Consider the following 66209-nt stretch of genomic DNA (forward strand, 5'->3'; position numbering starts at 1 on the left):
GGCCCGAGTCCGGCCAGCGCTGCCGCGGCCTGGGAAACGAGCCGGCGGGCGGGCGGGCCCGGAACTGGACGCCAGGGCGGGCCGCGGGAATCGGGGTGCAGACGGCGGTGAGTGAGTGAAGCCCTCCGGGTGTGGGGTCCGGGTGGGCGGCGGTGGGTGTGCTCGCCTCGTCCGTCCTGGGTCCGGGACGCCCCAGCCGGCCTGGTCCCGGGCTCGGGGACTCCCACCGGGGCGGAGGCTGCATCGCCGTCCCCCCAGGAGCCGAGGGGCAGCGGGGGGCGCCGGGGTTAGGACCCCCGGTTCTCTCGCAGGCGTTGGGCACGCTGGATGGAACCCGGGCTCACTCTTGCAGGAGGCGCCGGCCCCAAGAAGCAAGCGGGGTCTGGTGGCCCGCGCCCGGCCGCAGGAGTGTCAGGGTCCCTCCTGCCCTGCCCGGCTCTGCTGGCCTCTCAAGGCTGCCGGGGGCGTCGCCCCCACCCCTGACAGCAGCATGGACGCCCCCCGAAGGGACATGGAGTTGCTGAGCAACAGCCTGGCGGCCTTCGCGCACATCCGCGGTGAGGGCTGAGGGCGGGCGTTCTTGGGGGGCCCTCCACTCCACCCCTTCCCCTCCGGCCTCGCCCCTGCCCCGTGCACGCCCCAGGTTTCGCCTCTGGCACATGGGAGCCCCCCCACCCCCCCGATCGTCCTCGCCCCGCCTCCAGGGACCCTCGGTGACCGCTGCCCTCTGCCTGCCCCGCAGCGAACCCCGAGAGCTTCGGCCTCTACTTCGTGCTGGGCGTCTGCTTCGGCCTGCTGCTCACCCTGTGCCTGCTGGTCATCAGCATCTCCTGCGCGCCCCGCCGGCGGCCCCGGGGACCCCCACCGCGCCGGGATCCCCGCAGCAGCACCCTGGAGCCCGACGACGACGAGGACGACGACGACGAGGAGGAGGAGGACACGGTGACGCGACTGGGCCCCGACGACACCCTGCGGGGCCCCGAGCTGTCCACCGAGCCCGACGGGCCCCTGGTCAACGTGTTCACGTCGGCGGAGGAGCTGGAACGCGCGCAGCGGCTGGAGGAGCGCGAGCGGATCCTGCGGGAGATCTGGCGCACCGGGCAGCCCGACCTGCTGGGCTCGGGCACCCTGGGCCGCATGCACTATTACTGACCGGCCACCCGCGGGCGCTGGACACGCACGAGCGAGCGAGCTCAGAACTAGCTGCCCATGGGCTTGGGGCCGCGCCCCTGCTCGAGGTGCTCAGGGGCCCCATCGCTCACTGCGGGCTTCCTGGTGCTATTGGGCATGTGGCCCAACTCCCTGGAATTGCACCTTTTCCCCTTGACAGCTGGAGCTGTGGGGAGGAGGGCAGGGACCCCACCTCACCTCATCCCATCCCGTGGAGGGAGAGTCGGACCATGAAGAGGTGGTGACCAATGAAAGCTCCGTACTCAGTGAATTCAGTCTCCCTGTGACTCTGTCCTGTCCCCAACTTTCTGTGGTGGTTCTGTCATACCAGGGTTCGCGTGTGTGTGTTTGTGGGGGGCTGTGACCCCTCAGCTTTGCTAGCCACTTCCTCCATCGCCTGCAGGAGCAGGGTCGTCTGGCACGCATTCTTGAGCTCCTTCCTTGCCAGCATTCCCCCCCCCCCCAGCACCTTCAACCCAGGTTCACCTGTGATTGCAAAACACACAGTCCTGGGCCCCTGACCTTGCCGAGAACCTGTGCGCCCTTGTTGCTGAGCCGATTGGGCGCAGGCGGCTGTGGCGGCGTGGGTGGCACCCCGGTGCCTTTCTGCGGGTCCCCAGCGATGACAGGGGGAGTGTCATCCTGATGGGCAAGTGGGAGCAGTTGGTTCAAAGCGGGTGTGAGCGCTGTGGGGATGTGGACCTGACGGCCGGAGACACCCTCCCCCACGCCACCCCCATCCGGTGGATAAAAATAGCCTCGCAGGCCTGGGGGACCGTAATGGGAGCCACATGTTGGCCAGATGTGCCCGGGAGAGACCGCCTGGAATGTGGGGGGCGGGGAGCACCGGTCCTGCCCGCCCCGCCCCAAGGAGGCAGACACAGCGCTACACCTCAGGACTTTACTTTCTTGCATTTCCAGAGGCATGGCCAGGGATGTGGGGGTCTGTGGGGGCCCTCCCGGCCCGCCTTCTATGTCTGTGCCTCAGTCTGCGTCTGTTTGCTGGTAGCCGTGGCGGTGGTGCTTGGGGCTGCTGGCTCCTGTGTCCTCAGTCCCAGCTGAACCTGGTTGGGAGGCGGGGGTCAGCTGGGCCACCGCCCCACCGGGGCTGGGCAGCACCTCACGCACCTCCAGACTCTGGCGTGACTCCTTCTCCCTCTTCAGTTCCTCCCAGAGGTCGCTCAGCTTCCTTCTGCGGGGGAGGAGACCAAAGGGAAGCTCTTAGACCCCCCCCCCACTTCCTGCCCCTGCCTTCCCGACTCCCCACTTACTCCAGCTGCTTCCCCATCAGCTCTAGCGAAGCCTTTAACGTCTTCACCTCCTCCGTGAGTTGCAGGATGCTGTTGTCATATTTGACATCTATGGAATTCGGGGCCGCGGGAGCATGGACCGTGGAGCTCTCTTGGAGGTGTGGAGTCAGCTTGACAGGATGGGCGTCATCACCTGAGGGGGTTGCCTCTTCTCTGGGGGACCCCTCTGGCACGAGGACCCTGGGGGACTGTGCCTTGATGGCCACCGGAAGCGTGGCTTCCTCCAAAGAGGGTTCATTGACAGGATGAGTGTCCTCACCTGAGGGGGTTGCCTCTTTGGGGGACCCCTCTTTCAGGGTAGTTTCCCCATTGGCAAGAAGATGCTCTGTGGTGGGAGGGGGCGGCCCCTCTGGTGTGAGGACCCCGGGGGACTGTGCCTTGGTGGCCACCGGAGGTTTGGCTTCCTCCAAAAAGGGCTCATTGACAGGATGGGTGTCATCACTTGAGGGGGTTGTCTCTTCTCTGGGGGACCTCTCTGGCATAAGGACCCTGGGGGACTGTGCCTTGATGGCCACCGGAAGCTTGGCTTCCTCCAAAGAGTGTTCACTGACAGGATGGGTGTCCTCACCTGAGGGTGTTGCCTCTTTGGGGGACCCCTCTTTCAGGGTAGTTTCCCCATTGGCAAGGAGATGCTCTATGGTGGGAGGGGGGCAAACCCTCTGGTGTGAGGACCCCAGGGGACTGTGCCTTGATGGCCACCAGAGGCATGGCTTCTTCCAAAGAGGGCTCACAGGCCTGAGGGTTGTCTGGGGAACTGGCCTCCTGCTCTGGAGAAACCCCCATCCCTGGGAAGGGGTCCCCAAGCTCAGGAAGGGCCAGATCTTCCGGTTCAGGGGTCTCCTCCACTGAGAAGGCCCTATCTGGGTAGGAAGTTTTGTCCTCCAGAGTTGGGGTCTCCTCTGGAGTGAGGGTTTTCTCTGGTGCCCGGCGCTGTCTTAGAGTGGGGCTTTTGTCTGACTGTCGGGTCCTCTTCAAGGTGCCAGGCTTGTCCAGTCGAGGGGTTTTAGTCTGAGCAGCTGCCTTTGCTTGGCTGCTCTGCTTTCCCTTCTGCAGGTGGAGGAGAGGGGTCAGTGAGGGGTCCCTGCATTGTCTACCCCCACCCCACCCTACTCACCTGACTGGTGGCAGTGCAAGACAGAGAACCCTGGGATTTAGATTTCTTCCTGCCAATGTGGCTCTGATCCCCGCTCAGCAAGCCACTGCTGGAGCCTAGGAAAGCAGAACCTTGGACTCAGCCCTCCTCCTTTGAGCCTCCCTTCTGGCCCCACTGAGATGAACTGGGGACTCACCACTGGGGTGTCTAGTGCTCTCCCCATCAGGCTTAGGTGTCCAGGACAACCTGTAACAGAGTCCATCAGGCTATGGGTACTAGGTCAGGTTCTGGGTGCAGGGGGATTTTCTTTGGCCCCAATCCCCTTAGCTCCTTACCTGTTTTTGTTGGGCCCCAAGGGAGAGGTAGCTGTCCCCATCCTTTTGGCTGCAGGGAGGATGGTTTTCAGCATCATCTTTTTTGGTTTTCTTGTTTTTACTTCCTTAGCAAGAGCTGGGAGGGGGAAGCGAGGTAGGGAGTTCATTCAGCCTGCCCCCAATGTGCCCAATGGACATGACCCTGTCCTGTGTGACTGTGTGGGATCAGGGAAGGGATGGAGGGGGACAGGGTCACACTAGGCTCTTACACAGAAGAGCATGTGCTTTCCAACCCACACATAGAGCTAAGAGTAGCCCTTGGGCACCACTGGGGTTGCCCCAGAATAAACCATAAAAAATAGACTTGTGCTTCACCCCCGAGCCACATCCTACCACCTGGCCTTAACCATGCTTCTATAAATGCTAGGCCTTGCTTTCCTCATTTGCCATATCTCCTGGACCAGGTAGGATCTTCCTGTACCCAATACACCCTTCCATGGGGCTAGAGGGAAAATAGGGTAAGCAAGGTGCTATCCTTGTATTTAGCTTACTTGGGTTAGATCCCTGGCACCATATATGATTTTGTTTCCTGAATCCCACAGGAGTGAGCACAGAGACAGGAGTAAGCCCTAAGTACCGCTGGCTGTCACCACCCCACCCCACAAATAAAAAAAGAAGCCCAACCCATCCTCTCTTGAATTACCTTGTTGCTCTATTGCATCTACTCCCTAAAAGATGTCTTAGGTTTTCATTGTCAACAGGCCAACAACCCTCGACCTTTAGTTCCTAGTCCCTTCCTTTTCTTCGAGCTTGGCTCATATTTGCCTGCCTTTCAATATATCCCCATGAAGAGTTGATGGCTATCCTATCTCCCATGTGAAGAGCTAATCCACTGACTGCTTCCTGTACCGTGCACTCATTTTCCAATGCTCTCTTTCGCTTGTTCACCCTTGCTCAGAGGTCAAAACCAGGAGCCACCCTTGATTCCCTCTGCTGAACCTCTAGACCTTAAGTCACATGTCCTGGATCTCAGTACCTGCCTCCTTCCAGATCTAAATACCACAGACTTTCCACCTATGGCCAACATACATGTGCATTCACTGCAGTCAAACTGCCAACATGTCTTCTTTCCATCTCCCTGCTACCAGGGCTGCAGACGAGGAGTGGTCAGAAATAACCATACTGATATGGGGACCCCCTAAGGGGACAGTGGAAGGTAGAGACATTCACAACCATGACACATGAATAGCTACTCTGACCTAATCTTTTTTTTTGGGGGGGCCATATCCGTTTGATGCTCAGGGGTTACTCCTGACTAAGCACTCAGAAATTGCCCCTGGCTTGGGGGGACCATATAGGACGCTGGGGGATCGAACCTCGGTCCTTCCTTGGCTAGCGCTTGCAAGGCAGACACCTTACCTCTAGCGCCACCTCACCGGCCCCTGACCTAATCTTATTTAAGATACCTACACATTGTCACACATACATCCCATAGCAAATCACAGTGGATAGGAGCATAAAGCAAGGAGTCGACATGAGGCTTTTCTACCTTCATGCTTCACCAGTGGTGTAACAACTTGGAGAGGTCATGACCTCTCTGCACCCCAACATCTGCAAACTATCATAAATATGGACATTCTGGGCCCGGAGAGATAGCACAGAGGTGTTTGCCTTGCAAGCAGCCGATCCAGGACCAAAGGTGGTTGGTTCGAATCCCGGTGTCCCATATGGTCCCCCGTGCCTGCCAGGAGCTATTTCTGAGCAGACAGCCAGGAGTAACTCCTGAGCAATGCTGGGTGTGGCCCCCCCCCAAAAAAATATGGACATTCTGTGGGTGGCCATCCATAGGATGCTGGGAAGAACATTAAGCAAGGACAAGGGCACCTCACTCTGTTGTACTTTACGCAAGGCCTGGGCAGATGTCATGTTCCTTGAAAATGGAAGGCCTGTGGCACTTCCACATCCAATACTTGGAGTCTGTCACAGTTGATGAAAGAACATACAAGCTATTTCAAACATACTGCTATTGCACACTTAACACACTATGGTTGAGTATAAATGGTTTTTCTATGCACTGAGAAATAAATACAACAACTTGATTTGACTTGTTTTGGATCAGGAATGAAATTCTTTGTTTGTTTGTTTTTGGGTCACATTGGGCAGGACTCAGGGATTAATACTGGCTCTGCACTCAGAAATCACTCCTGGCAGACATGGGGGACCATATGGGATGCTGGGAATCAAACCAGAGTACATTGGGAGTACTGCGGGGTTGGCCTCATACAAAGCAAATGCCCTACCGCTGTGCTATCGCTCTGGCCCCTGGAACCAAATTCTCCATATCTCCAAGTCATGCCAGTGAAGAAACCTCAAAAACATGTACTTTAAATGCCTCTTGTAATATAGCTGATTAAGTGGCTCTACAGAGCCCTCCTGAACAGCAATATCTCATTTGCGCTGCAATTCTCTTGTGTGTGTGTGTGTGTGTGTGTGTGTGTGTGTGTGTGTGTGTGTGTGTGTGAGAGAGAGAGAGAGAGAGAGAGAGAGAGAGAGAGAGAGAGAGAGAGAGAGAGAGAGAGTGTGTGTGTGTGTGTGTTAATTGAACCCAGGGACCGGAGCAGTGGCGCAAGTGGTAAAGGCGATTGCCTTGCACATGTTAACCTAGGACGGACCACGGTTTGATCCCCCAGCGTCCCATGTGGTCTCCCAAGCCAGAAGCAATTTCCAAGCGCATAACCAGGAGTTATCCCGGAGCATCACCGGGTGTGGCTCAAAAAGCAAAAAAAAAAAAAAAATTCTGAGCGATAGCACAGCAGTAGGGTGTTTGCCTTGAACATGCCAACACAGGACAGATCCCAGTTCAATTCCCGCATTCCATATTGTCCCCCAGACTGCCAAGAGTGATTTCTGAGCTCAGAGCCAGGAGTAATCCCTAAGCACCACTGCTGGGTGTGACTCAAAAACAAAGCAAAACAGGGGCCGGTGAGGTGGCGCTAGAGGCAAGGTGTCTGCCTTGCAAGCGCTAGCCAAGGAAGGACCTCGGTTCGATCTCCCAGTGTCCCATATGGTCCCCCCAAGCCAGGGGCAATTTCTGAGCACTTAGCCAGGAGTAACCCCTGAGCATCAAACGGGTGTGACAAAAAAAAAAAAAAAGAATCCAGAATCTTATATGCAAGGAATATACTCTACCACAAAGCTATATCTGCGGTACTTCTGGACTTAAAAACTGCATAAAGGAGCTGCAGAAATAGTACAGTGAATAAGCCACTTGCTTTGTATATGTCAACCAAGATTTAATCCCCAGCACCCCATATAGTCTCCCAAGTCCCTCCAGGAGTGATCCCTGAGCACAAAGCCAGAAGTAAGTTCTGAGCACTGGAAGTCATGGCCTAAAAACCAATAAAACAAAAATAAAAAAATAGGTTAACAGTCTGGTTTAACAGCTTCAGAACTAATCTCAGAAAAGATGTCAAGGGCCGGAGAGCTAGTAGTAAGGCATCTGCCTTGCAAGTGCTAACCTAGGACGAACTGTGGTTCGATCCCCTGGTGTCCCATATGGACCCCCAAGTCAGGAGCGATTTCTGAGTGCATAGCCTCTGAGTGTCACCTGGTATGCCCCCCCCCAAAAAAAAAGGAGATGTCAAGACAAGCCACTGTAACTCCTGGATATAATGCATTTCAGGTTGGAAAAATCTGGAAGCCCCTTGCAAAGCCCAGTCGCCATGTTTACACACCACAGGTACCACATGAATGGCTCAGTTTCACTATTTCACTACTAATCTCAGAAGAGAGGCCAAGCTGATAAAACTCCTGGGTATACAGGTATTCAGGCTGAAAATTCTGGGGCTTTCTTGGAGTGGGGCAGGCAGCCTCCCTCTCCACCCAGTATTGTTGGAAGCCCCAGCAGTCACACCCACTTCCCACAGCCTCCACCATATCAATGGCCCAGCTTCACAGCTACATGACTAATCTTGGAAGAGAAGCCAAGTCAATGAAACTCACAGGGCCGAAGAGATAGCACAGTGGTAAGGCGTTTGCCTTGCACGCAGCCAATCCAGAACGGACAGTAGATCAAATCCTGGTATTCCATATGGTCCCCCGAGCCTGCCAGGAGCGACTTCTGAGCACAGAGACAGGAGTAACCCCTGAGCACCGCTGGGTGTGACCCAAAAACGAAAGAAAGAAAGAAAGAAAGAAAGAAAGAAAGAAAGAAAGAAAGAAAGAAAGAAAGAAAGAAAGAAAGAAAGAAAGAAAGAAAGAAAGAAAGAAAGAAAGAAAGAAAGAAAGAAAGAAAGAAAAGAAAAGAAACTCAGAGTACACTGCTCTTTACTCTGGGCCTCCTTGAAGTGAGGGGGATCAAGTACTGTCTCAGTTCCATAGATCCTGGAGCCCCTGGAATGTGTGGCTACATACGCAACCATGTGACTCAAATTTCACAATACTGACAACCACAGGAGCACAATAAATTAGATGAGAAAGTAGTATAGATGCCTACTAAGCTCAATACACAAAAGAAATAACAGAAGACTCCACTAGCAACAAAAAGCTCTGTAAATCCTCAGACAATGGCTTTAATAATACCATTGTGAGACATAATAATTTTCACAATTATTTTTACTGAACTATTTTTTTGAACTTTTTTTTTTATTATTCTACTTAACATTTTGTTGGAAACAAAATAAAATAAATTACTTGTATATGCCAAAGGGACAGGGTTGGGGAGTGGGTGGAGGAAGGTCACATTGGTGGTGGGATTGGTTCCGGAATAATGAATGCCAGAATAACTGTATTATGAACAACCCCAATGTTTAAGTAAAGTTAAAAAAAGACTTGTTTGGGGCCAGTGTGATGGTAGGAGAGCAGGTTTGCCTTGCTGACCCAGGTTCGATCCTCGGAATCCCATATGGTCCCCCTGAGCCTGCCAGAAGTAATTTATGATTGCAGAACTAGGAGTAACCCCTGAGCACCACCAAGTGTGGCCCCAAAACAAAAACCAACCAACCAAACAAAAAAACCTCAACATTAATTAAAAAAATAAAAAAAAGGGGCCAGGAGAGATAGCACAGCGGTGTTTGCCTTGCAAGCAGCCGATCCAGGACCAAAGGTGGTTGGTTCGAATCCCGGTGTCCCATATGGTCCCCCGTGCCCGCCAGGAGCTATTTCTGAGCAGATAGCCAGGAGTAACCCCTGAGCACTGCTGGGTGTGGCCCCCCCCAAAAAAAAAAAAGATAAAAAAAAAAATAAAAAAGACCATGGGGCTGGAGCAATAGCACAGCGGTAGGGTATTTGCTTTGTACGCAGCTGATCAAGGACCGACCTCAGTTTGATTCCTGGCATCCCATATGGACCCCTAAGCCAGGAGCTATTTCTGAGCACATAGCCAGGAGTAACCCTGAGCATCACCGGGTGAGACCCAAAAACAAAAACAAACAAACAAACAAAAAAGACCAGAAAGATAGTGCTTGCCTTGCATATGACCCCAGTTATATCTCCTGTATCCTCTCCCATCCAGCACCACCAGGAGTCAGATGTAACCCCTGAGTACTACCAGGAGAGGTTCGAATCCCTTTTAGTTTAGTTCTTTTTTTTTTTTTTTTGGGGGGGGGTCCACATTGGCAGTGGCGCTCAGGGGTTACTCCTAGCTCTGCACTCATAAAGGCTTGGAAAACCATATTGGATGTTAGGAATCGAACCCAGGTCTGTCCCAGGTCAGCCACATGCAAGACAAACTCCTACCACTGTGCTATCTCTCCCTTTTTTAAAAAAATGAAATGGGATTGGAGAGGCAGTACAACAGTATAGCATAACCTTGCACTTGGCTGACTGGGTTCAATCCTTAGGAAATTTGCAGGAGTGATTCCTAAGCACAAAGCCAGGAGTAAATCCTGAGAACCATCAGGTGTGACCCAAATGCACTTCTCAAATGAAGAGATATAAAATTCCACAGAAACAATAGGAAAAAAGTGGGGGTTTTTTTGGTGGTTTTTTTTTTTTTTTTTTGGTTTTTGGGCCACACCTGGCGGTGCTCAGGGGTTACTCTGGGCTGTCTGCTCAGAAATAGCTCCTGGCAGGCACGGGGGACCATGTGGGACACTGGGATTCGAACCAACCACCTTTGGTCCTGGATCGGCTGCTTGCAAGGCAAATGCCACTGTGCTATCTCTCCGGGCCCCAAAAAAGTGGTTTTTTTAATATTTATTTATTTTTTTGTTTTGTTTTGAGAAGGAGGGTTTGGGGACCACACTCAGTAGTACTCAGTGCTTATTCCTGGCTCTGTGATCAGTGACTACCCTGGCCAGGCTAATGGGAACTTATGTGGTGCCAGAGATTGAACCTGGGTCAGCTACCTATAAGACAAACAATCCAGTCATTGTACTGTCTCTCCAGTTCCTTCTTAAGTTTTTTTTTTTTGGGGGGGATTTTGGGGCCACACCCGGTGACACTCAGATGTTACTCCTGGCTATGCGCTCAGAAATCGCTCCTGGCTTGGGGGGCCATATGGGACGCTGAGGATTAAACCAAGGTCTATCCTAGGCTAGCTAGCACGTGCAAGGCAGAAGCCTTACCACCTGCACCACCACTCTGGTCCTAGTCCCCTTCTTAAGTATTTTATTTATTCTTTTTTTTTTTTCTTCAATATTTGGAGTTACTCCCAGGAATGCTCAAGAGTACCCCTGGCTCTGCACTCAGGAATTACTCCCAGAGGTATTCTGGGAACATTAAGGAACACAGAAATCAAACCCAGACCAGCTGTGAGGAATGAAAATATCTTTTCTTTTTTCTTTCTTTCTTTTTTTTTTCTTTCTTTCTTTTTTTTTTTTGGTTTTTTGGGCCACACCCATTTTAATGCTCAGGGGTTACTCCTGGCTATACGCTCAGGAGTCGCTCCTGGCTTGGGGGGACCATATGGGACGCCGGGGGATCAAACTGCGGTCCATCCTACGCTAGCACTTGCAAGGCAGACACCTTACCTCCAGCGCCACCTTCCCAGCCCCAATATCTTAACTTTTGTTCTGTCTCTCCAGTCCCAGCTCTTCTTAAGTATTTTAATATATGAATGACTATCTGATTAAAAAAAAATTGGGGGGGGCTGAGAGAGATAACACAGTGGTCGGGCGCTTGCTTTGCAAGTGTCCGACCCAGGACCAAAGGTGGTTCAAATCCCGGCATCCATATGGTCCCCCGTGCCTGACAGGAGCAATTTCTGAGCAGAGAGCCAGGAGTAACCCCTAAATGCAGCATGGTGGGGCCCCAAAACCAAAAATTTTTTAAAAATTATTTTTTGCTTTTGGGGATTTTAATTGGGGGGGGGGTTAGTCTACAACTGGTGACACTCGAGTTACTCCTGGCTCTGCACTCATAAATCACTCCTGGCAGGCCCGGGACCATATGGGATGCCAGGAATCAAACATAGATCAGCTATGTGCAAGGCATTGAACCTAGGTCAGCTGCGTTCTAGGCAGCTATGCTACTGCTACAGCCCTGGGATTTAATTTTTGGTGTCAGAGATCAAATTCAAGCCCTAAAGTATGCAAGGCATGAGCTTTGTCACTAAACTACATCTCCAGCCTCTCTGGTGAGACTGAACAAAATAGATAAATAAGAAAAATAAGCCACATTAGACATTTAAAGAACACTACATACACAAGATACAGCTAGAATTTAAAAAAAAAAAAAGGACTGAAGAAATATGGGGAAGCCATGAGCCTTGCATGCAGCTGTCACAGGTTAGATCCTAGCCCACATATAGTCCAGAGCACTGCCAGGAGCAATCCCTGAGCACCACCAGCAACAAGTTCTTATCATACCTGCCTATGGTCTCCCAAAACCAAAATAAATAAGTCGAGGACCACAATTCAAAGGGTTGAGCACCAGCTTCAGAAGGTTTAGATTTATGCCAGCACCTCAGGGTTCCCCAAACACAGCCAAAAGTGACTCTCAAGTACTGAACTGGGAGTAATCCCTGAACACTACCATATGTAGCCCCAAACAAGAATCTACAAAAAGAAATAAAAAGAATATAAATTAGGGGTGCAGAGCTATGGCTCCGAGGTACAGTGCCTGTTTGGCAAGCCCGAGTCTGTGAGTGATCTATGATACCACCTCACATGCAATCCTGCACCACTGCCAATGGAATCTCCAGTGTGCTGCCACCAAGAATGTAAGTGAATACTACAACTAAATGCATGGCTCTGGGGTGGAGAGAGAATACAGCGGTTAGATTGTGACATGTGCCCAACTTTGGGTCAATTTCCAGTAACAGACGGGCTTCTGAACACCATTGGGATGGCTGCAGGATCCGAGCAGCATGGACACTCAGGTCAGAGCAGTAAGGATTTTCAGGAAGAGTCCCCACCCCTGACTACTGCTGAGAAGCCCCAACCCCCCATCCCTCAAAAAAAGGGGGGAAGGGGCCAGAGAGACAGCATGAATGTAGGGTGTTTGCCTTGCATGCAGAAGGTTGGTGGTTCGAATCCCGGCATCCCATGTGGTCCCTCAAGCCTGCCAGGAGCAATTTCTGAGCATAGAGCCAGGAGTAACCCCTGAGAGCTGCTGGGTGTGACCCAAAAACCAAAAAAAAAAAAAAAAAGGCGGGGGGGGGGGGGAATGAAAGCCAATAGAATATATACCTGGCACATGATGAATCCCCAGCAGCAAATAGCCCCTGAGCACTGCTGGATGTGGTCCCACTGGGCCAGGGGTCCTCAAACTTTTTAAACAGGGGGCCAGTTCACTGTCCCTCAGACCATAGGAGGGTCTGACTACAGTAAAAACAAAACTTATGAACGAATTCTTTTTTTTTGTTTGTTTTTGTTTTTGGGCCACACCCGGCATTGCTCAGGGGTCACTTCTGGCTGTCTGCTCAGAAATAGCTCCTGGCAGGGACCATATGGGACACTGGGATTCGAACCAACCACCTTTGGTCCTGGATTGGCTGCTTGCAAGGCAAACGCCACTGTGCTATCTCTCCGAGTCCTTGAACGAATTCTTATGCACACTGCATATATCTTATTTTGCAATGAAGAAACAAAACAGATACAAATACAATATGTGGCCCTCGAGCCATAGTTTGAGGACCACTGCCTGGACTCACAGCCCTTGTATCCATGAGTGCTGAGAGCCAGCCTGGCAGCTCTGTGCTCTATGATCCCTCCTTCTTCTGGTCACATAGTGGAAAGGTGTGTGACACAGAAGATGATATGTGACTCTGGCTGCAGAACAAAGAATGACCTCTGGCAAGCAGGTGTGAGCACCCCTCAGGTGTGTGACAACTCAAGACTAGCAACATCATAAACAAACAAACTAACAAACAGAGGGAGTGGAGGCAAACATCCACTGGAAAAAAACGATCAGTGAAGGGTATCTAGGCTAAGCTGATAACTGTGTAAGAGAGGTAACAGAAACAGCAGGTAGAGTACTCCATATGCTCTCCCAGTCAGTCAGAAATGACCCCTGAGCATAGTCAGGAGTAGGCCCTATGAGCATGGCCCCCAAACAAACAAAACCCTTCAGAAATGTCAGGGCGGGCCAGTTTGGTGAGGTGTCCAGTTCAAGCTTCATGACTTTTCACATGTCCACCTTCCCCATCCAAGGGAGAGCCTAGAGGCTCAGCTGTTGGGGCTGTCCAGTGCTACAACTAAGGGGGTTTGAGTACAACCAATGAAGTGTGTGAGGAGGGACCTAAAATGTAAGCACTGCCACCCCATCCCATCATGGCAGAAACAACAACAAAGGGATGAGAAGTGGGAACTAAGTGTCAAGAGAATATACACTGATCAGGAGAAAGGGCTCTTGTGTGTGTGTGTGTGTGTGTGTGTGTGTTTGGGTCACACCCAGCAGTGCTCAGGGGTTACTCCTGGCTTCAGGCTCAGAAATTGCTCCTGGCAGGCACGGGGGACCATATGGGACGCCGGGATTCGAACCGATGACCTCCTGCATGAAAGGCAAACGCCTTACCTCCATGCTATCTCTCCGGCCCTGAGAAAGGGTTCTTTTTAAGGTAAGGAAGTGGCAGAATGTACAAGAGGGATAGTGTTGGGTTTTGGTGACAGACCATGGCACCCAGTAGTAAGCTTCAAAGCAGAACATGAAAAAACAAAAACAAAACAAAACATAGGGCCCGGAGAGATAGCAACAGCAGCGTTTGCCTTGCAAGCAGCCAATCCAGGACCAAAGGTGGTTGGTTTGAATCCCGGTGTCCCATATGGTCCCCTGTGCCTGCCAGGAGCTATTTCTGAGCAGACAGCCAGGAATAACCCCTGAGCACCGCCGGGTGTGGCCCAAAAGCCAAAAAAAAAAAAAAAAAGGGGGGGGGTGCTGAATTATAGCACAGTGGTAGGGCATTTGCCTCACATACAAATGATTCAGGATAGGATTGACCTGGGTTCGATCTCTGGTGTCCCATATGGTTCCCCAAGACAGAAGTGACTTCTTTTTTTTGGGGGGGAGGAGGGGTTACACCCAGTAGCGCTCAGAGGACCATATAGGATGCCAGGATTCAAACCACTGTTCTTCTGAATGCAAGGCAACTGCCCTACCTCCATGCTATCTCTCAAGCCCCTTCAGGAGTGTATTCTGAGTGTATTTTCTTTTCTTTTCTTTTTTTTTTTTTTTTTTTGGGTTTTGGGCCACACCCGTTTGACGCTCAGGGGTTACTCCTGGCTATACACTCAGAAATCACTCCTGGCTTGGGGGGACCATATGGGACGCCGGGGGATTGAACCGAGGTTCATCCTACGCTAGCACTTGCAAGGCAGACACCTTACCTCTTCCTGGCCCCCTGAGTGTATTTTCTTTTTTTTTTTTTTTTTGTTTTTTTGGGCCACACCCGGTAACGCTCAGGGGTTACTCCTGGCTATGTGCTCAGAAGTTGCTCCTGGATTGGGGGACCATATGGGACACCGGGGGATCGAACCGAGGTCTGTCCAAGGCTAGCGCAGGCAAGGCAGGCACCTTACCTTTAGCGCCACTGCCCGGCCCCTTGGTTTTTTCTTTTTTGGGGAGTGTATTTTCTGAGTGCACAGTCAGGAGTAATCCCTGAGCGTCACCGGGTATGGCCCAAAAACAAAAACAAAAAACCAAAGCAGAACATGACAACACATCTATTTTTTTTTTGGGAGGGGGGTAACACCTGGCAGTGTTTAGGGGTTACTCCTGGCTCTATGCTTAGAAATTGCGCCTGGCAGGCTCAAGGGACCATATGGGATGCCAAGATTTGAACCACCGATCTTCTGCATGAAAGGCAAACACCTTACCTCCATGCTATCTCTCTGGCCTATTTTTTTTTTCATGTGTGAATATTACCTTAAGACATAAATAAGGGTTAACAATACAGCACAAAGGGCTGAGCACATGCTTTACATGCAGGAAGCTCAGGCTGGATCCCTGGCACTATTGCCCGAGTAAAACTTGGAACAGCCCCTGAACACTGCTGGCTTGATCCCAAAGCAAAACAAAACAAAACAAAAACAGAAGTCAAGCCTTAAGCAAAAAGACACTTTTTCCACAGACACATCCAGATAGCTCAGCATTGACATGAGAAAACTCACAGAATCTGTGCAACAGAAAAGTGAAATGAGCCACGCTGCAGGCCACAAGCCTGAGTGCAGAGACAGGACTAACCCCTTGAGTATCACCGGATGTGGATCCCCCCAAATAAAACAAAAACAAAACAGATTCCCACAACTCAATACCACATTCCCTAATCCTCCACAAACATTCTTTCCAGGCACACAGGGAGCTGCTAAGGGATTATACTGATGTGAGACATGGTCATTTATGGGCCACCCATGAACACCCCCACTCCTAGTCTTTTCAGGCACCCACCTGAGTCCTGTGGGATTTGCTGTCGGGTCAGCTTCTTGATCTAGGAGGAAAAGTAGTATCAGAAACTGAAGAGTGCCCCTGTTTCCAGGCCTCCCTTACTTAGGTGTCTCCTTCCAGCCAGAAGCACCATGACCCCACTTCATCTAGAGGAACCCCCAGCCCTGGTCCCCAAGAGGCTCCATACGTACTGGGGGTGGTAGCACCACGAAGTTGTCGGGAAAAACGCCCTTCCTGCCTTGAGACTCCCCTTCCCACCAGCCCTCGTCCTCTGTGGTCTGTGAGAGAAGGGGGCAGGGTTAGGGTCAGGCTAATCCCAATCCTGCCCCTCAGTGCCCCTTTCCCCTGCCCTGTGCCCTCACACCTTCTTCAATACTTTCACCATGTCCCCCTTCCTCAGCGCCAGCTCATCTGGGGCCTTAGGCTGGTAGTCAAACAGGACCTTGTAGTACTCAGGGTGGTAGGCTTTGGGGGTGTGTGTCAGTGGCCAGAAGTCAAACCACCCTCCCTCCAATTAGCAGCTCCCTCCTCCTGTAGCCCAGCTGATATCCCCTACCTATCCCAAGGCAGAAAAACTTGAGGGAGGAAGTTCCCAGTGTATCTCTAAGCCAGTAGCTCACCTGTCTGCTGGTATTCGGGAGGATCATCCCACCTCTGGCTGTACAGCTGGAGGGTGGGCAAGAGGGAACAAGTGCTGTCTCTGAACCCCTTCTCCCTGGAGCACTTGCCTTGGGCTATGTCTACTGCCCAGTCTCCCCACTTTACCTTGGGAGGCTGCTCTAAGTCAGGGATGATGGAAGGCTTGTCTGAAAAACTGAGGCCTGGTGGGTGGGGAGGACACTGAGGTTAGGGGGTGTTGATACACAGTGCAGATCATGGGAGAGGGTCATGGAGTTGGCAATCTGGCAATGGGGTTGTGAAATCTCTGGGTCCTGGTCTCACTTGGGGGTCCACAGTCCAGCAACTCCACAAAGTTGGATGGCAAGGCTCCCAGTTTCCCATTCTTCTTCCCCAGCCACCAGCCGTCCTCAATCTGGGGGAGGGAAGGAGCATGAGGAGCATCTACTTCTGCCCAAAGGGTAGCCATAGAAATCTTACACCCAGTGCCCCATTCTGCCCAACCACCTCCTCTTCCTTCTTCTCTTCCTTTTCCTCCTCCTCCTCCTCCTCGCCTTTGCCCTCCCTTTCCCATCACCCTCTCATTTCCCTTCAATCCCTGCCCTCTCACCTCCTTTATAACTTCCACTATCTCCCCAGCTCGCAGTTCTAACTCGTCTGTCTGCTCCGGGATGTAGTTGTAGTGCACTTTGCACCATCTTGGGGGATCCCAAGATTTGGCAAGGTGACCTAGATGGGACAGAGAAACTCTGGGCAGCTTGAAAGAAGGAGCCACCCGGTGCAGTGAAGGGAGCTGAGGTTTGGGGGGGACGGGGAGCCCCGTTCAGTACTCCCAGGCCCCGCATTGCACTCGAGAGCCAATCACAGCCCGCAGAGCCCAGAGCCACCATAGATCGCTGTGAGCTGAAGTCCGCAGGAGCCAGAGGCCAGCCCTTCGGCCAGGGCGCTCACCTCGACGGCGCGGACCGCGCGGTCTCTGCGCCTCTCCGGTACCGCGCAGACTTTCCGGGATCTCCTGGGAGAATAGTCAGACGCGGAGGCCTCTCAGTTCCTGGGCAGAGCGCACTGAGCCGCGCGCCCTTCCAGCCCCTCTGCGGCTGGGCCTCACCTGCACCAGGCCCTCGGGGAAGAGGCCGCTCCGGCCCCCCAGCTCTCCGCGCAGCCAGCCCGGGGTAGGACCCGGGCACACCTGCCGGACCACGTCTCCCGGCGCCAGGCTCAGCTCGCCCTCCTTCTGCGCGCGGTATGTGGCCAGGACCAGCACCTCTGCGGGCGGACAGGGCGGTGCTCGGCTCAGTGCAGAGCACGAGGGGACGGCGGCGGGCCGGGCGGGGGTTCCAGGCGCTTTCCCCGTCGCCCAGAAGAGCCACCCCAACCCCTCCGCACATACCCATAATTTCCGGGGCGCCCTTGCAGAGCCAGACGGGCAGGGCCGTGTGGGCCCACTGCAGCCGAGCACTGGGCCGCGGTAGGTGGAACGAGCAGTGAGAGGCGGAGACACGAGCCGATAGGTCAGGCTCCAAGTGCCGGGGCTGTGGGAGAGGGGACGGCCCGGCGCGGGGGTCACTGCACCCACAGGCTTCTTCAGACCTGGCTACTAATTCCCGTCTAGCCGCTTCGCTTCCCTTTCCTAGGCTCGGGCTCCCGCCCACTCTCCGCAGGCGCTTCCCTTGGCGGATTCCTTCCCAGCCAGTGAGCGTTTAGCTACAGGTGAAAGGTGGGGAGAGGCACATACCTGGGCTAGGGGCCCCGGGGGACGAGAGGCAGCAGCGGCTCGAAGGCGGGGCCCGGGTGCCGGGTGTGGTCGCCCTAAGAAGCTGCACCTCCTCTCCTGAGGCTAAGGAGCCCGTGGAGCGATCGCTGTGGCCCGCCAACTGACCGGGTTTGGTTTCAGAAAGTGCGCCCGCTCCTGGGATACTTGGGGCGAGGCGGGCACAAGACATTAGTGCTCGGTGCCCCTGGTACACAGCCAAGTCTAGAGCTGTGAGTGTCTGAAAGGACCCATGGAGATCCAAGGCCAAGTGGGGCCCTTAAGCGGGTGTGCCATTCACACCCTTCGGTCCCAGCCCCACTTCAGAAGCAAAAGTCCGTGTTCATGGCGGCAGAGGAAGCAATCCGCTTCTCTACAGGTGTTCGAGAAGTTAGGAGCTGGCAGGAGGATCAGCTTCTGGGAACCGTGGGCATGACTGTGCTGGTGAAGGAGCTATTGCTAAGCAGGTGGGTTTTGTCTTTTGGGTTGTACAGGCTACTATAGGAGACACACAGACGCACATACACACGTGAGAATGGCACACTCCTGGTGTGACAATGACCAGAGTACTTCTACATCTGCCACTTCATTTATTTTTTATTTGTAGGAGGAGTTGAAACAAATTTTTTAAGTTTTCATTTTTCCCCTAAACATGAATCATTCAAATAAACCAAGTCTTACCCATAGAAATGTAGCAAAGTAAGTAGCACAACCCAAGAGGCAAAGATTAGAGGTGGGGAGAAAGGATGCAACCTACATATCAACATATGCAAGAAAGCCTCATGACTCGCCTGCTCAGGACGGCCTCCCCAGAAGGCAAGCACAGGACCATCTTAAAAGGATGACTCCTGCCAACATCTGTTTCAACTTAAAGCTTAAAAAGAAAAAGTAAACAAAAAAAAAAAAAAAAAACAATAAAACAAAAAAACCCCACAAACCACCCAACTATAACCACCTTAATCCATCATAGGAGTTTTCGTTTTATAAAAAGATTAATAAAAATATTGAAAAATTATTTTCTTATCTTCTATTTGTAAAGATAATAGAATTCAGAAGTTTCTTAGAAAACAGACCAAGAACTGCCATCCAGTTTCTACCCCTTTTTTGAGCTGAGGGTCAGCAGGACTTTAAAGTTGGGATACTAGAACTGCTGGTGAAGGGAAGAATTCCAGCCCAGAAGAATCCAGAAACTATTAAGGGAAGGGGGAAGCACTCGGGATGTTTGGGAGTGTCACCATGATACATGGCTGCACAGAAAAGGGGACGCACAGAAAGGCCTTGAACTCCTCCTTGACATACAAAACCGATTTCTACAAAGATCCAAGCAGTTTGGTCCCAAACTGAGGTGAACACTTCAATGTTTATTCACATGCTTTGTTTTCTCTTTATAGAATCAAAGTTGCCCAAATTAACTAATGTTACTACATTACCTAAAAAGGGGGAAGGAGCTTTGGAAATCAGGGAAAAGATCAAAAATCGTATTCGTCTTAGCTCCAAAATGAAATTAAGAACAAAACTGTAATAGGTAACAAACCAAAATCCAAGTATCATTCTCCCCTCCCCGAACCCAGCCCCATCCCACACACCAATAATAAGGAAAACAGCTAAAGCCCAATGTGGTGTTCTGCTCAGAGCTGGGCCTGACCCCAGCTCCAGTCGGCTGCCTAGGTCCAGCGGGTCACAGCACTAGGATGCTTTCTGGCCATGGTGGGATTCTGCATGGCTGGTGGGGCGGGGAAGGATGGGATGTTCACACAGTCTTGAGGCTACTACTATTTAGCTCCTCACCAGCCGTTTTCCCAGTGCCTCCCCCCTGGGCAAAGGCTCCTGTGAGAATGGCCTTTACTCAGTTGTGGGCTGTAAATTGTCTTTCTCTTCACGGTTCTCTGTCCCACTCTCATCATCTTCGATCTCCCCTTCCTCCCCACTGAACTTGTCGTGGGCCCACTTGGGGCTGGTGCTGGATTTCCGGAACATGAACCGGCCTCGGCCCCGGGGAAAGGCTCCTCGGCCCCGGCCCCGGCTCACCCACTTCTCACTGCCTTCGCCTTCACGGTCATCATGCTGAGGGAAAAGAAAACCGTCATCAATGCCAGAAAAGAACAGGGTAACTAATCCCTATACCCAAATGGGCCTGTCCCAAATAAACTACTCCTCAGTCCAGAGCTTCTGTCCTCTGACCCTACTCCAAAAATACCGATTCAGATTCAAAACAATTCTCGAGTGCCTTGGGATTCTAAGGCAGTAGCTCGGGCATTATATATACCAATGATGGTGCTGATGAGAAAACTTATCAGACCAGAGAATTCACTAAATAGAACATCTCATTTACTCTTCCTTCCACCATATAAATGAAGATAGCTGGTTTATTGAACCTTTAGCAATGCCTCATTATTTATATATTTAGCATACCATTGAGAGATTACTATTGATGTACTATATATGTACATAGATATGCTGGTATATTATATATGTATAATTATTTAAGAATGGTCTTAAAAAAGTTTGAGAGGAGGGGCCTAAGTGATTGCATGGCAGGTACGGTGTTTGCATGCGGGTTCGATCCCCGACTTCCCTTATAGTTCCCCATGCCTGCCAGTTGTGATTTCTGAGGGCAGTCAAGAGTTTCTTTGACCACTGCCAGCTGATGCCAAGAAACAGAAATCAGGGGCCAGAGAGATAGCACAGCAGTAGGGCTTCTGCCTTGCATGCAGCTGATCCTGGGAGGGACCTGGTTCAATTTCCAGCATCCCATATGGTCCCTAGCCTGACGGGGGCGAATTCTTAGTGTAGAGCCAGCAGTGACCAATGACCGCTTGAGCATCACTGAGTGTGGCCAAAAACCAACCAACCAATCAAGTTAAAAAAAAAAAAGAAAGAGGGGCCGGCGCTAGAGGTAAGGTAAGGTAAGCCTTGCCAGCGATAGCCTAGGACGGGCCACAGTTCGATCCCCTGTGTCCCATATGGCCTCCCAAGCCAGGAGCGACTTCTGAGAGCATAGCCCTGAGCATCACCGGGTGTGGCCCAAAAACCAAAAAAAGAAAAAAAAAAGAAGGCTGGAGAAATAGTACAGTAGCACAGAGGTTAGATTAATGCTTGCCTTGTACAAATGGGATGGGTCGGGGGCCGGAGAGATAGCATGGAGGTAAGGCATTTACCTTTCATGCAGAAGGTCATCGGTTCGAATCCCGGCGTCCCATATGGTCCCCCGTGCATGCCAGGAGCAATTTCTGAGCACGGAGCCAGGAAAAACCCCTGAGCATTGCCGGGTGTGACCCAAAAACCACAAAAAAAAAAAAAACAAAAAAACAAATGGGATGGGTCTAAATTCAATCCCCAGAATCCCATAGTCAGTTCCAAGCACTGCCAAGAGAGATAACACAGCGGTATAGGGTATAGATGCAGAAGGACGGTGGTGGTTCAAATTCCAGCATCCCATATGGTGTCCCCCCTTGCCAGGAGCGATTTCTGAGGGCAGAGCCGGGTGTGACCCAACCCCCACTCACAAAAAAGCGCCAGGAGTAAGCACCACTGGGTGTGGCCCAGAAACCAAAGCAACAAAATATCAAAACATGAAATGTGTGATGGGGTTGTCAGGCACCTCACAGAAGAAATATTTAAAACATACATGGGGTTTAAGCTATTCCAATCTCCTTCCCCATCCCTGCAAATAAGAGGCAAGAGCAGGGCCCAGAGAGATAGCACAGCAGCGTTTGCCTTGCAAGCAGCCGATCCAGGACCAAAGGTGGTTGGTTCGAATCCCGGTGTCCCATATGGTCCCCTGAGCCTGCCAGGAGCTATTTCTGAGCAGACAGCCAGGAGTAACCCCTGAGCAACACTGGGTGTGGCCCAAAAACAAAAACAAAAACAAAAAAAAAAAAAAAAAAAGAGGCAAGAGCAGAAAACCAACTCCTGGGGCTAGATAACAATGTAGCAGGCAGGATGCTTATAGGATGCAGCTGACCAAGGTTTAATCCTCAACACTTTATATAATTCCTTGAGCCCCACCCCACCAGGAAGGATTCCTGAATGCAGAGCCAGGAGTAAAATCCTGGGTACTGCTGGGTGTGGCCCCAAAACAAAACAAAACAAAACTAAACTAAATCACACAAAAAGAAAAGCAACTCCTAGTTTTCAGTCACCGTTGCAAATCCCAACCTCCATGCTATCTCTCCGGCCCCCTTATACACTTCTTTTTAGTCTTAATGTAACAAAGGCAATGTGGCAGAATGGGGGGGAAAATATATTCTCTCTAAAGGGAAGGCTATATATAGCTCAATCTCTTGGGACATACTGGAAGGAGTGGAGTGGGTATGAAGTAAAATAAGCTCACAAAATGCAAAAAAAAAAAAAAAAAAAAAAAGTCACTTATCCTGACAACCAAAACCTTTTCAGTCAGGATTATCTCCCCCCAAAAAAAATCTTAGCACAATACTGTCCATGTAAAACTCCTACATAAGGATTTCATCAGCTTCAGGCAGACCAAAGTCTCAAAGACCAAAGACTGGTATTGTTTGGACTAAAGACACTCTGGAAACCTCTAGTATTATCCTCAAAAACATACCAAGTAATACTTCTTGCTTTTAGGTGTGTACTCCGGGTCCCACTCCTCCTCCCGGTTTCTCTTTTGGAAATCATTGTTGCTGTTGTTATTGTTGTTACCAGAGTAGTTACCTCTGCCCCAGCCTCTTCCTCTGGCTCTAAATTGCTGTGGCAGAGGAGAAGAAAAGAAGGATCAAATTAGGAATGAAAAGAAATCTCTAGTTAACCTCTAGTCAGGCTGAGCTTATTTTTCAAGCCATTTCCTTTCTGCTCATGCCATCTCAATTCTATAGACTAGATAACAATCTCCTATACACAGCACAAGTTAAAGCAAGTGAAGGAATTTCTGAAACCAAAAGTGAAAAGAAACAGAGGAGCTGGAGCTATAGTATAGCAGGTAGAGTGCTGGCTTTACACATGTCCAACCCAGGTTTCCCCAGTATCCCATATGGTTTCCCCAAGCCTGGCCAGGAGTGATCCCTGATACTGGTGAAGGGATTGGCATTACCTGAAATTCAACTATAAATCATTTTGTAAATCACTTCAACTAAAACAAAACTGCAATAAAAAGAAAGAGCATGTATAATGAAGCCTAAGTGTAGGGGGAGGCTACCTGGTTATTCTATCAAGGGCACCAGAAGTGAGAACTTAAATCCTGATAAGCACATTATTAAAATCATGGGAGCTGGGACTTAGAAGAAAGCTGAGTAGCGGGGGTCTTACAAAGGTCCCTCGTGCTCTGCCTCCTCTTTCACTTGGACCCACAAAATCTTTGGTCCCCAGTCTTGATTTGTCAAAGCCTGTTGTGCTCTCTTCCCTCTCTTCAGTTTCCTCAGTGTACTCTTCCGCTTTGTAGGAGTGGGACGACTGGGAGGAAGAGGAGGAGGACCTGGATCGGTCTCGTGCTCTCCGGTGTTTCCTGTAAAAAGAGCAGAACAGGGCAATTAATGTGTCCTTAGGAGAGCCCCCCCCCCATAAAAAGCACAAAGCAGAATATTGAGATGTGGCAATTTCCTTATAGGCAGCCAATCACAACATGACATAAAGTATCCCCCCCCCAAAAAAAACAAGAAAGGGGGTGGGAGTGATAGCACATGAGGGCGTTTGCCTTGACTGACCCAGAACTGATCCAGGCTCCATCCCAGGGATCCCATATAGGCCCTCCCCCCCCCAGCCTGCCAGAGTAACCCTTGAAAGACACTAAGTGTGGCCCAAAACCCCTAAAAGGGGGTGAGAAAACTAAGAAAGAACAACAAAATTGAATATTTGAAATCTATATAGTTAGCATCTACTCATAGGAAGGAGAAATCCAAGTTATTGTCGTAAGACTATTTTAAGCAAGATGTTTATCTACCTCTTACATTGCTACTCCAGAGTCCCATCATGGCCAATCCAGAAGGCCTCCTCATACATTCAAATGTATGCTTGCAAAACCCACAGGCCCTGTTCAAGTTTTTTTAAAAGACCGGGGGCGGTGGTAGAATAGGAGCCCAAGTAATTGTTCAGTAGGTAGAGTACTTGCCTTGTACATGACCAGCATGGGTTTGATGCCCAGCACTCCATATGGGTGCAGAGCCAGTAGTAAGCTAAGTCCTAAGCACCGTTGGATGTGGTACTCAAATAAAAAAATATTAAAAATAAATAAAAGACTCAGGAGGTGGAGAGATACCAGAGTGATAGGGCATTTGCCTTGCACCCAGCTGATTCAGGACAGAGGATGGTGATTTGAATCCCAGCATCCCATATGGTCCCCTGCCAAAAGCCATTTCTGAGCATAGAGCCAGGAGTAACCCAGGTGTGACCCTAAAACAAAAAAGATGGGGGGGGCGCAGAGCAGTAGTGTAGTGGTAGGATGCATTTGCCTTGCATGCGCCTGACCCAGGATGGACCTCAGTTCAATCCCCGGTGTCCCATATGGTCCCCCAAGCCAGGAGCAATTTCTGATGCAGAGCCAAGAGTAAACCCCTGAGCATCACCGGGTTTGCCCCCTCCACCCCAAAAAAAAAGACTCAGGGAATTAGGCACAGGGTTAGATATGTGAGATCCCACGTCTATTTTTGTTTGGGTCACACCTGGACACTCAGATCTGCTCCAGAGCCTCCCCCATTATTGAAGATTCCCAAAGATCACAGATTTCCATACTATAACTGCCTTTATTTTGGGGGGGGGGGTTGGGCCACACCGGGCGATGCTCAGGGGTTACTCTTGGCTGTCTGCTCAGAAATGGCTCCTGGCAGGCACGGGGGACCATATGGGACACCGGGATTCGAACCAACCACCTTTGGTCCTGGATTGGCTGCTTGCAAGGCAAACACCGCTGTGCTATCTCTCCGGGCCCCAGTTACTCCTGGCTATGCGCTCAGAAGTCGCTCCTGACTTGGGGGACCATACGGGACGCTGGGGGATTGAACCGCAGTCCGTCCAAGGCAGGGTGACCCTTGAGTGCAAAGTCAGTAGTAAGCCTTGAACATTGGGGGGTGACCCAAACAACTAAAACAAAACAAAACAGGGCCCGGAGAGATAGCACAGCGGCATTTGCCTTGCTAGCAGCCGATCCAGGACCAAAGGTGGTTGGTTCGAATCCCGGTGTCCCATATGGTCCCCCGTGCCTGCCAGGAGCTATTTCTGAGCAGACAGCCAGGAGTAACCCCTGAGCACCGCCGGGTGTGGCCCAAAAACAAAAAAAACAAACAAACAAAACAAAACAAAACAAAAAAAGATTCCTCTAGGGCAGGGCCACAAAATGTTGTACGGAGGGCCGTTTGCGGCTCGCGGGCCACAAGTTTGAGACCCCTGGTCCAAGGATAGTGCAGGCAAGGCAGGCAGCTTACCTCTAGCGCCACCGAAGGACCCCACTATAATTGCTTTTTATAACCTAAAATCATCAGTCATACAGAGTCGAGCAGCCCTCCAGCATTGAAAATAAAAATTCTTGTAAACTATATGATATATAATTAGTTTCATATATTAGACTTGCTGTATCTAATATATTTTAATTATATGTATGAACACAGGTATGCAAGTATTGTGTACTTTCCTCCAGGGAAAGGAATCTAGATCAGTTATCCAAATATAACTCTGACATGCTTATGCGGTCCATTGCCTTTCCACCAATGAGAGTTTTGAGGACCATGTACCTATCATTTCACCCCTGCTGAGGGTAGGTTGCCAGGGCTTTACCTAGGAATAGCCCTGAAATGTTAGGGCTCCTAATAAACAAGTGACACAGTGGAAAGGGAGACCACAAAGGAATCAAGCTATTCTAACACTCTTCATTTTTTTTCTTTCTTTTTTGGGTCACACCCGGTGACGGCTCAGTGGACCATATGGGATGCCGGGATTCAAACCGTTCTGTGTTGGTTGCATGCAAGGCAGAGTTTATCGCTGTGCTATTGCTCTGGCCCCACTCTTCATTTTCTAATGGGTAAAACGGGTATCACATCAATGGTTGCTAAATATTGTTATCCAAAAATTTAGAGGCAAGAGGGAGGGGCACAGTGGTAGGGGGTTTGCCTTGCATGTGGCTAACCTAGGATGGACCGCGGTTCGATCCCTGGCGTCCCATATAGTCCCCCAAGTCAGGAGCGATTTCTGAGCGCATAGCCAGGAGTAACCCCTGAGCGTCACTGGGTGTGGCACAAAAACAAAAAAAGGAAAAAAAATTAAAAAAAAAAAAAAAAAAAAAGGGAAAAGGGGCCGGGAAGGTGGCGCTAGATGTAAGGTGTCTGCCTTGCAAGCACTAGCATAGGACGGACCGATTTGATCCCCCGGCATCCCATATGGTCCCCTCAAGCCAGGAGCGATTTCTGAGCACATAGCCAGGAGTAAAACCTGAGAGTCAAACAGGTGTGGCCAAACAAACAAACAAACAATGAGAAAAGGGAAGAGGGGAGAGGGCGGAAAAGGGAAGAGGAGAGAAAGGAGACAGACACTTGCAAACCAACCATAGTCTGATCCCCTGCTTGCATGATTTCCTACACAAGGCCAGGAATACCCCTGAGCAGTTAAGATTAACTCCAAAATGAAAAGAAACTCAAATTAACATGAAAATGTATGCCAGCTGAGATTTAGAAAGAGAAGTACTACTTCTGGGAAGGTCTAAGAATACTTTCAGTGAGACATTACTGAAAGTCATGGTAATTTCAAAAATGTAAACAACAGAAACCTTGGCAAGAGAGCTGCCCTATGTAAGGTCAACAATGCTACCTGTGTTTCATGAACATTTGGAAACCCTCTCCAGGTAGTATCTGTAGAACTAGTTTAAATGGCACTTAAGATCAACAATTTTTTCCTGCCTGGTTCCACCTTCTCTTATTGAACAGTGTTAATAACTGACAACTTGAACCATTTCTAAACAAAATTCATAATAAACTTGGGGCGGCGGGGTCAGGGGGGGAGAAATGCCTAAAGTGAATTATGAAATGATACTTCATTCTATCCTTGTAGCTAAATTACCAGTCCATTTCCCAGGAGGTTGTAGACAAGAATTACATGTTCTCTGGTGTAAAACTTCTATTTTGGGGATGTTTTCTGACAATTATGTGGTACAGAAGAAAAAAATGCACACAATGTCTTCAGTTCTACCCGCAAATTCTTTGGAAGGTTTAGTATATAGCCAGCAGAGGGGACTCTACCCAGAATTTTGAATGTGGTGATACATGGGCTTGCTTACTTCTGCTTCTTTGATCCTTTGTGAGTTTTCTCTGTTTTCTCAGCTGATCTTTCCCTCGAGCGGCTTGAGTCTCGGGAATCCACTGATTCTCTTGATTTACCTCTTTTAAGATCTCTCTCCTTATGTTTTTTACGACGTTCAATATCAAGACGGAGATCAACAGGATCATCTTTGTATTTTCCCTCAGCCTGCCAAAAGAAATCAAAAGTAATGTTTTTGGGATTCCGAACTGTCAGCTCAATCACTCCACAAATTGTGGCTTCTTTCCACTCCAATGGAGTGGTGCAGAGGAAGAACTGAGAACTGAAGTACCTCATCCAAGCTTAGGAGGAGGAATAGAGGATGTCCCACTAAAGTCACCTCATGAAAATCCTTCATAGAATGCAATCAAGTTCTCTACATAATGATAATAATCTCTTTTGAAAATGCTTTATTTTGATCAGCTCTGCCTTACTTTGTGAACCTCTACGACTGGCTAGACTAACATCATGTGGAGGAGCCACAATCAATTCTAGAGAACAACTGGACAGGCTGGCTCAGGGCTTGGCCACCATGTGTGGAAGTGTTTCCCCTTTCTACACTTGCAGTCATTCTAGACTTCCTTTTTCCAGGATTATCTAAGTACCAATTCCTTCCAGATAGAACAACAACAACAACAACAACAAACCTAAGGCAACTTTTAAGAATGCTTAGTTATAATTAAAAATTTCTTCAAAGGAAGGAAACATTAAAAAATTAGGGGCTGGAGCGGTGGTGCTGCAGCAGTAGGGTGTTTGCCTTGCAAGCGGCTGACCTAGGATGGACAGTGGTTCGATCCTCCAGTGTCCCATATGGTCCCTCAAGCCAAGAGTGATTTCTCAGCGCATAACCAGGAGTAACCCCTGAACGTGACCGGTGTGGCCAAAAACAAACAAAAAAAATCAAGAGTATCTACAGGGGCCGGAGAGATAGCATGGAGGTAAAGCATTTGCCTTGCATGCAGAAGGACGGTGGTTCGAATCCCGGCATTCCATATGGTGCCCTGTGCCTGCCAGGGGCGATTTCTGAGCATAGAGCCAGGAGTAACCCCTGAGCGCTGCCAGGAGTGACCCAAAAACCAAAAACCCAAAAAAACAAAAAGAGTATCTACAGAGGCAATATAAGAAAAAATTTTGTTTTGGGGCAGCTACACCTGGCTGAATTTGGGGCTAAATCCTGTTTCTTTGCTGAGGAATCAGTCCTGGCAGAGCTTGGGAGACCTATGTTGAGCCTGGGATAAAACCCAGATTGGCTGTGTGCCAGGCAAGTATCCTATCCACAATAAGCTCTGGCCTTGCAATATAAAAAAATTTTAAAAAGAAAAAATTAGAAAAGGAAAATCCATTTTGATTGACTTCCTAAGAACCTGAGTTAGCAGCTACAATGGTCTTTTAACAGTTCTGAGGCAACCCAGAGCAGAGATGCAACAAGATGGCACACACTAGGATACACTAATACACTACAACTTGTCTCATGGCAGTAAAAACCTCCCTGATGAACAGCTCACTTTGCACTCACATTTCATGTACTCACATTTTTTTTTTAAAACCGAGACAGTAAATAGGTTATTAATTTGTTTTAAAGAGAGGGGATGAAGACTGCATCCCCCAAACAAACACAAAAGAACGATGAAAAAATGCATCCACTAGCCTCCTTCTGGCAGTGCTGCCCACAATGAATGGGCTTTGTGAGGCACAAAAGAGGAAGGAGATCTTGCCTGATGTTTCACATGGTGAGCGCCACGCTGGTGGGTACTTGGGAGAAGGAATGGGGTAGAAAGTGTCTTTCATCACATTCAACCAACAAGACCAACTTGTTTGAAGACTTGAAAATTAATTACTTTTTAGAAAACATTTTAGCTGCATTGGTAGAGCCATTTGATTTCAAATTTCAACTATTTATGTGAGAAAGTCAATAAACACTGAGATTTAAACAAAAAGACCAAATCTAGTATTTCATAAAAGATTGCACACAAGCTTTAACCTTGTAATAAGTGTTTACGTGCACATCATTGCAAATGTAGCTGGACTACTAAAGTAACGTCTAGCTTTAAAGTAACAGAAATCAACAGATGATATATATATGGTACAATGTTAGGAAAAAAATAACCACCAAACCTGGACTAACCGTTTAAAATAGTCTACTAAGTTAAGGTATGAATAGTTCCCTCTCCTCTGACATGCATGTCTTTTTGAAATCATGGTTGGAAATAGTGCATGTATATAGTTGATTTGATAATACTTACAAGCAGAAAAATATCACAAAAAGTTTCTTCTCTCATCATGGGCACTTGTTCCAAAACTCCTCTCTTTTTTTTCTCAAGCTCACCTCAATAGACTTTGGGGTCATTTTTACCATATTCTAACCACTTCACAAAGGTTGTTGATACATTTAATAAAAATTAACCCTTTGTAGTTCATTTTTAGAATTATGCCCATCCTTAAAAGAAAAACACAAACTTAAGTAGAGAGTAATTTAAACAAACACATTTCTGTCAAGTTCATGCCCAATGCACTCATTTTGTTGGAATTACTGATCAAAGCAACAGTTCACCTTGTAGCCAGGTTCCCGAGGGCTTTTCATTTCGTCATGAGTCAAACCATGTTTCCTGAATGTACTGGGGGAAATGTCTATCCTCCTAAAATTAAAAAAACATAAAAATGACTTAATATTCCAGTGTGAACACAATCCTGGTAAATCCTGAGTAATGAAATTACAGGTGTTTCTTTCGTAAGTTTCAAAACTAGCATTAAATGTATTATAAATGGCTTTGCTTATATATTTGCTTATATATTTGCACTGTCCAATGCGCATACAGTTGAAGACAGATTCCCATTTCCTGTAAGCTCCTCTGTCCCCACCCACTGCAAGAAGGGCCGGACAGATAGCATGGAGGTAAGGCCTTCATGCAGAAGGACAGAAGTTCGAATCCCGGCCATCCCATATGGTCCCCCGTGCCTGCCAAGGATGATTTCTGAGCAGAGCCAGGAGTAACCAAAAAAAAAAAAGAGCATACACGATTTGACTTAACATTGCCTCTACCTATAGAAAACGTGATTTCTTGTTATTTGGTCAACTAAAAGAATATTCAATAAACCAACCCTTGGAGTTCTTTCCTTCAAGCAAGTGAGAAACTAGTGTCTTTGATGCCTATCAATTTACTAACAATGATAAGTGAACAGTAATATTCTAGAGCCTGGGACTATTCCCTAAATTCAGCTGCGAATGCAATGAACATGGTAACAACTTGATAATTTACTGACAAGCAGTTTTTTCTTTTTTCCAGTCCTCCCTCCTTCCTTCCCTCCCTTCCTCCTTTCTCTCTCCCCCACCTCCCCTCCAACCCCTCTGTTTCTGAGTCACTTCCGGCTGAGCTCAGGGGTTACTCCTCCTCTGTGCTCAGAAGTCGCTCCAGGTAAAATCCAGGGACCATATGGGATGCTAGGAATCAAACCCAGGTCAATCCTGTGTTGGCCTCGTGTAAAGCAAATGCCTTGCCACTGTGCTATTGTTCGGCCCACAGCAGTTTTTTCAGTTTGATTTTTTTATTTTGGTTTGGTTAACATTCCAAAGTTGTATAATCAATGGCATGACCTAGTTTTTTTTAAAATCAGTATTTACATAAAAATGAATCCAGATATAAACATTATATAACCAGAAAGTTACAAGTAAATATAGATTATACATGCAAAGTTTTGTTCACAAGTACATGTGCAAGTATCTGAATTAGAAGCTTGAGTCTAGATTATGCCAAATAGCTTTTTTTTTTCTGGTTTTTGCATCACACCCAGGAACACTCAGGGGTTACTCCTGGCTCTACGTTCAGAAATCGCTCCTGGCAGGCATGGGAGACCATATGGGATGCCGGAATTCGAACCACTGTCCTGCATGCAAGGCAAAATGCCCTACCTCCATGCTATCTCTCCAGCGCAGCCAAACTGATATTTTGTTGTTGTTGTTTTTTGGGCCACACCTGATAATGCCCAGGGGCTACTTACTCCTTGCTATGCACTCAGAAATTGCTCATGGCTTGGGGGACCATATGGGATGCTGGGGGATCGAACCACAATCAATCCTAGGTCAGCCGCATAAAAGGCAAACGCCCTACCACTGCGCCACCGCTCTAGCTCCCAAACTTTTTTTCAAATGCAGAAACATAAAATCACATCTTAAAAATATGGAGATGGCTTACACACTTTAAAAACCAACTATTGCTTATACCAGATGTATGACAGCTAGGATTCAAGTGGCAAGCAATAAGATATCAAAGAATATTGGTCAAAGATAACAGAATAGTTTTACATATCATTGAATTTTGATTCTGGGTCATATCCAGAAGGTTTATTCCTGGCAGGTGGTGCCTAGGATCAAAACATGGGTCAGTCATATGCAAGATAAGTAAGTGTACTATCTCTTCAGCCCTAATGAGCAGTTTCTTTTACACAATTCCCCATTAACAGAAATCACATAGTTCTTAACAGAAATCATACTGTTGTATTTTCCCAATTTGCAGAAATCACAGCAATCAACACATATTGCATGAAGTAAGCCTTGCCCTGGGAAAACTAACTTTGCAGTCTAGGTATCTCCTGTCCTGGCAAATAATGATGATGAGCAGTCTTTATGACAACTTCCAGCGGAAGGCTGCGGTCCTTACCTGTGTATCTCTGGGCTTTTCTTGTTTTTAGCTGCCTCCTGCTCAGATCCTCTCTTTAGGTATTTAGTAAAGCGTTCATGCAATGTCATTCCTGAGGATCCAAAGTGATGTTCTATGGGGAATCAAAGAAAGACACATTAGATGATCAAGGATAGATATAACTGATACTTAAGAGCCATGAACCTGTGGCCACAGATGAAAGGAAAGCAGCTAATTAACATACTGGGAAAAGGAAAAGGCTCAGAGACCAATGCTGGGCATTCGATTTACATTGCAGCTACCCTATCTCAGGACATGGCTTCACAAAAACACCTGGAATCTGACTCCCTTTGAGTCATATTACCAACTCCTGTTAGTTTATACACTTCAGATGAAACTTGAGTCTCTCTCCATTTAATCCAACTCAAACTTCTAAATCATTTTCTCTCTGCTATCCTAATCTATCTACCTTAATTTGCCAAGGAGATGCCAGAAAAATATGTGGAATAAACTCATTATCACAAAATCTACTTTTTTGTGAGAGTGATTCACTACCTTTTTTCCAGAAAAAAGAAATTTTTTTTTAACTCAGCAATCCCCTGGATATCTACCTTCTTTTAGTGAAGAGTATTTTACAAATGCACCCAATGCTACTACAGCCTCACTAGGACAATTCTGCTTTGGGAAAGACTGTTCTAGAAGCTTCCAGTTGCAAGACAGGAAAGGACAGAGGTAATGTTAAGGGCTACTTTCAAGCCTTTGCCCAGTATTCCACTCATGCTAAGGACTTTGCCATATCATACAATCAGAGATGGTTAGCATTTAAAGATATTCAGCTCTGTAATTAAAAAAAAAAGTCAATCTCCTCCAAAAGGAATTTCCTTCAAGCTGATCTCTAGCTTTAAAGGCCTTTATGATGAAATTAAAGCACCCAAAAGGTTCCCTTATTCACCCACCCACTCATTCTTCTGTTTGTAATAGAGAAAGCTTCACATAAAAAAGGGAGATGAAAACAAGGATGGAAAAAAAAAAAAGAAGGATGGGGTCCGGACTCACCTTTAACATGGTGAACAATGGTCACAATATGCTGGGCAAAAAGTTCTGAGGGGCTCCGCTGAGACTGAGCTGACTGTATATGCTGGAAAATGGAGCGAAATTCCTGTTCCTTTTTGTTGCTATGAACTAGATCCCGAGAAAGCTTACGTTCCTGAGCCAACAAACCACTGGGTCTAAAAGAAAAATACAGGGAAGCCAAATATAAGATACGTAGTAAACCAGAACAAAAATTATTTTTGGAAGGGGAACTATACCTGGCAATTCTCAATTACTGCTTCTGCACTCAGAAATCACTCCTAGAGATGCTTGGGGGACCATATGGATGTGCTAGGGATAGAACCTGTGTCTGTCATGTGCTAGGCAAATGCCTTATCTGCTAACTGTATTTTCACTCTGGTCCCTAAACCAGAATATTTAAGTTCTAAAAATACTTTTCAAGAAGATACATTTATCCACAAAATCCCTCTTTACCAAAACAAACTTCAAATGCACCTTAAAATGAAAAGGGGTATTCAAAACATTTCTTCCCAAACAAGTGTGGTCACTGTTTTGGGGGAGGGCATAACAACACTGTTATAACACGAATGTTATTGTGTTTTGCTCCCCCCTCCCCCCCCTCTCTGGTTCTGTGCTCAGAAGTCGCTCCTGGCAGGCTTAGGGGACCATATGGGATGCCAGGATTCGAATCGGGTCCGTCCATCCTGTGTTGGCTGCATGCTAGATAAGCTATCGCTCCGGCCCTGTATTTTGCTTCTAAAGGTGCCAAATCTAAGATTTCACATGAAAAGCAGGGGCTTAGAGCTGGAACAACACAGCTGGTAGGATGTTTGCCTTGCATATGGCAACCTGAGTTCATTACCCAACATCCATACTGAGTACTGCCAGGAGTAATTCCTGCCTGCAGTGCCAGAAGTAACCCTTGGGTGGGCACTGTTGGGTGTGGTTGACAGAAACAAACCCACCCCACCCCACCCCACTCCCAGGTAAAAGGTAGGGTTTTTTTTTTTTTTTTTTTTTGGGTCACACCAAGCAGCGCTCAGGGTTACTCCTGGCTCTAGGCTCAGGGGACCATAAGGGATGCTGGGATTTGAACCACCGTCCTTCTGCATTCAAGGCAAATGCTTTACCTCCGTGCTATCTTTCCGGCTCCAAAAGGCATCTCTGAGCCCTCATAAAGTTGTTTTAAGAGAGCAACTAGAGGACCAGAATACCAGGGATGTATTTATGTGTATGTTTAAAAGCCAACCCTGTTCAGTCCCTGAGGCACATCCAGAATGCTAGCACTGCCCTAGTATCCTAATCCCCACCCATAATAATAATAAAAAGGCAACAAGGACAAGATAGATAGTACAGAGGGTAAAGCACACAGACTTAAGTTTGATCCCGTACCCCACAGATCACCCCCCCCAAACAACCAGGAATGATCCCAGAACACAGGGCCAGGAGTAAGATCTGAACACTGAAAAAGCCCAAAAACAAAACAAAAACTATATTAACTGATGAAGACATGTGACTGATTCTAATGACGTGAATGCAGACGTGGATCTTAAATAGCAAGCCATCTTTGACATATTTAGGGAGAAAGGGGCCAGAGAAGGATGTCATGAAGTGGAAAGAGCTGCTAAGGGACTCAGTCCCAGGAAAAGTCAGTCACTAAAGACAAGAAGCTTCACCACTGATACTGACTCTACCACCATTACAGTGAAAACTTTCTCTAAGATTACCCCCATTTTTAGACAAGAGGGGAGATAACAAAGGATACTCCTGCTTCCTAGGAAAATTAATTAGGATGTGAAGCTTCGCTTCAACCCTCAGCATCACTAGGCACAATCCCTGATACCTTTAGAATGAAACACAGAAGAACTACAACTCACCTTGCAAGGTCCTCATCAAAGGAGTCCATCCGTACATTGACCTGGGCCTCTCGAGTAATGGAAAAGGATGACTTCCCTGTAAAGTCTCCTTTGGCTGAAAGCTTGTCTCGGCTCTCAGATGTCTTTCTGGGGGGAGGTGATGAGCTTTTCTCTTGGATAGCTTTGTAAGCGGTCACTCGGAAATTCTTCTCAGGCACAAATCCTCGGTGTCCACTCTCAGTTCTCTTGGAGCCTCCCCGATCATCCTTTTTGGATCTCTCTGAAAAAGACTCGTCTTCCAGCTCCTCTGTTTTCCTCTGCTTTTCCTTCCCAGGAGGTACATACACTAGACCCTCCCATTTGCCCGACTTCTCCTCCTCCTGGTTTTTGTTTGTACCTGTTATAACTTTTGACATAAATTTGGGCTCATCATCAAACTCCGATTCCTTCCTTCCTTTAGACTTGTCTTTATCTTGATCATCCATTTCCTCTTTATGGAAGTCAGTCATCTTCTTCTCAAAGTCATCTCGAAGCTTATACCTCTTAGGAGACTGGCTACCCCGAAAAGGCTTCTCAAGATCAGTTTTGGGAGCAAATGAATCAGACTTCATTTTTGAATCACCCAAGGCTGTGTCTGAGAAGCTCCCTTTCTCTTTCATTTTCTCTTTATCACTAGTTTTCTGTTCCTTGTCTTTTCCATTCTCTGTCTTCTGCTCTTCTAAATACCTAATGACAGAAACATAAGGGAGACACAACCAGAGGTTTCTTGAGCAACCTCATCTGAAACACAGCCATATTATATAGTCTTGGACTTTGGAATTCTCTTAACAAAGATAGTTGGTGAGTTCTATTACCAAATGACTTTCTACTTGTCTACTTTCTAGTAATTTCTGTAAACCTGCCCTTGATAGATTTACAAATTTAGCATTTAAGAAAATAAACTTCATGGTGATGTAGCTTAACAAAAGTAACCAAAAAGAAAAGGGCAGAGATAATCTTTAAGATACTGAAGAACAGAAACCTACTTACCTGTAAGTGGTCTAAGGAAAAAAAAAAAGGTCTTATCCAACCTTCTGTCACTTAAAATCTGCTTTCAGCAAAGTTAACATAGAATGTTCAACCTTGGACTTTTTTTTTTTTTGCTTTTATACAACTCACATTTGGAAATACAAGTCTCAAAAGAGACTTCAACTTTGCTTCAAGTCACCTAGAAGATCTAAGTATGAAATATACTGCAAACACAAATAAAAACAAAATACATGTTAATTGGAGGAGGGGGCAAAAATCATGCTACTCTTTATTTTTAAACGGAAAAGCAGAGCTCATGTTCAAGTCTTCTAACGAGATTCACAGTCCTGGCAAGGAACAAACTTACATTTTAGAATAGACTTACTGAAGGCTAAACATCTCGTTTGTATCATTAATGGAGAAAGTCTAAGTTATAGCTGCATTAATATGGCAAAGAACAGCAGGGCTACTGAGAATAGGCTAATAAGAGAAAGAAAACAGGGACACCACTTGTCTGAGTATATCTAAACCAGATCCCAGAACTTCCCTGTTCTAGTCCTGTCATGTCAATCAGTCCAACCACACAAAAATTGTTTCCAACTCACCATGTCACCAAGTAGGAAGATGGAAGCACTGTCATGTCCTAATACGCAGCCTGGTAGGCTTCAACTGGGACATACACCAACCTTATGATTTTAAAACAAGGCCTTCCTGGACTAAGCCTTGAACTTTCCCACTCCACCCAGTTTCCTCAACTGGGGGGTATAAAAGTACATGGGTGCAGCTCCTCAACATGATGGGCTGGCGCAGATCAATCACAGTAGATGGTGGGTCAGAGAGGATCTAACAGCTCCAATGGCCATTCACTTTGTCAAAGATCATTTTTTGATAGCTGACCCACATATCTCTAACTGTTCTCTGGCTTACATTATAGTAGAATCCAAAGCAAATCTTAAATGTGAAAACATCATTGCAGAGTAGTCTAAAGAAAGTTTATGCTGCAATACAAATTCAGGAAGGTATGAAAGCTAGAGTTAAGCTAAAGGTTTCCTGAGGTAATACTTTAAAGTATGCTAATGAAAGTTCAAAATATGGGGACTACCTTATTACCATTAATTAGAGCTCTAACTTAGAATATATTGTAATTAAGCTGCCAGCTGGTGAGTTAAATACCACCAGGCAGAAGAAACAAGATACTTGCCTTTTCGAATAGGCTACCCCTCCAGCAGCAGCTTCATCCTTCTGAGAGGAGCCATATGTGGAACCAGTGGTTGGTGGGCTCTTACCCACAGGGCTCTTTTTGGATGGACTCAAGGACCCAGAGCCATGGTCAAATTGACCTTGGTGTGCTCCAGCCTGGTAACCAGAACCACTCTGCAGAGATGAGCCCATCTGAGATGTGCTGGAAAGCGGAGGGCTAGGTTTTGGCACAGGACTAGGACGTGGTGACCGCCGCCTCACCACCACAGACTGGAGGGGGCTCTTAAGAGCAGGACTTCGCTCCCTTGGACTCAGCTCTGAAACTGCTGAGACCCGGGATGCAGAACCAGCACTGTAAGCAGATGCATCTGGCCATGGCTTTGAGCTGTCAGATGCTTTTGAATCTTGAGATGTGCTTCCAGAGAATGTCTGTTCCTTGCTCTCATCTCCCTGGTTGTCACCAGCAGCCTGAGATGGCCGGCTATCCTTGGAAGAGGACTTTTTATCTTTTGCAGACTTGCGCTTAGAAGACTCAACTCGGCTGTGGTTGGAGGAAGAACGAGAGGTAGAGGAGCGCCTTGACCTGTCAGAGGAAGACTTATCCGAATTTCGAGAATGGCTCCTGGACCTTGGTGAAGGGGATCTTCTCTTTGGGGAACGAGATCGGGAGCGACCACGTCGAGGACTGTATGCCTGCCGGTAATTTTGCCAATTTGAGCGGTAGTTTCCATAGCCTCCTCGGTTATACTGGCCCCAAGGATAAAAGCCTCTGTTGCGCCCACGGAAATAATAGGGCCTTCTATAACCTCTGTTGTGGCCTCGGAAATCCCGATTCTGATAGACTCTTGGGTGGTTTCTCTCTCTGTTATGAGCTGGAGAATATGATCTGGAACGAGACCTAGAACTGAAAGGGGGATGGGGAAGGAAGAAACTGTTTGAATTTTTGACATAAGCATTTTATTCAGTTTTGCCAAAAGAGATAACACTATGAAATCCCAGTCCTTATGTATCATTTATTGCCAGCTTTGTTCTCAGAAAAATGGTCCACACTTAAGACATTTAAATATTTAGGCACAAAGAATCTTTTTTTTTGGTTTTGTTTTTGGGTCACATACGGCAGAGCTCAGGCTGGCTCTATGCTCAGAAATCACTCCTGGCAGGCTCGGGGGACCGTATGGGATGCCAAGCTATCTCTCCAGCCCCACAAAGAATCATTTTAATAAATGAGACACCAAGACTACTTTACTAGAATTATAGGATATTTAAAATAGCATGTAAGATTATAAAAATATTAATGCAATAAACTAAACAGAGATTATCTTAATTTTGACTACTTAAGAAGTTGTGGTACTCTGGTACTCAGAAAGGAAAATATTTAGGCCCTTTGTTTGTTTTGGGGCCACATCTGGCAATGCTCAGAGCTGGTTTTGTATTCAGAATCCATTTTGGCAAGGCACAGGGGACCATATGAAGTGCAGGAGATTGAACTGGGTCAATCGCATACAAGGTATCCATCCACCCTACCCACTGTACTATCACTCTGGCACCACAGGCCCTACATTTTTATAATACTTTATTCCCTATTCTAGTGATTTCTGTGCAGTTCTAATTTTCTAAATTTCACTAAGACATGGGATTATAAAAATACATTTACAAGTCTAAATTGAAGAGTGCTTAAAATATAGACTTGGAGAGTAACACAAAAGATCTGACTGAAATCTGAGAGAGACAATTTGGAAGAGAGAGTTGAGGATGGTAAAGTGTTGTCTTTAATGCAGCCTATATATAGCCTTCAGAGCACCCTTGGAACCCTTACCAGGAGTAAGCCCTGGGCACAGACAGGTGAGCCCCCTCAAAGACCCCCAAAATTTACTAAAATCAGAAGACTTTAAGAAAAAAAAGGAGCCAGAATGATAGCACAGCAGTAGGCCATTTGCCTTGCTCAGAAGGACTCAGATTTGATTCCTGGCATCCCATTTGGTACACTGACCCTGGCAGAAGTGAACTTTTCTTTTTTGCCCACACCAGTGGCTATGCTCTCAAAAATAGCTCCTAGCTGGGGGAGCCATATGGGACACTGGAGAATAGAACCAAGGTCCATCCTAGATTGTCTGCATGCAAGACAAACGCCCTACTGCTGTGCTATCGTTCTGGCCCCTGCCAGGAGCGATTTCTGAGCTCAGAGCCAGGAGTAACCCCTGAGCACTGCCAAGTCACACACACAAAAAAATGCAAATCAAATGTTTTGATCTGAGAAGGTTGGGGTCTCACTAATTCCTGTGACTAGATCGTGCTTCTTAAATAGGAAAGGCGCGTGTTTTTGTTTTTTTTTTTGGTTTTTGGGCCACACCCGTTTGACGCTCAGGGGTTACTCCTGGCTATGAGCTCAGAAATCGCCGCTGGCTTGGGGAGACCATATGGGACACCGGGGGATCGAACCTCGGTCCGTCCTACGCTAGCGCTTGTAAGGCAGACACCTTACCTCTAGCGCCACCTTCCCGGCCCCAAGGCGCGTGTTTGACCTCAGCAAACTGTCAAAACAAGCTAAGCCCTGTGTTTATGTCTTTGTATGTCTCTGGAGCTGAGAGTTCCTGTGCCCTGCTTCAAACCCCGCTTCGAAAAGCTATGCATTGCAAAACATGCTCATTGTAGCCATTAATCGAGACATCGCCTCTGATTAAAAAAATTCAGCTCAAATTATTTTATATATTTTTGTTTTGCAGGTTAAAGTTTTTTTAAAATAAAAGATACTATTTACAGTTTTGTGCGGAGGGGGCACAAAAATGTTTTCTTCTTTCTACAGGGCATGACAGAAAATAATTGAGAAGCAAAAAAGAAAGAAAAAAAATTTAAAAAAGGGGCCAGAGAGATAGCATGGTGTTTGCGTTTCATGCAGAAGGACGGTGGTTCAAATCCTGGCGTCCCATATGGTCCCCCCATGCCTGCCAGGGGCGATTTCTGAGCACAGAGCCAGGAGTAACCCAAAAACAAAAACAAAAACAAAAAACTGAGAAGCACTGGTCTAGATCAAACCTATGTACCACCAGAGGGCACCATTTTACCATAAGATCCAAGTCAAGGGAGATTCGCAGTTATAAAACCAACTCCTCTTTCATGTCATCCTTTTTTTGGGGCGGGGCCACACCCGGCAGTGCTCAGAGGTTAATCCTGGCTATCTGCTCAGAAATAGCTCCTGGCAGGCACGAGGGACCATGTGAGACGCCGGGATACAACCTTAGGTTCCTGCCAGGGTAGGCTGCTTGCAAGGCAAACGCCACTGTGCTATCTCTCCGGCCCCAATTTCATGCCATCCTTAAGTCTAACTAAAGCCTAGTGCTATGCTATTTCACAATTTAAAACTCTAATTTTGGGGCCGGAGAGATAGCATGGAGGTAAGGCGTTTGTAAGGCATTTGCCTTGCATGCAGAAGGTAGGTGGTTCGAATCCCGGCATCCCCTATGGTTTCCTGAGCCTGCCATTAGCGATTTCTGAGCATAGAGCCAAGAGGAACCCCTGAGCGCTACCAGGTGTTACCCAAAAACCAAAAAAAAAAAAAAAATCAGAAATGGAGCCAAAGCTATAGTACAGTGGGTAGAGCATTTGCCTTGCACACAGCCAACCCGGGTTTGATCCCTGGCATCCTATATGGTCCTGAACACTGCTAAAAGTAATTAATTCCTGATCACAGAGCCAGGAGTGACCACCCTAAACAATGCCAGGTGTGGGCCCCCCAAAAAAGATCTGAAATGGGGCCAGAATGGCATTTGCTTTGATCATGACTGATCTGGGTTAGATTCTGAGCACCATAAAATACCCCCAGTCTCGCTAAGAGTGATCCAGAATGCAGACTCAGGGTTAAGACCTGAGAGTTGACTGATGTGCACCCCCCAAAAAAATAAACCCCCCATAAACAAACTGAAAGATACAAATCAATAGTTGTAGAAAGATTGTGTGTATGAGCCCCTGGGGTCAATGTGGTGGCAACTCCAGCATTACCCACAAAAACGAAACTAACAAAACAGGCTAGAACTATGTATAGGTGTAAAAATACACTAGGGTTTAAAGACAGCAGTTGCCTTGCCAACTACAACTATATAGATTACTACTTGGTGCCAGAGAAACAGTATAGCAGACCTTGAAAGTTGCTGATAAAGGTTCTATCCCTGAGCACAAAACCCAGAAGCAAGCCTTGAACACCAATGGGAATATTCCCCTAACCCCCAAAACAAGATTATTAGAAATAGGTAAAATTACTAGGAACTCCTTCTTGTTTATTAGTAGGATTTCTTGGTCAAATGTGAAAGAAATTGTGCACTTGTCTCCACATTTAAGAAATAATCCCCACCAAAACAACAAAAATAAACAAACAAAAAAACAAAACAAAACAAAGAGATAGCACAGCGGTGTTTGCCTTGCAAGCAGCCGATCCAGGACCAAAGGTGATTGGTTCGAATCCCGGTGTCCCATAAGGTCCCCCGTGCCTGCCAGGAGCTATTTCTGAGCAGACAGCCAGGAGTAATCCCTGAGCATCGCTGGGTGTGGCCCAAAAACCAAAAACCAAAAAAAAAAAAAAAAAAAAAAAAAAAATCCCCATTTAGCAAATGTGACAGGTTTTAACAATGGAACAAACTAGTAGTTGGTTTTTTGGTAAGAGACTTCCATTTAATTCTCTAAAGGAGATGAAACAAATTTGTTTTCTATTACTTATTACCCATGGCACTCAGCTTCTTTACCTACCCCAGGACACCAGCAACAAAGATGCCTTACAGAGCTAATTTTTCCTTATTGCTATTTGTGTATAATTTAAAAACAAAACTTACCTTTCACACTTTCATTCGAAAACATAACAATGTAAGAAAAGGAGAAGGAAGAAGCAGATGCAGGCTATGAAACTGAGTATGACCCGGTTAAATTGCTATGCATGAGAGGTGACGCACCGCCAGTACTAAGGAGGGTTCAATTCATGTTCCCATCCTCAGAGACTACTGCTGCTTCTGTCACCAATTACTAGTGAGGGCCCTGTAGCATACTGCATCCAGAACCCGCAGTCACTGCATAGATGCAGGAACCTGAGTCTCTGCAGATTGTAAATGAAGTTATTTAGAGAAGGATACAGTCTGTGAAATAAAGGAAACAATCAATTCTCTCCAATTTTGTAGAATTCAACAGTTAAAATTAATTTAAAGGCATGATTTTTTTCAAGCTCTCTGAGTAGTTTACTTTCCTTATGGGTGGAGGAAGACATGAAACAGATAAGCCAGAAATAAAAACAGAACATCCAGCAACAGTTATCTGTTTCTAAAAATCAGAGAAGTCAGATTAGAACTAAACATAAAAATGAACTTTCTAATGGAGAAATTTCTCTAAAATATCAATTTTCTAGGCATGTAAACATATAAAGTTCTAGACCTATCCCAGAACATATTAAGGCAATTTCTCACTCATTTTCGAACTGACAATGCCAAATGATCCTCAGAATAAGAAAATCTGCCCAGAATACTATTTATCACAAACTCCTCAGTTAACAACTCTCAATTTGTTTTACCACTTCAATTTTATCTAGTTTCTGAACAAATTATTTAAATTCCATTAACTACATTAACATTTCAGTTATACCCAAGTAAACTAAACTTTTTTTTTTTTTTTTTTTTGGTTTTTGGGCCACACTTAGCAGCTCTCAGGGGTTATTCCTGGCTCTATGCTCAGAAATTGCTCCTGGCAGACTCGGGGGACCATATGGGATGCTGGGAATCAAACCCAGGTTTGTCCTGGGTCAGCCATGTGCAAGGCAATTGCTCTGCTACTGTGCTCTCTGGCCCTAAATCTTGAGTTTTATATACCAAAAATGGGGTAAAGAAAGGAAAAAAATTATCTCCTGGCTTAACGCAATTCTGACAAAAAGCAAAGTGTTGGAGCTGGAGCAATAGCACAGTGGTATGGCATTTGCCTTGCACGAAGCTGTCCCGGGATGGACCTGGGTTTGACCCCCAGCATCCCATGTGGTCTTCCGAGCCTTGTCAGTAGCAACTTCTAAACACTGAGCCCACGAGGAACTCCTGAGCACCAGTGGGTGTGGCCCCCCAAAAGTGAGAGTGCTAAGCAAAGATCTCTTCTTCCTTGGTAGGGGTTTCCCTAACTCAAATGTACTGAAAGGTTGGGGCCAGAGTTTGGATACAAGTAAGAGGGTGTTTGCCTTGCACACAGCTGACCTGGGTTCAAACCCCAGCATCCCATATGTCCCTCCCCCCCCCCCCCCAGCCAGCCTGGAGTAACCCTGTGACTTGCTGGGGTGTGGCCAGGAAGTGAAAGAAAAAAAAAAAAGATTGAAAGATTGCCAACAGTTTTAAAAAATGAAAAATCCAACCCACAACAAATCAAAAGATAATAACTGCTAGAGGTCTGGCCTATTCTAAAACACAACAAAAAATAAGAAATTCACTAAAGTGTGGAAATTGGCTGAATTAAAAAAACACAGGAGGGGCCTTGAGAGATAGCACAGCAGTGTTTGCCTTACAAGCAGCTGATCCAGGACCAAAGGTGGTTGGTTCGAATACAGTGTCCCATATGGTCCCCCGGTGCCTGCCAGGAGCCATTTCTGAGCAGACAGCCAGGAGTAACCCCTGAGCACCTCCGGGTGTGGCCCAAAAACCAAAAACCCAAAAAAAAAAAAAACAAAAAAAAAACCACACACAGGAGGAGGGGTCAGAGTGGTGGCACAGTAGTAGGGCATTTGCCCTGCACGTGCTAACCTAGGATGGACCAGGGTTCGATCCCCTGGCATCCCATGTTCCCCAAGCACATAGCCAGGAGTGGCCCAAAAACCAAACAACCAGCGATAGCACAGCCATAGGGCATGACCCCGGACAACCCCGGTTTCAGTTCTGAGCACAGAAGCAGGAATAACCTGAGAACTGCCAGGTTTGGCCCCGAAACCATAAACAAAATAAATACATAAATGTATGTATGTTTAAAATAAAATAAAGACCCACTAGAAATTGGGTATGATTCCCAGCATCCCATGTCTCCCTGAATGAAGAGTCAGAAGTAACCAACCCTTGAGCACTGCTTGGTGTGGCTCAAAAAAACCAACCAAAACACACAAACAAACAAAAAAAACGAAAACTGATCATTCAAGAACATTATTTACACATTTAAAAACATAAAGTGGTGTCCACAACAATGACTTTTTAGATGTTTTTAAATGTGCTTTGGTGGGGCCGGAGAGATAGTACAGTGGTAGGGCATTTTGCCTTGCATGTGGCTGACCTAGGACAAACCTTGGACGAACCTATGGTCCCCCAAACCTGCCAGAAGTGATTTCTGAGCAGACACAGGAATAACCCCTGAATGCTGCTGGGCGTGGCCCAAAACCCAAAATAAATAAATTTAAAAAATGTGCTTGGGGGGCTGGAGAGATAGCATGGAGGTAGGGCGTTTGCCTTTCATGCAGAAGGTCTGCCTTTCATGCAGAAGGTCATCGGTTCGAATCCCGGCGTCCCATATGGTCCCCCGTGCCTGCCAGGAGCAATTTCTGAGCATAGAGCCAGGAATAACCCCTGAGCACTGCCAGGTGTGACTCAAAATCCACCAAAAAAAAAAAAATGTGCTTGGGATTAAAAAGATAGCTGGGGGCAGGGCATCTGCCTTACATGCAGCACACCGGAAATTGATACCTGGCACCCTATGTGGTCCCTCAAAATCATCAGGAGTAACCTGAGCACTACCAGATTGTTTCCCCTCTCAAAAAAAAAAGTGTTTTAGAGAGCAGCTTGTTAGTAAATGACAAAGCAGGTGTACATATAAATGATTTCTGTTTCACCATCCACCTCCATCTCAACTTATCCAACATTTTTAAAGGTTTTAATGGGTTAAGATTTCGTTCTCTTGCAATGTTGAGCATACTATTAGTCATCTTAGCTATCCTTTGCTGATGCATATAAAATGTGGTTAATCTTCAAAAAATACTTCAGTGAAAAATCAGATGTGTAGAGATTTGAAGCAAGCAGTTCAAATTAAATTAAGTGCTTTTTTTCCTTCCAAAGTGATGAGAAACAGCAAGAGCTGGCAGAAGAGAAAAGGAATTAGACTAACAGCACAGTAATCAAAATTGACTTTAAAAACTGACTTTAATTTTCAGATTTGAAAAAAAAGTTGGAGTATCTTAGAGCCAACCCCCCAACCTATTTAAAGTTTATAAAAAGCGTTTTTTAAAAAAAGTACTCCAAAGTACCACAATGACTAGAAGAAAATGCACTGATTACCACAATATAGAATCTCACTGCCTTACCTCAGTCGGCGTTTCCTTGAGCGTGAGACAGACCGACTTCGGGAACGAGACTTTGAAAATGAACGAGAACGAGACCTTGAAGCTGATCTTGACCGTGAAGAGCGAGATCCAGACTTGGATTTGTTTGTTTTTGACATCTTTGAAGGGTTACTTTTCAACTATTCCTAATAAAAATAAATAAATAAAAGCAAAATCAAACAGAGGAGTCATTTTTCACACTTGAGTGTCTCTGAACACTCAATTTAAAACAAAAACAAAACCCCACAGATGACAAGAAAGAAAACAAAACCTAGGTGCCTCTTCACCAAAAGGAATCATTTTTGTTTTAGGGACACAATGCTCAGGACTTATTCCTGGCTCTAAGTTCAAGGAATCACTCCATAAGAGCTCCAGAAACCATACATGGCTCTGCACTCAGAAATTACTCCTGGCTGGATCATGTGATCACAGAATGCCTGGATCAGGCCAGAGCAACAGCATAGCAGCAGAGTGCTTGCCTTGCACATGGCCAACCTGAGAGGGACCTGGGTTCCATTCTGGCCTCCCATATGGTCCTGAGCCTGCCAGGAGCTATTTCTGAGCGCAGAGCCAGGAGTAATCTCTGAGCACTGCCGGGTGTGGCCCCAAACCAAAAACAAAACAAAAACCCGGGCCCGGAGAGATAGCACAGAGATGTTTCTCCTGCAAGCAGCCGATCCAGGACCAAAGGTGGTTGGTTCGAATCCCGGGTGTCCCATATGGTCCCCCGTGCCTGCCAGGAGCTATTTCTGAGCAGATAGCCAGGAGTAACCCCTGAGCAACGCTGGATATGGCCCAAAAAGACAAAAACAAAAAAACAAACAAAACCAAAAACCCCAGAATGCCAGGGATCAAACCTTTGTTGGGCACAAACAAGGCAAATGCCATCCCCGTTTGACGCTCAGGGGTTACTCCTGGCTATACACTCAGAAATTGCCCCTGGTTTGGGGGGACCATATGGGACACCGGGGATCAAACCGCTGTCCGTCCTATGCTAACGCATGCAAGGCAGACACCTTACCTCTAGCGCCACCTTCCCGGCCCCAGAGAGTATTTTTTGATAACTAAAATACATAAGTAAAATCTTTAACAGTTTGAGAATATTGTAGTGATAAAGCATATCAAAGAATGGTTATTGGGCTGGAGAGATTCAGTATAGCAGGTAAGTTGATTGAATGCAGTCAATTTGGGTTCCATTCCCAGTGTCATCACAGTTAACAGTTTCAAAAGTCAGTAAAGGCAAAACAAAAAAGCTATTATTATTATTATTATTATTATTATTATTATTATTATTATTCTGGTCTTTGGGCCACACCTGCTCAGGAAATCACTTCTGGTAGGCTCAGGGACCATATGGGATGAGAGGGATTCAAACATAGGTTGGCAAGGTAAGAGCCCTAACTATCACTTCGGTCCCTTAAGAAATTTTTTGGCAAAACAAAATAATATTCCAAGGAGTTTAGAAGAGAGTTAAGTGAAGGGGCCAGATTGTCTTGCAGGTGACCAGCATTCCCTCAGCATACCATATGATTCCCCAAGTGCTGCACTCCTGAGTTCAGTCAAGAATATTGTTGGGTGTGATCCAAAAACAAAAAAATAGTTAAGGTGATACTTTACATGCAACCAACCCCTGCTCAATCCCTGCACTACATATGATCCCCAGAGCACTGCCAGGAAGTGAATATCCTTAAGCACAGCACTAGCCTGATGTTAGGCCAGTTCTTCAGCCAAGAGCAGCCAACATCAATGCTGGGTGTTTCCCTATCCTAATTAACCCCCTCCACCATTAGACAGCAAACTACCAAGGGCTTTAGGCAAAGTAGTGTACCTGATTTTGTGTTCTGTACGCTTTTAGATAATTAGAGCAGGAAAGCCAAGTTCAAGTGAAATACTGAATGTGTTTACTATTTCATGACTTTTCTCTAGAGATTACCCTCTCCTGAGTAAGAGGGAAGGAAAAGGGAAACAAAGATCAAGAGCATCTATGGGAATCTCTAGGGTAATAACATTTTTTGGGGGGGCCACATCCGGCTATGCTCAGGGGTTACTCCTGGTTATCTGCTCAGAAATAGCTCCTGGCGGGCCCAGAGAGATAGCACAGCGGTGCCGACCCAGGACCAAAGGTGGTTGGTTCGAATCCAGGTGTCCCATATGGTCCCCCGTGCCTGCCAGGAGCTATTTCTGAGCAGACAGCCAGGAGTCACCCCTGAGCAACGCCGGATGTGACCCAAAAACAAAAAAAAACAAAAACAAACAAAAAAAAGAAATAGCTCCTGGCAGACATGGGGGACCATGTGGGAAGCCAGGATTCGAACCAACCACCTTCGGTCCTGGATCAGCTGCTTGCAAGGCAAACACAGCTGTGCTATCTCTCCGGTCCCAGGTAATTATTTGGCGAAGACTTAAATTAGCATCCCACCCATATTCCCAAAGAAATCAAATCAAAGGGGGCCCGGAGAGATAGCACAGCGCTGTTTGCCTTGCAAGCAACCGATCCAGGACCCTAAGGTGGTTGGTTCGAATCCCGGTGTCCCATATGGTCCCCTGTGCCTGCCAGGAGCTATTTCAGAGCAGACAGCCAGGAGTAACCCCTGAGCAACGCTGGGTGTGGCCCAAAAACAAAAACAAAACAAAAAAAAATCAAATCAGAGGGCCTTTCTAGGGGGCCGGAGCAATAGCACAGCAGCCAACCCTGGACGAACCCAGGTTCCATTCCCAGCATCCCATATGATCCTCAGAGCCTGTCAGGAGTGATTTCTGAGCGCAGAGCCAGGAGTAACCCAGAGGGTCTCTGGGTGTGACCCAAAAACCAAAACCAACAAACAAAAGGTCTTTTCTTTTCTTTTCTTTTCTTTTTTTTTTTTTTTTTTTTTTGGTTTTTGGGCCACACCCGGCGGTGCTCAGGGGTTACTCCTGGCTGTCTGCTCAGAAATAGCTCCTGGCAGGCACGGGGGACCATATGGGACACCGGGATTCGAACCAACCACCTTTGGTCCAGGACTGGCTGTTTGCAAGGCAAACGCCGCTGTGCTATCTCTCAGGGCCAAAAGGTCTTTTCTATACACTGTGTTAAGTGGCTCTTCTTTTGTAGCTTTTGGGTCATGTTTTGGGTCTGGAGATTCAGTGGGTAAGGTGCATGTTTTGTATGTGAAGTCAATCTCCACATTCCATATGGTCCTCCCAGTACTGTCAGGAGTGATTTCTGAGTGAGTGCAGAGCCAGAAGTAATCCCCAAGTACTTCTGGGTGTGGCCACAGGTAAAAAAAAAAGTACATTTTTTTTTGTTTTGTTTTTGGGCCACACCCGGCGTTGCTCAGGGGTTACTCCTGGCTGTCTGCTCAGAAATAGCTCCTGGCAGCACGGGGGACCATATGGGACACTGGGATTCGAACCAACCACCTTTGGTCCTGGATCGGCTGCTTGCAAGGCAAACACCGCTGTGCTATCTCTCCGGGCCCAAAAAAGTACATTTTTAGACTATCAAAACCCCCAAAAGCTAAACTTCATTCAGTACAGCATCCAAAAGATAGTGTACAAATTGTGAGCTTGGACTTGAGAATATAGTGGGCAGGCATATACCTTCAAAGTGCTTTACACAGGCTTGACACCAGCACCTTATCTGTTTCCCTGAGCCACACTAAGTTCATAACCTTTGGAGAATAAATCCCTGTTACAGAATGTCAACTGGGATAAATCAACAGCAATCTGATGATCAATTCATTAAGAACCCATTCATCACAATAGTCCTAAGATAGGGATCTAAGGTTTCCTTCAGAGAACTTGCATAATGGTGGGGGCCAGAATGACAACACAATAGGTAGGGTTTTGGCCTCATATCTGGCCGACAAGAGTTTGATACCTGGTATCCCATATGGTCCCAAGCCTGCCAGGAATGATTACTGAGTGGAGCCAGGAGTAACCCCTGAGAACCGACAGGTGAGTAGCCCCATCAAAAAAAAAACAACAAAAGAAAAACCCAACAACTTGCTTAATGGTTCAGGATGATATACACAATCATTATATAAACAAAATGACATAGTTCAACAGCTGAGTCTTAAGAATCACCCTAGAGACTCCTCTATCCTTAGGGAAGGGTAACAACTTTAATCTCAGCTTACATGTGTATGTATAGCCAATGGAAATGTTTTCTCCTCACTATTTTTTTTGGGGGGGGTGGTTTGGGGCCACACTAGGCAGTGTTCAGGGGTTACTCCTGGCAGGTATGGGGGACCATATGGGACGCCAGGATTCGAACCAACCACCTTAGGTTCTGGATCGGCTGCTTGCAAGGCAAACGCCGCAGTGCTATCTCTCCAGTGCTATCTCTCCGGTCCCTTTTTCCTCACTTTTAAAGAAGTTGGTTTGGAGCCAGATCAATAAAACAGCAAGGGGGACACTAGCCTTGCATGCAGCAGACCTTGATTCAATCTCTAGCATCCCAAATGGTATTTAAGAGCCAGAGTAAACCCTGAGCACCGCTGGGTGTGGTCCAAGACCAAACCCTGCCCTTGAAATAAATACATATTTATTTGTATATATATTATAATATATATAATATGGGGTTTTTTTTTGGGAGGTCACACCCGGCAGCACACGGGTTACTCCTGGCTCTACGCTCAGAAATAGCTCCTGGCAAGCTCGGGGGACCATATGGGATGCCATGATTCGAACCACCTTGCATGCCTTCTGCATGCAAGGCAAACGCCTTACCTCCATGCTATCTCTCCAGCCCCTAATATGGGGTTTTAAGGTGCTGGGAATCAAACTTAAGACTTCATAAATGTAATCTAAGTTCTTTTACAATTCAACCCAAGGCTCTCAAACAGCATGCTCCTCAAAGGACACTTACGATTATATCTTTTCAAATATTCAAATTCTGAACCTGATCCATTATCAACTACTTTTATTTATTTATTTATTTATTTATTTTTGGTTTTTGGTTTTTGGGCCACACCCGGTGACGCTCAGGGGTTACTCCTGGCTATGCGCTCAGAAGTCGCTCCTGGCTTGGGGGACCATATGGGACGCCGGGGGATCGAACCGCGGTCTGTCTCCTAGGCTAGCGCAGGTAAGGCAGGCACCTTACCTCGAGCGCCACCGCCCGGCCCCTTATTTTGTTTTTTGGGCCACACCTGTCAGTGCTCAGGGATTATTCCTGGCTCTGCACCCAGAAATCGCTCCTCACGCTGCTGACACAGGATGAAGCTGAATTCGATTCCCAGTTTCCCATATGGTCCCCAAGCCAGGAGCGATTTTTGAGCACATAGCGGGAGTAACTTTACCCTGAGAGTCTCGGGGTGTGGGAGGGAGGGAAGAAGAAAGGAAGGAGGCAGAAAGGAAAAGGAAGGAAGGAAGGAGGGAGGAAGAAAAAGGAGGGAGGAAGGAGGGAGGAAGAAAAAGGAGGGAGGAAGGAAGAAAGAAAAAGAAAGGAGGCGGGCCCGGAGAGATAGCACAGCGCTGTTTGTCTTGCAAGCAGCCAATCCAGGACCAAAGGTGGTTGGTTCGAATCCCGGTGTCCCATATGGTCCCCCGTGCCTGCCAGGAGCTATTTCTGAGCAGACAGCCAGGAGTAACCCCTGAGCAACGCCGGGTGTGGCCCAAAAACCAAAAACCAAAAAAAAAAGAAAACACAATTTTCTAAAAATGCTTAAGAGTCATTTCTTGTAGTACTGGGATTATTTGAAGTTGTGTGAAAGAATAAGACATATCTTCAGGGGCTGGAGCCCTGGCGCAGTGGCAGAGCATTTGCCTTGCACACGTTAACCTAGGATGAACCACAGTTCGATCTCCTGGCGTCCTATATAGTCCCCCAAGCCAGGAGTAACCCGAGGTGTTACTGGGTGTGGTGCAAAAACCAAAAAAACATATTCACACAAAAATTTTCTGACTATGGGGAGCCAGAGCGATAGCACAGTGGTAGAGCATTTGCTGACGCAGAACAGACCTGGGTTTAATTCCAGGCATCCCAAATGGTTCTCCGAGCCTGCCAGGAGCAATTTCTGAGTGCAGAGCCAGGAGTGAGCCCTGAGCGCCACCCATGTGGCCCAGAAATTAAAAAAAAATAAAATAAATAAATAAATAAAAACCTTGCTGAGTATGAAGGGGAATATGGGTGGTGAGTAAATAAATAAGGAGTTTGTTGTGGTTCTTTGGGGAGGGGGGTTCTGCGGGGTCAGGGACCACACCAGGCACTGCTAAGGGAACTATATAGTGCATAAGATTGAACTGGTGGGGCCGGAGAGATAGCATGGAGGTAAGGCGTTTGCCTCTCATGCAGGAGGTCATCGGTTCGAATCCCAGCGTCCCATATATGGTCCTCCCGTGCCTGCCAGGAGCAATTTCTGAGCCTGGAGCCAGGAATAACCCCTGAGCACTGCCGGGTGTGACCCAAAAACCACAAAAAAAAAAAAAAAAAAAAAAAAAAATGGGGCCGGAGAGATAGCATGGAGGTAAGGCGTTTGCCTCTCATGCAGGAGGTCATCGGTTCAAATCCCGGCGTCCCATATATGGTCCTCCAGTGCCTGCCAGGAGCAATTTCTGAGCCTGGAGCCAGGAATAACCCCTGAGCACTGCCGGGTGTGACCCAAAAACCACAAAAAAAAAAAAAAAAAAAAAAAAAAAAGATTGAACTGGTGTTGAGAAAGAATTAGGGCCAGCCACATGAAAAGCAAATTCATTAACCCTTGAACTATCTCTCTGACCTGAGGATAAACAAGACAGGCTTTATAAGTCAGCAAAGTTATTATTAGTTCCTGTTACCACCATGCATTTACCTTATTTGAATTATGATTCCACTTGTAGCGGATCCCAAACAGACACTCCCTGTAAAAAATACTGACAGTATTTTTACTGTCAATACTTAAGCTGCTGACTTCTTCAATTTACAAAGTTAGGATGCAGTTCTGAAACAAAGAGAAACAAGAGAGAAACTGTTAAAACAGTAACTCAAAATCTGCAGATTACACCTTGAAATATAGTTGCTTAAAAAAAAGTGTATACTTAAACCCACGATTTAACTTGTTTGTTTGTTTTGGGTCTTATCAGGTAGTGCTCAGAGGCCATTCCTGGCTCTTCTCAGAAATCCCCCTGGCAGGCTCAGGGGACCATATGGGATGACAGGGTTCGTCCTGGATTGGCCACGTGCAAGACAAATACCCTACAGCTTTGCCATCCTTAAGGCCTCCACAATTTAACTTCAAGTAGAGTATATTGGAGGGTTGGAGTTAGCACAGAGTAGGGCATTTGCCTTGCATGCTGCAGACCCAGGACGGACCAGGTAGATCTCTGGGATCCTATATGGTCCCCCAAGCCTACCAGGAGTGATTTCTGAGCACAGAGCCAGGAATAACCCAAGTGCCACCAGATGTGGCCCCAAAAAAGCAAACAAAAAAGTATACTGGATTGGGCCCGGAGAGATAGCACAGTGGTGTTTGCCTTGCAAGCAGCCGATCCAGGACCTAAGGTGGTTGGTTCGAATCCCGATGTCCCATATAGTCCCCCGTGCCTGCCAGGAGCAATTTCTGAGCCTGGAGCCAGGAATAACCCCTGAGCACTGCCGGGTGTGACTCAAAAACCACCAAAAAAAAAAAAAAGAATCACCCTTAGCTGGGGCCAGAGATTTCAGTGAATAGGGTGCTTGCACTGGGCACAGCCATTAATGTTTGATCCCCAGCATTTGATGTGGTCCTTTAAACCCCCAGGAGTGATACCCAGAACATAAAGCCAGTATTAACCCCAGTATTAACCCAGTATTAACACTGATGGGTGTGGCCAAAAACCAACACCCCCCCCAAATCACCCTCGCCTAATATGAAGACTACTCAATGATTTGGGGAGTTGAACCAGTGTTGGCCAGAAGCAAGCAAGTGTCCTGCCTCCTGTTCTAGGTCTCTAACCCCTTAAAAATATTTAATGATTGTCAGTGTCAGAACAGGGCAATTAAGGTATTTTGCCCTGCACACAAGTTCAATCCCCAACATAGCACCACCAGAAACCACCGCCAAGCACTCCATTGATAAAGCTCCTGAGCACTTCTGCGTATTACCCATAAACTAAAATAACTTTTCTGAGTTCAAAATACAGTTCCATCACATTCCCAACTTCCTTCACAAATGTAAAAAAATCTCCACATTTCTAAATAAATAGTGCTGTTAGGAAGGTGAGCACATTTTACATGGGGTGGGTGGGTAGACCTTAGTTCTTATGCAGCAAGTCTCAGGAAAGGAGCCAAAAATATCCTAATAGACATTGAATAACTTATTTGCCTAAGTCTATGTTATGTAGCAAGCCCAACTATATAGTTACAACATTCCAGATCCTAAATAGCAGATCCGGCAGAACAACAATGAGGTCAGATTAATGTCCTTATATTTTCTAACCGTCTTTGGGTTTGAGTGGTTCTTAAATTTTGAGATTCCAAAACCAGAGAAATAATCTAACAGCCAGGGCATTTATTTGCCTTGCGTATGGCCAATTAAGATTTCTTTTTTTGGGGCCGGAGAGATAGCATGGAGGTAAGGCGTTTGCCTTTCATGCAGGAGGTCATCGGTTCGAATCCCGGCGCCCCATATGGTCCCCTGTGCCTGCCAGGAGCAATTTCTGAGCATGGAGCCAGGAAAAACCCCTGAGCACTGCCGGGTGTGACCCAAAAACCACAAAAAAAAAAAAAAAAAAGATTTCTTTTTTTTTTTTTTTTTTTGGTTTTTGGGCCACACCCGGATTTGCTCAGGGGTTACTCCTGGCTGTCTGCTCAGAAATAGCTCCTGGCAGGCACTGGGGGACCATATGGGACACCGGGATTCGAACCAACCACCTTTGTTCGTGGATCGGCTGCTTGCAAGGCAATCCCAGCAGGTAATCCCCTACAGTTACCTGAGCACTACCAAAAGTGATCCCTGAACACTATATTGGGTGTAGCTCAACTACAAAAATTAATTTGAAACTCAAATAGGATGAAAAGGAATGACCAACCCTGGGGGGAAATGCAAACCCCTCTACCACTATTTATGCCATAAAACTTACTTATGTCGCAAGATAACTGGCTAAAGAATATTAAAACCAGGGTCAGAGTTAGTACAGTAGGATGCTTGCCTTGCATGAGGTAAACTTGGGTTTGATCCCCAGGACCCCTTATGGTCCCAGAGCCTGCCAGTAGTGATTCCTGAGTGCAGAGCCAAGAGTAACCACAAAGCACCATTAGTGTGACACCCCCAACCCCCACCAAAAAAAACAAACAGTATTATACCTCAGGGGCTGAACATAGTTTAACAGGTAGGGCATTTGTCTGGGTTATGATCAACCTGGGTTAGATCCCAGTATCCCAGATGGTCCCTAAGCACTGCTAGGAGCAATACCTGAGCTCAGAGCCATAAGTCTTTTTGTTGTTGTTGTTCGTTTGTTTGTTTTGGGGTCACACCCGGCAGCGCTCATGCTATCTCTCGGGCCAGGAGTAAGTCTTAACATCGCTGAGTGTGACCCAAACACTTAAGTAAAAATAAAGAATAATCTTTATTTTTCCAAACATGCCCCTCTACACATCACTCTACTTAATAACCTCTAGCATAGGCTATTAGTAGCTACCTAATTGATATCCCTGAAATACATTTTTCAAACTTATGCAAAAGCAATTTTCAAATATACATCAACCCCTCCCACCCACCAGAATGCTTCAATGTCCTCTTGAACTGCCTAACTTCTCTAAGCTCATCTTCAACCACTTCCTTCACTACAGTGTCTGCCTCCTTGGCCTCTTTATAGTTCTGAAAGCATTCCAAATTCTTGCTATCTTCAAGACTGGCACTTTCTGCTCTCTCCTGGAACGCTCTCCCCTTCAACTCACATATGCAGGGATATCGTTCAACAGTACAACTCAAGACTTGACTACAAGAACTCCTGGGTTTGATCCCAGGCAATAAAAACTTTCCCAGTCCTCTCTTTTATCAACAGAACCCCCAGTCTGATAGCACCACATACAGCATTTTACTCAATGCTATTCATTTGTTGTATTCCTCCATAAAGTTCCCAAGAGACAAGACTCCTTTGTCTCATTCCCACCCTAGTATAGACACACCTGATAGTAGACGCTCCTACTGTATTTGAAAAATAAAACACCGTACCAATCATACATGTTTACAGAATATTTCATATTTGAGAAGAGCATTCATTATAATTTGTTATGGAAAAACATTCATCATGCTTTCATTAACATTCATTATCTTTCTGTTTTGTTTTTGTGCACGAGAGAAATAGAATAGCACCTTAAGGGCCCAGAGAGATAGCACAGCGCGTTTGCCTTGCAAGCAGCCGATCCAGAACCAAAGGTGGTTGGTTCGAATCCCGGTGTCCCATATGGTCCCCCGTGCCTGCCAGGAGCTATTTCTGAGCAGACAGCCAGGAGTAACCCCTGAGCAACGCCGGGTGTGGCCAAAAATCAAAAAAAAAAAAAAAAAATAGCACCTTAAGATCCTCAAGTGATCAAAACCAGCAACAAAAAAATAAATTGTACATCTGACGTTCAAGTTCCCTCACCATCTGTGCTAATCTCAGAAATATTCCTTCCCGTGCCTGCCAGGAGCTATTTCTGAGCAGACAGCCAGGAGTAACCCCTGAGCACCACCGGGTGTGACCCCCCCCCAAAAAAAAAAAAGAAAGAAATATTTCCTTACTATCACCGTCATCGGCATTTGACTATACCTAGTCTGCAAATTAAAAAAAAATGAGAGGGCCGGAGAGATAAGCTTGGAGGTAAGACTTTTGCCTTGCACGCAGGACATTGGTTCGAATCCCGGCATCCCATATGATCCCCCGAGCCTGCCAGGAGCTATTTCTGAGCATAGAGCCAGGAGTAACCCTTGAGCGCTGCCAGGTGTGACCCAAAAACCAAAATAAAATCAATTTGGAGATCTTTAATTGACCTTAAAGGGTTTTTTTGTTGAGTTTTGTTGTTTTTTTTTTTAAATTCAGGGAATGGGGTACTTGTAGCTCAGCTGTAAGGCACTTGCCTTCCATGTGAGGATCTGGGTTCCATCAACAACAAAAAAAATTTTAAATAAAGAAAAAACTAAAATTGGTTATATAGAACGTTTTTTCTATTAAGTGCCCGGGGCCTTTAGCGATGTTAGGAATGGAACCCAGGAACTCACACTGCAGGGCAATAACCCTACCTAAGCTGAGCAATTCCCCCCCCCCCCCCTTACCACTCCAATTTTTTCTTTTTGATTTTTAGGCCACACCCGGCGGCGCTCAGGGGTTACTCCTGCCTCCACGCTCTGAAACTGCTCTTGGCAGGCCTGGGAGACTATATGAGGGATGCCGGGGAATGAACCCCAGCTCGTCCCGGGTCGGCTGAGTGCAAAGCAAACGCTCTACCGCTGTGCTATCTCTCCGGCCCCCAACTCCCAATTTCCCAAAATCACCTCTTCTACAAACTACAAAGCGGAAATGGCGGCAGAAAAAACCGTTCGATCTTGCTCCCGGCTGGATTTCCTTCCTTCCCAAGTAGATTACCAACAGCAGCCGGTAGGGGCTGGCTCTTTACCGGGCGTCGATGAAATAACCGGCTCCGGGCTGGGCAGATCAATGAACTCGATGGGCGTTAGACAAACCAAGACAGTCGCAAACGAAAAAGGAAAGGGAAAGGAAGAAAGAAAAAGGCCAAGAGCGCTCCACATGCTTTTCCACATGCCCTGTCCCGCCATCGACCAACGAACCACGACAAACTTCAATGAAGAGGGGGCCGGAGCGATAACGCAGCGGTAAGGCAAAGTTTGCCTTGCACGCTCGGACCCAAGGCAGACCTGGTTTCGATCCCTGGTGTCCCATAGGTCGTCCCCCCCAAGCCAAGAGCGATTTCTGAACATATAGCTAGGAGTCACCCCTGTATGTCAACGGGTGTGACCCCCCCAAAAAAATAAAATTCAATGAAGGGCCAGGGAGAGCACGCAGAACGGCTTCCATCCAATTTCATCTCCTTCAACTAACTCGGAAAGCGATCCCCGTTATTCATGAAGCTCGGGAGAGGCACCTAAACATCAAAGACTAGAAAATTAAAAAAAAAATACAACTTGAAGCGCGGACAAGGGGTTCTTATCCGCGCCCCACCACAAACACTCCGCACTCCAGGAATCCAATCTGTCCCGGCAAGCTCCGTCCTCCTGCAGCCGAAATCCAACTTCGAGGCCCAAATGCGAGTCCACGCCTGCGTGCGATCACGAAGAGCAAAGAAGGGCCGACGCTTTCCCCAAAAAATCTCCAAAAAAAAAAAGAAAACTTGGGGGAGGGGGGGCCGGAGAGATAAGATAGCACGGAGGTAGGGCGTTTGCTTTGCATGCAGAAGGACGACGGTTCGAATCGGGCACCCCATAGGGTTCCCTCAATGAGCCTGCCGAGAGCCATTTCTCAGCGTTAAGAGCCAGGAGGAACCCCTGAAGGCCGCCGGGTGGGACCCAAAAAACAAAAGCAAAAAAGAAAAAAAATAAGATTTGCTTCGAGCAAAGAAAATCGCCTCTGACAAGTAGATCTCGGAGAGGCCGATCGGGTGTTCCTTCCTCACCTTCGATCGCGTGGGTGGTTGGGTGGGTGGGCGACGGAGTCCGAACGACCAGGCCGCTCCTGGCCGTGCAGGATAGGAATGGGGGAATGGGGGGCCCCCTTTTTAGCCAGCGCCGGCCACATGCGGCCTTGCAAGCGCGGCACGACGGGCCGGTGGAGCCGGGGTGGGGGAAGGGCGGGGCGCGCACGCACGAGTTCCGGGTCAGGGAGAAACCCCGAGAATGGGGTTCGGGGGGCCAAAAGGAGAGGGGGAGGAGGACGAGCAGAGAGCGGCCTAGCGCGGGGAAGCGGCCCTCAAGGGCGGGGACGGGGACGGGGAGGAGCCGCGCGCTCGAGGCCCGCTCGGAGGCCGAGCCAGGAGGCGTGAGTGCGGCCTTCTCCCCCCCAGCCCGCCTGACTGGGCCTCAGCCGCCATGAGAAGCTGCAATCCGAAAGCGTTAGAGCTGTGCGAACGGCGCCTCAGACTTATCTGCCATCCTTAACTCACCTAGGCCGCGATGCGCCTCGCAACGGCACAACCGGCCCGAACCTCTCTCTCTCTTCTCTCTCTCTCTCTCTCCCCGCTTCTCAGCGCGCCCAGCGTCGCGTCCCCGCTCTCCGACGTTCACGAAGGCGGTGGCGGCGGCGCCGAGCGGCCTTCTGGGAAATGTAGTCCTAGCGCCGCCTCTTGTTGATAGTTAGGCCGATTCCCGAACTACGTTTCCCAAAAGGCAAAGCGAGCGGGAGGCGGGGCCCCACGCCGCTTGCGTCACGCGCCTCGTTGTCGGCGGTCACGTGGGTGCGCTCCGTTCCGTCCCTTTCCCCACCTCGCCCCCTCCTCCCCCGGCTGAGTGTAGCTGGGAGATGGACGGAAGAGGCGGGGGCGTTGTTGCTGACGCCACACGGCGCCGCCATTTTGGAAGCGGCTTGGAGAAGGAGGCCTAAACTTCCACTCACAACGCGGCCTGGTTTCTCGGACGGACAAGGCTCCGAGCTAGGGGAATCTGGCCTTCAAATTCGGCCTGGTGACCCTGAGTCAGTTCCTCTTTCTTCTCTGAGGGAGCCTCGGTTTTCTGCCCTCTGAGACTTGAGGAAATTGTTGCAGGCTCCCACAGTGGAAGGCCTTGAATGTAATTCCCTGGAAACGCGATACAAAATGGAGTTAACTGTTGGGATAGTGTGACCTCCCTCAGAGATCCCAGTGTGCCTTGGAGAGCTGCCTTCCCCCATGCAGGACAATTAGGAGCTTCCATCTAAACCGATCTTAGGTGGTGGGCATCCCTGCTGCAACCCCAGATTCTCTGGTACTGAAAAAGACCTTTTCAGTTCCAGTGGATCTAGGCACATGCGTATTGGACAAATACTTTTGCAGAGAATGTTATATTTCTGCCTTATAAAATGGGAAAGCCCTTTCTCTGAAGAGGTAACAGGTTACCTAGCACAAGGCTGACCTGGTTTTGATCCCCTGTGTCACACAAATTGGTTTCCCCAAGCCCATCAGGAGCACAGAGCCAGGAGTAAGCCCTGAGCACAGCCAGATGTGCCCCCCCCCCAAAAAAAAAAGTCAGGAAATTACTTCACTCCTCCCCACTAAAAATAATCCCAGAGTGTTCTGAGAGTGCTCTCTCAGTATGCCACGGTGCTCCCTATGTGCATACTCAGAGCTCTTATAGTGATCTTTTTTTTCCCCTTGGTTTTTGGCTCACACCCAGCAGCTCTAGGGGTTACTCCCAGCTCTATGCTCAGAAATTGCTCCTGCCAGGCTCGGGGGACCGTATGGGATGCCGGGATTCGAACTACCGTCCTGCATGCTAGGCAAACGCCTACCTCCATGCTATCTTTCCGGCCCCTTCTAGAGATCTTTCAAGTACTCCCACAGTACTTAGCATCTAATTAGTAGGGCCCCTATTGATGTTTCTCCACTACAGATAAGCTCTAGTGAAGATAGGAATTTTTTTTTGGAGGGGGGACTGGTTTTGTTTGTTTGAGGAGTCACACTTGGCTATGCTCAGGGTTCCTGCCTTGTAGGGCTAAGGGAATCATTTAGAATGCCAGGGATTGAACAACAGATTATCCACGATTAAATCAAGTGTCCTATCCTCTTTACATCTATCTTTCCAGTCCCCAGGAATCCATTTTGTTTGTTTGTTTGTTTGTTTTGTTTTGTTTTGTTTTTGGATCACACCTGGCGGTGCTCAGGGGTTACTTCTGGCTGTCTGTTCAGAAATAGCTCCTGGCAGGCACGGGGGACCATATGGGACACCGGGATTCGAAGCAACCACCTTTGGTCCTGGATCGGCTGCTTGCAAGGCAAACGCCGCTGTGCTATCTCTCTGGGCCCCATTTTATTTTTTTTTTTTTATTTTTTGGTTATTGGTTTTTGGGTCACACCCGGCAGAACTTGGGGCTTACTCCTGGCTCTATGCTCAGAAATCGCTCCTGGCAGGTTCAGGGGACCATATGAGCTGCCAGGATTCGATTCGAACCACTGTCCTTCTGTGCTGGGTTACTGATCCTACCCTAAACAATAATTGTGCCCTACCCTAGTAATAGTATATTGGATTATTTCTTACTTGGCATTCTGCTCCCACTCAAGGGTGGTACCTGATTCTTGTGTATAAAAGCAAGGGTCTTTGGGAGGCTATGGCTTTTTCTGGGGCTCATTCTGGGGCTTTTTCTTCAGCCTTATCCACTAAATAAAGCTGAGATCTCCTGAAGCCTGACTACCTGTGAGTTTTCTACAACCTGCTATCACCTCAGAACCACCGGCTGAACAGGGTGGCAGACCTGTGGTCACAGCTGGAGGAGAAAGACCTCATCCTCCATCCCACCATCATCCAGCCCCATCAAGGGCTGATTTGCAACACTTCTGTATGCAAGGCAAACGCCTTACCTCCATGCTATCTTTCTGGGCCCCCCAGGAATCCATTTTTGACTGATGTCTATTCCCCCAGCCAGAATAGACAGTAACCTTAGATAATTACAGAAGGATTAATGTTTTATCAGGCCCAATTTAAGCCTCAGGCAGCCATGCAGCCTCAGAAGTGTTCCCTCCAGGCCGCATCTTTGTTCCTTCTTTGGGCACTGGCTGCAGGCTGCATGCTGAGTAATGCTTCTTGAAACTCTCTGATCCAATTTCATTTTCAATTACTTTTTTTTGTTTGTTTGTTTTAAGTTTTTTTGGGGGCCACACCCGGCTATGCTCAGGGGTTACTCCTGGCTGTCTGCTCAGAAACAGCTCCTGGCAGGCACGGGGGACCATATGGGACACCAGGATTCAAACCAACCACCTTTGGTCCTGGATCGGCTACTTGCAAGGCAAACACCGCTGTGCTATCTCTCCGGGCCCTATGCCAGATTTCTTTTTTTTTTTTTTGGTTTTTGGGCCACACCTTGTGCCGCTCAGGGGTTACTCCTGGCTATGCGCTCAGAAGTTGCTCCTGGCTTCTTGGGGGACCATATGGGACACCGGGGGATCGAACCGCGGTCCGTCCTAGGCTAGCGCAGGCAAGGCAGGCACCTTACCTCCAGCGCCACCGCCCGGCCCCTATGCCAGATTTCTTAACTGTCTTCCACCCCTACCAGGTTCCCTGGCCCAGATATTTGCCCTCTCCTCATTCAGCCTTTTGGTTTTGTTTTTGGGTCACACCCGATAGCGCTCAGGGGTTACTCCTGGCTTCATACTCCGAAATAGCTCCTGGCAGGCTCGGGGGACCATATGGGATGCCGGGATTCGAACCGATGACCTTCTGCATGAAAGGCAAACGCCCTACCTCCATGCTATCTCTCCGGCCCCTCATTCAGCCTTTTTCCCTGAGTGAGCTGGCATGCTCCAGTATGGCATGCTCCATGTTTTTGTTTTTGGGTCACACGCAGTGATATTCAGGGGTTACTCCTCGCTCTACATTCAGGAATTGCTCCTGGAAGAGTTCAGGGGATCATCTAGGATGCCTGGAATTTAATTAGGTCAGCCACATGCAAAGTGGGCCTTACTCTCTCCAACCCCCTCCAATAGCTTATATGTTTGGTTTTGTTTTGGGGTTACACCTGGTGGTACTCGGGGCTTACTCCTGGTTCTTCACTCAGGAATCACTCCTTAGTAATAAGGGAATCATAGGATGCTGAGGATTGAGCCCAGGTCAGTCGCATGCAAGGCAAATACCCTATTTGCTGTGCTATCGCTCTGGCCTACCTCCAATATATCTTTTGTTTTGTTTGTTTTGGCCAGGCCACACCTGCCAGCACTTAGGGATTACTTACTCTTGGCTCTGCGCTTAGAAATGGCTCCTGGCAGACTTGGGGGACCATAGAGGATGACGTGGATTGAACTCAGGTTGGCCGCATGCAAGACCTTTCCCATTGTGCTATCACTCCAGTCCCTAACAACAAAATATTTTCAGGTGGCTGAAACAATCCAGAAGCTGGAAAGATAGCGCAATGGGGACAATGTTTGCTTTACATGTGGGTTTGAATCCTGACATCCTATGCCTACCCCATGCCTACCAGGAATGATTTCTTTTCCTTTTCTTTTTCTTCTTCCTTCCTTCCTTCCTTCCTTCCTTCCTTCCTTCCTTCCTTCCTTCCTTCCTTCCTTCCTTCCTTCCTTCCTTCTTTCCTTCCTTCCTTCCTCTCTTTCTCTCTCCCTTCCTTCCTTCCTTCCTTCCTCTCTTTCTCTCTCCCTTCCTCCCTTCCTTCCTTCCTTCCTTCCTTCCTTTCTTTTTTTTTTTTTTTTTGGTTTTTGGGCCACACCCGGTGATGCTCAGGGGTTACTCCTGGCTATGCGCTCAGAAGTTGCTCCTGGCTTGGGGGACCATATGGGACACCGGGGGATCGAACTGTGGTCCGTCCAAGGCTAGCGCAGGCAAGGCAGACACCTTACCTCTTGCGCCACCGCCCGGCCCCTCTTTCTTTCTTTTCTTTCTTTTTTTTGGCTTTTGTGTCACACCCAGCAGCACTCAGTTGTTTCTCCTGATTCCATGCTCAGAAATCGCTTCTGGGGGCCGGAGAGATAGCATGGAGGTAAGGCATTTGCCTTTCATGCGAAGGACGGTGGTTTAAATCCCGGCATCCGATATGATCCCCTGTGCCTGCCAGGGGAGATTACTGAGCATAGAGCCAAGAGTAACCCCTGAGCACTGCTGGGTGTGACCCCCCCCCAAAAAAAGCACTCCTGGCAAGCTCGGAACCATATGGGATGCCGGGATTCAAACCACCATCCTTCTGCATGCAAGAAGGCAAATGCCCTACTTCCATGCTATCTCTCAAGCCCAGGAATGATTTCTGAGCACAGAACCAGAAGTAACCCCTGAGCACTTCTGGGTATTCCCCCCCCCCAAAAAAAAAAGAAAAAGTAGAAGGAGGAGGAGGAAGAGGTGGAGGAGGAAAAGAAGAAGAAATAGAGTAAGTAGTCTAGAGAGATAATATTAAGAAAAAAGAAGAGTAGGCCTGGAGCAGTAGTAGACATCCCGGATAGTCCCTTGGCACCTCTAGTAAGGATCAACGAGTAACCCTTGAGCATCGACTGGGTGTGGCCTGCCCAAAATAATAAGTAATGGGAGTAGTAGGAAATTGGATCACACCTGGCCATACTGAGGGTCTTTTTCTGGCTCAGTGTTTGTGTCAGGAGTGACCTCTGGTGGTATTCAGGAGAAAAATGTGGTACCTAGTATTTGAACTGGAATTGGGTGGAGATGGAAGGCAAACACCTTAACCCCTTGTACTGTCTCTTCCAGTATTTGAGAAGCTAATATTTTTGACATATTTTTCTTGACATATTTTTTAATCTGAAATTCTAAATCAGCATATAAAAATATAGCTGCTGTGATGCAGATCTGAGTAGGTTCTGACAGTCCAAATGGCCTGAGAAACCCAAAGTATTTACCACCTGCCCTTCACAGAAAAAGTTCACTGACCCCTCCCCCGCCTTTTTTGGTTTTTGGACCACACCCATAATAATCAGGGCTTATTTCTGTTTTTCTTTTTTCTTTTCTTTTCTTTTCTTTTTTTTTTGTTTTTGGGTCACACCTGGCAGGTCAGGGTTTACTCCTGGCTCTATGCTCAGAAATCACTCCTGGCAGGCTCAGGGGACCATATGGGATGCCGGGATATGAATCACTGACCTTCTGCAGGAAAGGCAAATGCCTTACCTTCATGCTATCTCTCTGGCCCCAGGGTTTACTTCTGACTCTGTATTCAGGAATCATTCCTGGAAAGCTTGGAGGACCGTATTGGGTGCTGGGGATTAAACCCAGGACGGGCCACATGCAAGGCAAACTCCTTATCCAGTGTACTGTCACTCCAGCCTCAAGTCTACTGACCCTTGACATAGAATCTGGAGGTTTTCATCTATATTGGAAGATAAGCGGAAGCACCTCTGAGGAAAGGACCTGTAAACATAGTTAACCAGTCTAGGAATTGGAGAAGAGCATTCTAGGTAGAAAGAACACACAGAAAAATCCTGTGACCTAAAAAAGATTTGGCACATATAAATATTTTCATGCTTGCCGTTGACTTTTCTGTGTAATAGGAACTAAAGCACAGTGAGGCACAGAGGTCACTGGAGCCAGACTCTGCTGTGTTTGAGAGTCCAGGTCCAGGATAGATTTTACTTTAAGAACAATGGAAGTACCATGAAGTGAAAATATAGCGTATATGGCATTTGCTGAGGGAGGTTTGTGCCACACCCTGGAGTGTTCCAGGGTCATTTCCAGTGGTGCTTCAGAGATCAAACTGTGGCAGCAATAGAACTTTGCCCTCTTACATATAAAGCATGTGCTCAGCCTGTTGACCTATTTCTCTGGATGGACTTACTCGAACTGCCTCCTGATCCTATTTTGCTTGTACAATTCTCCCTATTTTCATCACGATGTACTGAAACCATCCATTATGTGTCTGTGTCTCCTGCCAAAAGTCATCTTCTCAGGCCCTGCTGTACAGGACAGACCCAGAATTGGTATCTATAAATATGTACACATTTTTCTTAATTCTTTTTTTTTGGTCTGTTTTGTTTTGGGGTCACATTGAGAGGTACTCAGTGTTTACCCCTGCCTCTGAGGTCAGGGATCACTGCTGGCAGATTTGGGCAACCATATTGGGAAGAGATGCTTTTTGTTTTTTGTTTTTGTTTGTTTGTTTTTGGGTTACATCTGGCAGCGCTCAGGGGTTCCTCCTGGCTCTAAACTCAGAAACCGCTCCTGGCAGGCTTGGGGGACCATATGGGATGCTGGGATTCGCACTACCGTCCTTCTGCATACAAGGCAAACGTCCTACCTCCATGCTATCTCTCTGGCCCCGGGAGGAGATGCTTTTGATTGCCATGAGAAGAGAGAGGAAACAAGGAGCAGAGCAATTATTGACATCTGGTAGGTTAAGACCAGAGCAGCAGCTGAGCATTGTATATCGCACAGGCCTGACTCACACAAGGAATAATATGCTCAAAGTATTAATAATGCTGATCTTGAGACTATCTTGCTTACAGGCCAATAAAAGTTCAATATCATTATGCTTTAAAATATTCTTTTTTGGGGGGCCAGGAAGGTGGCGCTAGAGGTAAGGTGTCTGCCTTGCAAGCGCTAGCGTAGGACGAACCACGGTTCGATCTCCTGGTGTCCCATATGGTCCCCCAAGCCAGGGGCAATTTCTGAGCGCATAGCCAGGAGTAACCCCTGAGCGTCAAACGGGTGTGGCCCAAAAACCAAAACCAACCAAACAAAAAAAAATAAAGTATTCTTTTTTTTTTGGCTTTTGGGCCACACCTGGCGGTGCTCAGGGGTTACTCCTGGCTGTCTGCTCAGAAATAGCTCCTGGTAGGCACAGGGGACCATAGGACACCAGGATTTGAACCAATCACCTTTGGTTCTGGATCAGCTGCTTGCAAGGCAAACGCCGCTGTACTATCTCTCCGGGCCCTTAAAATATTCTTAAGGCAGGACTGGAGTGATAGCATAGTGGTAATGTTGCGGGCCAAACCTGTTCGCAAGACGCCAGCGCCTGCAAACAGATCCTTCGTGGAGTTTCGGGAAAAATCCCACGGGGAGAAAGTGGGTACACGGACGGCGAACGACGGAAAATATGTTGTAGAAATGAATGAAACCACGCAGATTGCATGGGGACTTTTGTTAGCAGAAACGAAAGACAAATTTATTTTTTGAGCTAGCTGTTTTTAAAGGTTAGAGACTTGGAAGGCAGATGCAAATTCTAGACATCAAAGAGGCTGGGAAAGAAAGGAAAGACCCTGGCTTAGATTAGCATATTAAAGAGCTGATACTGAAGGTGAAAAGGCCAGTTTGTTTTGGGTTCACTTTGTATTGGGTA

At 47.3% G+C, this 66209-nt stretch overlaps 3 protein-coding genes across 4 annotated transcripts; 1 reads left to right on the forward strand and 2 right to left on the reverse strand.

The window, feature by feature from the left end:
- The first annotated feature begins 379 nt into the window (after positions 1 to 379).
- On the forward strand, positions 380 to 1391 carry EVA1B (eva-1 homolog B). The gene is made up of 2 exons (XM_049775089.1): positions 380 to 557; positions 743 to 1391. Exons 1-2 carry the CDS (start codon positions 491 to 493, stop codon positions 1150 to 1152), a joined length of 477 nt encoding a protein of 158 aa, XP_049631046.1. The 5' UTR covers positions 380 to 490; the 3' UTR covers positions 1153 to 1391.
- On the reverse strand, positions 1200 to 18271 carry SH3D21 (SH3 domain containing 21). Its single transcript, XM_049775530.1, has 19 exons — positions 18064 to 18271; positions 17981 to 18032; positions 17437 to 17860; positions 17280 to 17343; positions 16939 to 17057; positions 16653 to 16743; positions 16476 to 16531; positions 16331 to 16376; positions 16075 to 16175; positions 15902 to 15988; positions 15714 to 15753; positions 3909 to 4008; positions 3770 to 3819; positions 3137 to 3586; positions 2442 to 3048; positions 2299 to 2362; positions 2154 to 2234; positions 1698 to 1812; positions 1200 to 1336 (listed from the first exon to the last, which is right to left on the reverse strand). Exons 1-19 carry the CDS (start codon positions 18269 to 18271, stop codon positions 1200 to 1202), a joined length of 2892 nt encoding a protein of 963 aa, XP_049631487.1.
- Positions 18272 to 18654: 383 nt separating this feature from the next.
- On the reverse strand, positions 18655 to 58472 carry THRAP3 (thyroid hormone receptor associated protein 3). Of its 2 annotated transcripts, XM_049774670.1 has the most exons (13): positions 58405 to 58472; positions 52142 to 52270; positions 45351 to 45514; positions 37065 to 37967; positions 35253 to 35581; positions 34877 to 35135; positions 33003 to 33175; positions 31968 to 32079; positions 29864 to 29948; positions 27293 to 27480; positions 23344 to 23539; positions 22643 to 22786; positions 18655 to 20142 (listed from the first exon to the last, which is right to left on the reverse strand). In XM_049774670.1, exons 3-13 carry the CDS (start codon positions 45485 to 45487, stop codon positions 19921 to 19923), a joined length of 2748 nt encoding a protein of 915 aa, XP_049630627.1. In that variant the 5' UTR covers positions 45488 to 45514; positions 52142 to 52270; positions 58405 to 58472; the 3' UTR covers positions 18655 to 19920. The 2 variants fall into 2 exon arrangements, with proteins under 2 accessions (XP_049630627.1, XP_049630626.1); XM_049774669.1 differs by having other exon boundaries at positions 34877 to 35581.
- Between the last annotated feature and the right edge of the window lie 7737 nt (positions 58473 to 66209).

The sequence above is a fragment of the Suncus etruscus genome, chromosome 6, assembly GCF_024139225.1.
Source record: "Suncus etruscus isolate mSunEtr1 chromosome 6, mSunEtr1.pri.cur, whole genome shotgun sequence".
NCBI lineage: Eukaryota > Metazoa > Chordata > Mammalia > Eulipotyphla > Soricidae > Suncus > Suncus etruscus.

Coding starts and splice junctions, on each gene's coding strand:
- THRAP3 (XM_049774669.1), bottom strand. CDS start 45,487: ATGTCAAAAACAAACAAATCCAAGTCTGGATCTCGCTCTTCACGGTCA. Junction 33,176..34,876: donor TTTGATGAGGACCTTGCAAG/GTGAGTTGTAGT, acceptor TTTTTCTTTTAG/ACCCAGTGGTTTGTTGGCTC. Junction 32,080..33,002: donor CATTGTTCACCATGTTAAAG/GTGAGTCCGGAC, acceptor GATTCCCCATAG/AACATCACTTTGGATCCTCA.
- EVA1B (XM_049775089.1), top strand. CDS start 491: ATGGACGCCCCCCGAAGGGACATGGAGTTGCTGAGCAACAGCCTGGCG. Junction 558..742: donor GGCCTTCGCGCACATCCGCG/GTGAGGGCTGAG, acceptor CCTGCCCCGCAG/CGAACCCCGAGAGCTTCGGC.
- SH3D21 (XM_049775530.1), bottom strand. CDS start 18,271: ATGTCTTGTGCCCGCCTCGCCCCAAGTATCCCAGGAGCGGGCGCACTT. Junction 17,861..17,980: donor AAGGGAAGCGCCTGCGGAGA/GTGGGCGGGAGC, acceptor CCTCTCCCACAG/CCCCGGCACTTGGAGCCTGA. Junction 16,176..16,330: donor TCCCGAATACCAGCAGACAG/GTGAGCTACTGG, acceptor ACACCCCCAAAG/CCTACCACCCTGAGTACTAC.